The sequence below is a fragment of the Pseudonaja textilis genome, chromosome 1, assembly GCF_049901715.1.
Source record: "Pseudonaja textilis isolate UNSWEBS1 chromosome 1, rPseTex1.2, whole genome shotgun sequence".
Classification (NCBI taxonomy): Eukaryota; Metazoa; Chordata; class Lepidosauria; order Squamata; family Elapidae; genus Pseudonaja; species Pseudonaja textilis.
This window is the reverse complement of record NC_141990.1, coordinates 185,224,320-185,285,267: the sequence shown is the minus strand read 5'-3', so window position 1 is coordinate 185,285,267 and position 60,948 is coordinate 185,224,320. Positions and strand designations below refer to the sequence as shown.

At 43.4% G+C, this 60,948-nt stretch overlaps 4 protein-coding genes and 1 long non-coding RNA gene across 5 annotated transcripts in view; 4 read left to right on the top strand and 1 right to left on the bottom strand.

The window, feature by feature from the left end:
* Positions 1 to 874: 874 nt before the first annotated feature.
* On the top strand, positions 875 to 2,468 carry HOXD9 (homeobox D9). Its single transcript, XM_026697252.2, is given in 3 exon segments — positions 875 to 1,763; positions 2,168 to 2,382; positions 2,384 to 2,468. Coding segments are annotated over 3 exon segments (1,062 nt in total). The 5' UTR covers positions 875 to 943; the 3' UTR covers positions 2,411 to 2,468.
* Positions 2,469 to 8,570: 6,102 nt separating this feature from the next.
* On the top strand, positions 8,571 to 11,045 carry HOXD8 (homeobox D8). Its single transcript, XM_026696727.2, has 2 exons — positions 8,571 to 9,407; positions 10,129 to 11,045. The coding sequence occupies exons 1-2, from the start codon at positions 8,798 to 8,800 to the stop codon at positions 10,422 to 10,424; spliced, it is 906 nt and encodes a 301-aa protein (XP_026552512.1). The 5' UTR covers positions 8,571 to 8,797; the 3' UTR covers positions 10,425 to 11,045.
* A 4,163-nt stretch (positions 11,046 to 15,208) lies between these two features.
* Positions 15,209 to 17,199, bottom strand: LOC113433899 (uncharacterized). Its single transcript, XR_003373736.2, has 2 exons — positions 16,788 to 17,199; positions 15,209 to 15,844 (listed from the first exon to the last, which is right to left on the bottom strand). It is a non-coding gene; the product is annotated as an uncharacterized LOC113433899 (long non-coding RNA).
* A 24,102-nt stretch (positions 17,200 to 41,301) lies between these two features.
* HOXD4 (homeobox D4) lies at positions 41,302 to 46,482 on the top strand. Its single transcript, XM_026697021.2, has 2 exons — positions 41,302 to 41,969; positions 42,461 to 46,482. The coding sequence occupies exons 1-2, from the start codon at positions 41,534 to 41,536 to the stop codon at positions 42,769 to 42,771; spliced, it is 747 nt and encodes a 248-aa protein (XP_026552806.1). The 5' UTR covers positions 41,302 to 41,533; the 3' UTR covers positions 42,772 to 46,482.
* A 10,961-nt stretch (positions 46,483 to 57,443) lies between these two features.
* HOXD3 (homeobox D3) overlaps positions 57,444 to 60,948 on the top strand; it is a 13,185-nt gene continuing 9,680 nt past the window's right edge. The window contains exon 1 of the mRNA XM_026696724.2: positions 57,444 to 57,540. The gene's annotated coding sequence lies outside the window, so the exon portion shown is untranslated. The remainder of the gene's footprint in view (positions 57,541 to 60,948) is intronic.

Genomic DNA, 60,948 nt, shown 5'->3' with positions numbered 1-60,948 from the left:
TTCCACCTGTTTTCAGGCGAGGCCCGGGGCAACCCCCTCCCTTCTTCCATTTATAACCCCCTTCCACGGGGGTTCCCGTTTTAACGGGGGCTCTCCCGCGCAGCGGCGTCTGTCGCTCGGTTTCTCCAAGAGGTTCCCGAGCCTCGCTCTGGCCAAGCGAGCCCCCCGCACTGCGCAGTTGCACGAGGTGCCTCTCGCCCTCGCTTTCCTGGGGCCGGGTTGGCGACAGGCGCCCTTCCTCCTCCTCCCCCTGGCGATCTCTCAGGGGTTCCTGGACAGCGAGAGGGACGAGCTCAGCCGGGTCAGCGCTGCCCGCTCGTCGGACAGGCGGGGGAAACGGGTGGCAGAAAACGCAGCCCGAGAAGGCGAATAAATAAATCCGCCAACTTGCGCTGCTCCCTCTGCGGGGAGGGCCACGCCCGGAGCCTGGGCTGAGGCAGGGCTGCCGTGGAAGGATTCGGCTCTTCTCGCTCTCTCTCCCCCCCACTCCGTCCCACACCCCCACGGCGCATAATATCAGGACTTTCGTTTTTCCAGTGCAGTTGAGGGAGAGAGAGGGGGAGAGAGAGAATGTGCGTGTGTGAGAGAGAGAAATGTGTACGTCTGAGAGAATGTGTGCGTGTGTGAGAGAGAATGTGCGTATGTGTGAGTGTGTGCGTGAGAGAATGTGTGAGTGAGTGAGTGAGTGAGTGTGTGTGTTCATGGAATCATGCCAGCCACCCTTCCCGAACGCCAATGTAGCGGATTGATTTACTTCGAGTATTGGTAAATATGATCATCACGTGGGCGGAGGGACCAATAGTAGAAGCTGGGAAGGCTGCAAAATTCCAAGATTGTTTCCCCGGACCGGGCGAAAATCCCCAGTTAAAACAGTGGTAATCTTTTTTTTCCCCTTGGATCTCTCTCTCTCTCTCTCCATTCCCCCCCCCCACACACACACCCCATGCCGTGCCACGGAGGGAATCTCCCCAAAATGTCGTCGGGCGGCACCCTCAGTAACTACTACGTGGACTCGCTCATAGGCCCCGACACCGAGGAAGGCTTCGGAGGAAGAGCAGGCGGAGGCCTCGGGCGGTTCCTACCAGGGGGTCACCCGCTCGCCGCCCCCCGGTTGCCTTCAGGTGTGGCCACCGAGGGATCGGAGTTCGCCCCGTGCAGCTTCACACCCAAGCCGTCCGTCTTCTCCTCCTGGCCGGCCCGTCCTCCTCCCGCTCAGCCCTCCACGCCGCTGCCGGGCATCTATCCTCCGTACGTGCCCCCGCCACACCTTGGAGGGTCGGGCGAGGGGGGCAGGTACGTCCCTTCCTGGCTCGATCCCTACGCTTCCTTTCGCGGCAGCCACGCCGCCCTCTCGGCTGCGCCCACCGTCTCCGACCGAGACCCCGTCGCAGCCGCAGGGTGCCTCTACGGGATCAGCAAGCCGGAGCCCGCGGCCTCTGCATCGCTTGACCCCCGAGCCTTCGCTTCTGCCGCCGGCAGCGCCCTTGCCTCCGCGCCGCCCTGCGCGTCCGGGTCTTCAGCCCCACAGACTGAGAGCTTCTCTCCCACGGGCCGTTCAGACTACACGTGCAACTCCTTTCTGGCAGCGGCCGGGGAAAAGGCGGCGGCGGCGGCGGCGACTGCCGGCCTGGGTGCACCCGCCCTCGCTTCCACGGCCAGCAACGCCAGCCTCAGCCCAGCCAAGCCAGCCTCTGGAGGCAGCCGGAACCCCAGCCCGCTCAGCAACTTGAAGGAGGAAAAAGAGGAGCAGCAGCTTGGCTCAAGTAAGTTTTAAAAGGAAGAAAATGGAAGGAAACCACACACACAGGAGCTGATTTATTGCCCCAACCTATAAAGCTCCAGTGTGCAGGGATAGTTTTACAAACCTATAAAAACGTCTAGACTCCTTTCCCAGCAAAGCAGCCAAAGGCACCCATAAAAAGGGAACCCCATAACCACCTCCTCTCACCAAGAAGTCCTCACTCATCCAACCAACAGACTGGGCCTCTCAGGCTTTTATGATAAACTCTCCTCAGTTGTGAAAAGCGCGGGGATCCTTCTGAAATTAATTTAATTTAACCTTCCTTCCTCTCATTTCTCCCCCTTCCCCGTGGCTTTCCCTTCTCCCCTCACCAAATTCTCCCCTTCCTTATTTTTTTCCCCTCCCCCCCCCTCCACTCCTTTCCAGACAACCTGGCTGCAAACTGGATTCAGGCTCGTTCCACCAGGAAAAAACGTTGCCCTTACACAAAATTCCAGACTCTGGAACTGGAAAAGGAATTCCTCTTTAATATGTACCTCACCCGAGAAAGGCGCTATGAAGTGGCTAGGATTTTAAACCTCTCAGAGAGACAGGTTAAAATCTGGTTTCAGAACCGAAGAATGAAAATGAAAAAAATGAATAAAGGAAAAGGGGAATAAAGGAGACTAACGCTTTGGGGGCATGCATTTGTGGAAATATTGTAGCATGGGTTGGGTTTTTTTTTTGTTTGTTTGATGATGATGATGCACACAAACACACATGTATACATAGCACTGCAGCAATTAATTATCCTTAATGTTATTTTCTCAGGTGCATTGATTCAAAAAATTTTTAAATGAAAGATATCAGCGAATGTAGCCCTTGATATTTTAGAACGAAAAGGGATGAGTGGGTTCTCGCGAAAAGCTGGTTTGTTTTTTCCTTTCACCTTCCACTTGGTTTTGAGATACAGCGGCTGCATATTGTGTGGGGGGAAGTTCATTGTTTGATGTGCTTTGCACAAGTGACTTAGAATACCCCCCCTTTCCAATGTCTTGCCCAGAGTTACAGCAAAATTAAGGAGCTTCAAGGCAGAGCTGAATGATGGAGCAAGCGCATTTTTTAACCGCATTAGCACACAAAGCCTGCACTGCCTCAAAGACAGCGTGACTGTTTCCCCCATCTCTCTGGGTTCTGTATACTTTGTTTTCCAAGACTCGTGTCAGAAAGGATGGGGATTCTTACTTGTGGCTGACCTGTGGTTAGCTTCACCGTCTAGGACTTAATAATTCAAGTCTTAACCAAGAACCTAAGAATTATTCATGTAGTCTCTAAGAATATAGGCAATTCCAAGCAGGATAGGTTTTTCTAAAATTAAGGGTGATTGCTATTATGGTTGATTAAATAGCCAGATGGTTTTTTTAATGTGAAATCACAGCTGCCAGTTGTGAGACTGGCCTTCATTCTCACTGAATTCTTCCCAAGAACCTAAGATGTCATAATTCTAATCGTAATCAGCATAGTATACGTGTGGATCCAAGCAGTGGCCTTTTGTAATTGACAGATGAAAGTTTTGTCACTGAGAAGTTTTCTAAATGCCATCCAAGATGTTTTGGTATGGCACACAGGGTGCCAATATTATTATTAGTAGTAGTAGTAGTGTTGTTATTATTAATAATATATTATTATTTAAGCACAGCTTCCTTTCTTCAGTGCAGTATATTAAGAGTGGTACTTGAAATTTTATTAATATTCATAGGCCTAAAACACATGGCTCACAGCCTGTATTTTTGTTTTATTTGCGATCCTATTCAAGAATGAATCATTATCTGTTCACAACAATGTGAAGCACAGCTGTCAGTTTCTTTAGCCTTTATACATATCTTGAGATCTGTCCAAGAACCTAAGAGGTCGTAATATATTGGCATAGTATATATGTGGCTCATGTTGTCAGTGCTCAGATTTTCTAAGTGCATTCAAAATTTTTGGGTATGGCACCCAGCTTGCTGCAAACCGCTAGGACAGCCACAGCTGGTTCATGCGATAATCTTTCCATTTTGAATTTCAGATCTTGGTAAAGAATTCTACAATCCTTTCTCTTCTATTATTATTTGCTTATTGTTCCTTGTTTTTTGTTTTCTTGCTTACTTGCTTGTATATGTCCTAGATTCTGGAATAAAATTTAGCCTCATGAAAATAAAACCTTTAGCTTTTGCAGAGGAAAGCAAATGGGAGGACAGATTATCTAAATGTGACATAGGTGCCATAAGGCCCAAGCCTACAACTTGCCTCTCTATACCCCCAAAATTGTCTGCACAACCCCTACACACACCTCTGCCGTTTCTACCAGATCATCTTTAACCTAAATACAGTGACTGGCAACATAGAAAGACCAACTCCATTCTTCAGAAGTCTTCTCAGTGACTGAAGGATCTTCTTCCACTCTCAACAGACTACCAATCTAGGATACAACAGTATTTTTCTTGCTGGCATCCTACAAACACATTGCTTGTTCAGAAAATTAAAAAAAAAAAAACAGTACAAAGGTTTCTGGACCTATTTCTTTTTATGGGGTGGGAGAATGGTGAGAGCAACAAATTTTTACTTGAGATTAAACAATAAAAGCAGAAACCAGTTATAATTATGTTATTCTGTACCTCCAAATGGATCTCCTGGAATATTTTTCTTTTTTTAAAAAAATAAACATGTCAGAAAATGATAACTCTCCCTTTTACCTGGCCAGTTGTGCCAATAATACTTAATGCCTATTTAACCCTGGCCTTACATCAATCAAATATTTACCCAGGTGACTTTTTGTGACTGTTTACATGCCTGTGGCTTTTTTAAAAATCTAAAATCCTCTAACAAGACTGTGAAGTTCTATTGACTTCAGGAAATGAGATTTAATAACCAGGGATGGATGGATAAATGGATGGATGGATGGATGAACGGGACACAGAGAGAGAGAAAACAGAGGGGCATAAATATTTTTTGGAAAGAGGGAAGTATTGCTCCATGCCGAATTTAAGACTCTAGAAATAAATGCAGCCTTGTAAGGTATCTGAACAATTATTTAAACACAGAGAAACTGCCTCAAGAACTTTGAGCCTTCTTAGATCTGGAGATGGTATCACACTTCCCTTTTCTCTGCTCCCCACCCTGCAGCCCGAAGGATAAAGGCCCAAGAAAAAGGTGCTGGATTGGTGCTCTATTCATCACCAGCTCTCTGCCTATCATTCTTTTTGAAAACAGGAAGAGCCAAGGTATAATAAAACCATTGAAAAGAGCAGACGTCTGGACCTAATGAGTTTACGATAAGGGATGGTATTTTGAGACAACCATTATTTTGATGTTTGTGGGGTATTTTGGAAAGGGTGAAACACAAATGCTAACAAAATGAGGTCTTAAAAAGTTGGACCATAAATATCAACTGTTAGACGCCAACATCGGAAAAGTTGGGACAATTCTTGGGTTGGGATTGCCGGTTGGAGAACCAGTTTAGAAAAACAGAAATTGTTTTTGAATTGATTGGGAGGGGGCTAAGAGCAGGCTAGCAGACGTGACAAAATTAGAACCCTCTCAAACTTACCAGACATAGCAATTTAGAGCAAGAAAAAGCTCATTTCAGCCTTTGGAATTGAGCTGAACTGAATCTAAACTTCCCAGGGTTAATCCAAGTCCATGTGTGTTGATTTCAAACTGTCACTAGCTAGTCTGGTGGATTTTGGCTGGAAATATCGGCATCTTAAATCCCTTCCAAGCTGCCTGTTCATACTTGTGCTTGAGAGTCCATTTTTAGCACGATGTGGAAGGGAAGAATTATTACTGTAACATCATGCATAGGCAGGAAAATGAAGGTTGCAGTCAGGGTTTTAAAACTGAAAATAAGTGAAAAAGCACATTCAAAAGGGAAAGTGTATAATATGAAAATAAAAACAAATGTGAAAAGTTTACACTGCATCAAATTAGTTCAGACTTTATAGTTCTTTAAATTATTTTTATATTTTCCTCTTAAATAAGGCATTTGGTTAAGAAAAAGACTTAGTAGTGAAATATCTTATGTGCATGCTAATAGAGGACAACACTGAAATTCACTGTAACTATTTTGCAATCTTTAAAGATATCAAATAAGGCATATAAAGTAAAACTCTTATAGTTCTAATTATAAAGTTCACTAGTAATTTTGTAACAAACACATACTTTGCTTTAAATTTTGGATTAGGTCAATATTCATACAAGGAAAACTAGCATACCAGATTTTTTTTCTTCTTAATGGAGATTAAAAGACAATAGAATTAACTTCCAGATCTTTGTTGAAAGAAACTGATAAAGATGGAATTTTTGGAGAGCCAGTTTAGATTTTTTTTTGCCACTAGAGGGTGATATCGCTCTATTCTCATATAATTTCCCAGCTTTGTCCAAGAGAATAATTGTTTAAAAATATGTATAGTTAATTTGGAAAAGAAAAAAGAAAAAAATACATGGATGTTGTTTTTTTCATAAGCATAAGTGAACATGACTGTTCTTTAGTACGCTTTAATTAATTATGAAGTAAAAGAAGCAATTCAGCACTTCCAAAGTACTTATAATTTATCAGTGAAACTTAATTGTTAAAGATTGTATAAGTGCAAATGAAAAATATGATTTTTCAGGCCATTCTTTTGTATTTAAAGCATAAGTTAGGAAATTAAGTGAGACCTATAGAAATGTGTATTTTATTTTATTTTATCAAGAGGTTAATATTGATTTCATGGAAACAAAACAAAGCTTGCAGATTTGCCACCCAAGGGGCTTCAAGCTGCACTTAGGGACCTTTTATTAATTAAACTTGCACACTGCCTCAGTCCCAGAGGCAACTTACAGTGTCTTACATATTAATATTAAAGCAGCAAATTTATATTGGTAAGAAAAAAGCATGATAGGCAATAAGTCATTAGAGAGGGGGTGGTCTGGAAGCAAAATCTGGTGTCAAGTTTTATAATCTTTTGTTCTTCCACTCTGCTTTCAAATGCAGCAACTATAGCATTCAGTGAAAGGTCTCAGCAGATGGCAGCACTTGGATGAGCCCACATTAAGCAGGGGCACAACCTGGAAGGAACACCATCAGGAAATCTCAAGCAGAGGCCCAGCAGGGGTGGGCCCAGAGTCACAGAAGAAGTCAAATGGCAAACCACTCCTGTCTCCTGCTAAAAAAACCTGCTCAAATGTGTCCATGAAGTGACCAGAACCTCGCTTGATTTTTTTTTTTTCATTCCTGGAAATATATAGGGCGAGTGGAAGACAAATAAGGCCTTCTCTGTGTGTGAGGATGGGGAAAAAGGCTGCAAGACAATCCAAAATCTGCTCTGGTATGTTGCCAATTGTCTGGCATTCAATATCCTTGCTCTATGAGAGTTCAGAATCAAAACACAGACAGCATTATATAGCTTAAAAAGAGACATTTATTTGAAAGCAAGGCCTATGACAACGGCTAATCAAGAGAAACGGGTATTTATGTGTTCACAGGACTCAGATCCTCCCTCACTTCACCCCCACCCCAAAGAAGACATACATGACAGGGCCTTACAAGATGGTGGAGCTCTTTTAAGTCCTCAGCTCTGCTTTCGAAAGGAAGCTCTTGAGAGAGAGGTACAGGCCGTGCAGATTGTTCCTCGACTTTGTGCCGCCTCTCCTGGGGCAACCTCTGCCCCATCCCCCTGCCCCGCGCTTGCTTGGCAGGGCTAATGATGGGGAAATTGTGGAAAGCGTATTCATGGGCATGATTGCCATTAAGGGCCAATGACCCCGGGAGCTGCAGCACTGCGTCAAGGGGAAATGGGCATCTCATTTGCCCGCGGCCTTCCCCGCTGCACCCGCCGTCCTCACTCTCCTCTTCTCCTCCCCCGCTCGGCCGGCTTCGATTTTCTTGCGCTTTCCTCCCTCCGACCCACGCGATCTTAGCAGCCCATCGCAAACCTCCCACCCGGCCGTGAGAGCCGGGCCCAACCGAGCAATACATTCAAAGGGCGACTAACGTGACTACAAAGACACCGGTGGCGGGATATGGCGAGTCCCACCGTCGGGCCCTCTCCGTCGGCCCCCAGTCGTCCCTTTTGGTGTTCTCGTGCCTTCAGGGACCGCGCTTCGACAAGAGCGACGGGCCAGGGAATTGCATCCGCCTCTCCTAACCGGTGACGCTTTGTTTTTGTTTTATTTTGGAAGCTGGGCAAGGCTGTTCGATCCGGAAGCAGAAGCCCCTCTTCCCTTATCCAGGCTGTTCACCACTTTGCACATGTTCAGAGGCACGGCTTCCTGAACAAATGACTTCGTTCTAGATCACGACGGCAGCACCCCACGAGCGACCCTGCCGTAGCCAGTCGCAAAGGTTGTCTCCCCAGAAGTCCTAAGGGCCTTCTCCACGCGACCGCTTCTTTTCCTCCTCCTCCTCCTCCCCCGCCGGAGATCCTCGGCGTGGCCCTCGCTCTGCCTTCCCCTCCAGCCCCTCGAGCGCTCTCTGCTTTATCTGCCCTTGATCGCTCTCCGCTCGCGCTTTTTTTGCGCCCAGGCCTCGGCAGCGGAGAACCCGGCGCTTACCAAGGGGCGGAGTGGGGTGGGCAGAGAGTAGAGGCTGCTTGCCAGGGGCATCGAGGGGGGCTGCTTTAGGAAGGCTCGGATTCCGGTTCCCCCCTCTCTCCCCCTCCAAACTTAGTTTGGGACTTGGTTTTGGCCTCCGGAGGTTGAGCGCGCCAAGCCAACCCGCTCTCCTGCCTTGCCCTGAACTCTGGCCCCTGTGAGTGAGTGAGTGTGTGGCGGCGGGACGGCTGGTTGGTGTGTGCCTAATAGGAAATAGTAAAAAGCAGTGAGGCAGGTCAGTCGGCCAGCGATTACGGCCCGGCTCTGCTCCACGCCGCCAGCTCGTCCGCAAAAGCAGCCGCCGGAGCAGCCTGGCCGAGCAGCTGGGTTATCCGGGTGGCGGCTGCGCAGGCCTCGGGTGGCGGCGGCGGCGGCGGGCGCTGCTGCTGCTGCTGCTGCTCTCCTTGACTTGCTGCTGCTGCTGCTGCTGCTGTTGCGGCGCCTCCGCTCGCCCCCCGCCCTCCGATGAGCTCCTACTTTGTCAATCCGCTGTACTCCAAGTACAAGGCGGCGGCGGCGGCGGCGGCGGCAGGAGGGGGCGAGCCGCCCATCAATCCCTCTTACTACGACTGTCACTTTGCGCCCGCCGCCGCCGCCGCCGCCCTGCTCTACGGGAACAGCGCTGCAGCTGCCGCGGCCGCCGCCGCCGCCGCTGCAGCCGCGGCCGCCGCCTCAGGCTACCCCCCTGCGCCATCGGCTCCTGGGCCCGGCCCGGCCGTTAGCGGCGCAGACTACTTCCACCCTTCTCCTCATGCTCCTCTTCCTCCTCCCCACTCGCAGCAGCAGCAGCACCAGCACCTGGCCGGGGGGAGCCCCTCGCCTTACCAGCCTCCCCCGCCTCCCCCGCCTCCTCCTTTGCAAGCCCCCTGCTCCGGCCTGCCTTGTTCAGCGGAGCCGACCAAGTTTTACGGATACGATAACTTACAGCGACCGACGATTTTTACGACACACCAAGAGGCCGAGCTGCTTCAGTATCCCGATTGTAAATCGTCCTGTGCTAATATTGGCGAGGAACCAAGGCCCTTAAATCAGAGCGCGTCTCCTTCTCCTGTGTTTCCCTGGATGAGACCACAAGGTTGGACCCAATTCTTCCCTTTCCCTTTCTCGGCTGCGGTAAACTAACTTCTTTCTACCTTTCCTTTTCCTTTTCCTTTTCCTTTTCCTTTCCTTTCCTTTCCTTTCCTTTCCTTTCCTTTCTCTCTCTCTTCTTTCTTTCTATTACTTTTTTTCTCATTTTTTCTTTTCTTCCCCTCTTAAGACTAAGCTGCCACTTTTTCCATCGATCCCTCCCCTCCTTCTTTATTTCTTCTCCTTTTACAGTTACAATATACTGTTGTTATAGTGATAATTCCTTGTTAACAACACACACAGTACAATTGTTTGACAATTTAAGAATTTCTTAAAATGCCCAAAACACAAATGATTTGAATTGTGGTATTAAACAATATTTTGAAAGAAACCAGATAATATTTCAGATTTTATGCTTGAGTGTTACTGCGTTTGGATCATTTTTGGTACGCTCAGGTACTTGGATTTATAGCAAGTTTATAGCACTTTGTTAGTTCTAATTGAGGAAGAAATTTGAACAAATAGCCAGAACTCATGCTTTGTGCACTGGAAAATAATTTGTTCAACATACTTTTCTTTCTGGGGCAGGAAAACTAAAAGCGCTGCTGCTACTGCTGCTGCTGCTGCTGCTGCTGAGAGCCAAGCCACTGTTTTTGGTTGTTTTGTTTCCTGGTTTGTTTTTTCTTCCTTTCCTTTTGTAAAGAAACTGTGGTTTTTGTTTCCAACAGCAGCTCCTGGGAGGCGGAGAGGGAGGCAAACATACAGCCGTTTCCAGACTCTGGAGCTGGAAAAGGAGTTCCTGTTTAACCCCTACTTGACCAGGAAGAGGAGGATCGAGGTCTCCCATGCGCTAGGACTGACTGAACGGCAGGTCAAGATCTGGTTCCAGAACCGGAGGATGAAATGGAAAAAAGAGAACAACAAGGACAAGTTCCCTGCCACTCAGCAAGAGGGGAAGGAAGGAGAGGTCAAAAAGGAAGCCGACAGAGACCTGGAAGGACAAGCCTCGGCCCTGGCAAATTAAACTCTTCCTCCTCCTCCTCCTCCTGCTGGGAACCTTGGCCAAAGACTTTGGGGGCATCAACGGGATAGAGGGGCCAGGTGCTTGCCTTGGTCTCTGCCATGTCCACCATGATTGGGACTTCTCTCAAGGCACCTTTTGTTGTCTTTGAAACTACCTTCTGTGGGCTAGATGAGAGTTAGACTTTTGTTACTGCGCCTTCTTAGCTGGATTCCCATATGATTAGTGCTGCACTTTCTACATTTTTTATTGTCCTTCCTTCCTTCCTTCCTTCCTTCCTTCCTTCCTTCCTTCCTTCCTTCCTTCCTTCCTTCCCTATTTCTCCTTGGCCTTTGATACTAAAAAGGGTAGCAGTTTTTTTACCTGCGGATTTTTACTGGGGATTTCATTTTTTTCTCCAAGGACGGAAAGTCCAGCCTCTCTTATTATACTTTCAGAATCAAACCAGCTAAGTGCACTTCTTTCAAATTCTTCAGTTCCCCTTTCTTTCTCCTCAACTAAGTTAATTAAGAAAGGAAATAATTTGTGGGCCGATGAGGGACGCAAGGAAATATTTTAATTAAACACTGATTATTTTTTCTTAGTATCGATAATCAAAATAATAATAAAAAAAAATCCGACGTGTTATTTATGACCCGGCTTCTTCCTTCATATCTTCCGTCTATCGTAGAAAATAGCTCAAGGCAAGCGGGTAAGCTACGGAGGCATTTGGGCCCCGTTTCTCCGAAGGGACCTCGAAAGCGCTTTGTTCCGGGATCCCCTTCCAGCCTTCGTTGCCCTCCTCTCTGGGAAAGCGGTGCCTGCCTCGAGAACCTGAGCCGTGAGCCCGGCGCCTGGGACGGGATATCGAAGTCCATGTTTCGGGCGGAAGGCGAAGCCCGTTTTGTTTCATACGGTCCAGGTTCAGGTAAACGCGTTTCGCTGTGCACGCTGGAAAGAACAGCTAGATTAGGGTTGAGTGGAAGGCAGCGAGTATTTAAGGCCGCCGGGCTTCTGTCCCGCAGGCCGCCGAGTCCCACTGTGACCGCAAAACCCCCTAGATTCCTGCTGGGGACGCGAGTGCGAAGATCTCGACTTCCGATTGATTTTCATGGGGTTTCAAAGCAAGCGCCGGTTTCCTCTGATTTGGGAGAGAGCGAAGGCCAACAAACCAAGGCTGACTTCTCTCTCAAAAAAAAAAAAACGTGGGCTGCAGAGTCCGTTCTCCGCACCTAATGTTGCTCCTGTACGAGTCCGCTGTTGAGAATGATTATTGTATATTATATTCTCATATACATGGTTGAGAATGAATGTTGTGTATTCTCACATATTGTTGAGAAGGGTATGTACATTTAAATGCATGCTTCTTTCTCTTTCTCGCCGTGTAACATTAAGCGCAGGCTTATTCAAGGTTAGTTGATGTAGTCATGGCTTACTAATTGCACACAATGTTCTTCTGCATATGCATGACTCGCTGAGCCATACATGGGCTGTTTTTACTGATAATACGCTTGACCAGAATGAGGTTGGGTAGTTTGTGTTTGTGCTCACATATTCACCACCCCCAAAGTTCTTAGGGATTTTCTTGAAGACAATGCTGGATTTTGGTATCTGGAGAAGGCCTTCTAGTTACATATCCAGTGTGCTATCCACATACAATCTATCAAACTTGCATGTAAATATGGTGGGTCTTTTTACCATGTAGGGTGAAATAGAAGTTTGGTTGGAAACGTGATTCTTATTCAATTTTCATAAATAACTCAATTCAAAAAATCAGTTATTCCCTATTTATAAACACTTGCCTTTCCGTAGTCATTCTGACTAACTAGGAGATCTGGTGGGATTATCTTTAATCTGGGTATTTCCAAAATCAGTTATCCCCTATTTAAAAAATGAACAAAATTGCTCCTCTCAGTCATTCCGGCTACTAGGCGCGATCTGCTGGGATTATCTTCCTTTTGGGAGCGGTGCTTTCATTTGGATCGATTGGTGCAGTGTCTTCTTTCTTTTCTTCCTGTAAATAGCAGTCCAAGCATGCTGGTCTATATCTAGGAAGATATGAAGATGGTCAGAAGCCTGGTTGCGGAATCAGACACAAAGGAACCTCGAGGAGGCGGTCCTAAGAAACAGCAAGGACATTCCTACATAACTTCTCTCTGAAAGCCTTGCAGCAGAGAGACCAATATAGTGGGATCCTTGTATTGCAGGGTGAAAAGAAGAGACTAGCTTACCTAAAAACCATCTTTAAAATTCTGGAATAACTGGGCCAAGATTTGAATGTGATTTGCGTTGAAGATGGCAACAAGATTCTGCAGCTCAGGTTCTTAACTACCATGCTGTTGCCATAAATTAGGTGCAAACTGCAGTTAGTAACAATTAAGCTCACAGGTCTATAGCAGCCCCAGATCTCATGGAAAAAGAAAAGCCTGTTTAAGCACCTTCACCTTTATGCTGGAGCATGTGGCCAGTGTGTGTGTCATGTTTGTAGATATTAGGTAGAAGGTTCATAGATTCCTCCAGAGTTTGGCTGAACTTCTCCCTGGTAAATTCATTTCCGCTTCCTTCTCTATTTAGAAAACGGAATGAGTTTGCTTGTGTGCATTTATTGCATATTTACTTTTATTTATTTGTATCCTGCCTTTATTATTTTTACAAATAACCCCCACCCCAAAAATGTATAATTTACAATGGAATTACTGAGAGGGATTGGCCTGTTACCCTGTTTTTTTCTGGTTTGTAAGCTTGTACACAACTGTTTTATTTTACATTATTTTCTCTAGTATAATTCTCCTCACTCACCCATGGGGAGATCCACCTATCCCACAATGCAAGAAAAAAAAAAAAAAGATAAAATGGCACTTTTCTGTATCTATGGCAATTATTATCCTATAAGCTCCATTTATTTCAATGAAATTGTATGATGTAGTCCAAACTCGCATTTATAGCCTTTAATGAGGAATTGTTTTTTTTTCCACATTGCCCAACAAAGAAACCATTAATATTCTCTTGACAATTTTAAACAGGATGCTCTTCTGCCTTGAAGATGCAGCTAAGCTAAACAAAGAGCTTTCTCCATCAAGAAGCCCCTGGTTGATTGTGGTTCAGAAAGCTGCCATCTGAACGGCTTTCATTTCACAGCTCCAAGATAATTGTTTAGAATAGTGCTTCCTCCAGCAATTTACAGCCCCGTCTTCAGAATTCCTGCACCTATCAACCTCAGCTGGCAGTGGGGAATATGGGTGCCATCCATGGTATGTAGAAATCAGTAGCTGAAAGGGATACGTTTACAACTGACCAGTACATAGAAAGCAGCATTCCATACAGTGAATCAGGTTTACATCTTTTTGAAACCAACAACACACTAGCTATAGGAACCTTGTTCTTATTGCACTGCTAACCAAGATATTTTTTAAAATGTCAGCCTTCTTTCTCTTCTTCTCTTTCCTTCCTTCCTCCCTCCCCCATAGATCAAAAGTACCCCAAAGTGCTAAAAGGCAAGCGGAGAATAGTCTCTAGCAACACTGCCCTTTGCGATAAACTACACTTCTTGATAAACTACACTTCTTCAGAGCTTTTTGAAAACTTAGAAACTGAGGGTCATTGCCCTGTATATTTCTGCCACCTCAGAGCTGTTTTTTCATAACTTGTGTATAGAAGCTTCCCCTCCTCCCACCGTATAAATCTTTTCTTATAAGAAAACTAGTTTGGGCTTGGATGAATGTTGCACACATAGAGTTCTTTGCTCTATGGACTATCTGCTGAACCATTAGCGTAGCTAGTTTCTTTCTTGGATCCAAAGGGGTCCCTCCCTCTCTGAAACATACACCCCCCACCCTGTATTTTCAGCATTACAGTAGCAGGCTGGGAGCTCATCCACGTGAAGGGTCTGCGGCAAAAACTGCAAAGCAGACGATTTGGTGCAGGAATTTGCATAAATGCGGCAAAACGCCTTGCTGGTCATTCTGCCCTTAACTTATACAGATTAAGTCTAGGGAAGCAGCTCAAAAACCTGGCAAAGGAGAAAGTGTATTTGTTCTAAGTATACATATTAAACAATGGACAGTGTGTAGTAAATATTTTCAATTGTTCTAATTTAGTATTACATTTTGTAAGCCATCCAGAGTCCACTGGAGCGGTGTCTATACTAAATCTAATAATAATAATAATAATAAAGTAGAACTGAAATATTTGTTGCTGAAGAACAGCAAGACTTGGCTGAATGTTGCAATACAGGCTTTGTACAAGTACAGCTTCCTCAGAAGTTAAGTCCTGAAAGGTTGGGTGGAACTTACTTCCAGGTGAATATATCCATGCAAGGAGGATCGTTTCAAAGTTGATAGAATCAATGGGGGGCAAGCGTGCCTGTGTTGGATTTTGGAGATTTCATAAAATGGGCAGCACCTTAACTGAAGGTTTTTCCAAGTTGAACAAAGTGGGTGCCTCACTTTTAGGCAAAGTTCAAAATTAAACTACGATGCTTTGATTGAGGAAAGTCCTATTCATTGCTGTTCTTTTGGTAAGTATAAAGTGTTATTTTTCTATAGCATTCTATAGTTAAATCACCTCTTCTGGGCAAGTCTAAAAATTGGCATCAAAAGCAACACCGCCCTTTGTGTCCTTTCTTTGAAGGCAGCAGCCATTTTGGAAGCAGAGACTATATAGTCCTTCAAGGTGACACATCTGCATTTTAAACATTGAAACTGAATCTATTTGTGTTACTGATTTGGGAGCAAAACCCAAGTGGGCAGGAACCTGCCAGGATGGCCACTTGCCTTCTACAGCCCACTTCATAAACCAATTCCACAATATGACCCATAAATGTTTATTTCATACAACTTCACACAGAGAGGGGAAGCATTAATGGGTTTACAACAAGAGGCAAAAACATTTACTACAGCAGATTTCACTTGTTTGCTTTTCTGGAATGTAGGGCCCTGAAAATATTGATTTATTTTGCTTCCATTTCAAGCTTTAACATCTTCCTTAGAAGAAAGTATTTTCCATACTGTATGTCCACATAAAAATAGTCATTTTCAACAACTAGTTAAGATTTCATTTTTAGGGGTGTTTTGTTTTGTTTTTCTTTTTGAAAAGAATCATGTACCAACTTGTCAAGAATTGCAGTCAACAATGGCTAAAAGATTTATTTTCCTCCACTCTACATAAACAGCACCCAATACAACAAGATTTAGGCAATGGTGATTTTAAAACAAGAGGAGGGGCTTTGAATCGCTAAATACCCTAAGAAAAAAGAATAGAGGAACAAGTCACTGTGGCAGAGTGGTATATCCAGATTCAGCTGAGATTTGGAAAGCCAATGGTTTCCCTTTCTTTCTTTTTTCTTTGGCAATTCTTGGTGCATTCTTCCTTCTTTGGAGTTCCGCACTTCTCCATGCTGCAAGGCTACTGGATCCCCACAAGACCTATCTGGAGAAAGCCATTTTCTGCAACCAGAAAGAGAGTCTGATTTTTATTTGTTCCTCCAAGAAAGTTGCTTTAGGCACCGCCCGCTAGAAGTAACCCTTTCTCAAGGAGGGCCCTGCTCCTGCCTGAACAGCAATTTCCAACACTGTACTCCAAACTGAGATAGATAGATAGATAGATAGATAGATAGATAGATAGATAGATAGATAGATAGATAGATAGATAGATAGTAGTTTTGATGTGAAGGATCTCCCACATTTGGAAAACGGGACAAGAAAAGATTAGAACGAAGTGGGCCGGGTTTCTACCTTGACAGGCCTGCTAGAGCCTCTTAGCCAGGAAGGGAGGGCGGCTGGTTTTTTTGTCCCGCGCTTAGGAGACAGAAAGACTGCCTCGCCTAGCACTCAAGCCCGGGATCGTGCCGCTTCCAACTGGGCCTGAATGAGAAAATCCACCACAGAAGGAGACTCCTCTGCAAGCTTGGCTCTACAGACCACCCTCTGGTTTCCCTCCCTCTTTCTAACTGCGTAATTCAGGCCCACTCAGCAGCCTCTCTCTCTCTCAGGCCTCGGACGCGGTTCTGGTGGAGCTGGGAGCAGGAAGGCGCAATGGCGGGAGCAGGCGAGAGGGAGGGAGGGAGGGAGAGAGAGAGAGAGAGAGAAAGAGGAAAACGTATTCTACTGGGGGGCGGGGGGTCAGCTGCAGCGGCCTGAGCTTTAAAAAAAAATCCGCAAGGAATTGCAGTAAATTCCTTTTTGTTTGAAGAAAATTTACAGCTCGGTAATAGACCTTTTACGACCGACTTGGGCGCGTCATTGGCTGCGCCTGGTCATGTGCGAGCGCTGCTGGCTCTCCGGGCCCTCTTCCCCCCACCCTTCCCCTCTCCCCCCCGCCTGATTTCCCTGGCGAATTTCACCCCTGCATTCTCCTTTCCCAGCGCCTCAACCCCCGTCTTTTCCCAACCTTTGTCTCCGATGTGTGGCGCATTCCGGCTGGCTAGGCTCGGCTCTCCGACCGAACCGGGGGAAGGCTTATTGCAAACCCGCCGTCCCTAGCGCTACCCCCAGCCGGTCCGCTCTCCTCGCCTTCGCCGTCCCTTGACGAGGCGCGGAGTGCGGGCAAGACGGGTGGGCGGGGAACGACGGCGGCGGCTGGGGTGTGTGTGTGTGTGTGGGCGCGGGGCGGCGAGCCTAGCCAGCGGGGCAGCTTGTTGAGCCTTGGCCACAAAAGCTCCCCTTTCCTTCACGCCCTACCTGCCCTGCCCTGCCCTGCCTGCCTGGCGCCTGCCGCACTTCAAGGCTACAACTGGACGTGGCTCCCGACCAAAGGCAATGGATTACGGGGATGCGTCCGGATTCCACGCCGCTCCGCCGTGGCAGCGATCGGGTAAGCAAAAGTCCTTTCGTTTTCATTTCTGACTCTCGCCGCGGGGACTTTCCCTTTCCCTTCGGCGCTGGAGACGCCACTCCAGAAGTCATAAAAGAAAGTGGAAGTTGGGGGGAGAAAGGTCGGGAACCCGAAAAGAATAAGCAGCCAGCGTTAGTTAGCAGTCGCAGCAGCAGCAGCAGCCAGGGCGACTCCCAGAGAGGAAGAAAGGGAGAGGTTGACCTAACTGCTCCGTCGCCTTTTGTGCCACCTGCCTGCCTTTCAGACCCACCTGAGCCTCCCCCGCGACGGGGGCTTCAGCGGCTTTGTGAAGTGCGCTGAGCCTCGCAGAAACACGGAAGGAAGGAAGGAAGGAAGGAAGGAAGGAAGGAAGGAAAGAAAGAAAGAAAGAAAGAAAGAAAGAAAGAAAGAAAGAAAGAAAGAAAGAAAGAAAGAAAGATTATCAGAAGGCAAACCCACAAAGAACCAGCACTATTTAAGCAAAAGAAAAACAAACCCTCACCGAATTCCCTCCTCTGCGGCTTCCTCTCTTCCCTATTTTAGAACAGCCCCCCCCTTAATGTTTGGTCTACTAACCGTAGAATTCCAGCGTCTAATGAGCAACAGGTGGCTCTCCTTTCCTCCCTCCTTTTCCCCCTCCCTTCCTCCCTCCCTCCCTCCCTCACTGTCTCATCCGGGTCCCTAAGAAGGCGCAAACCTGAGGTGCGGCTTGCACCCAGGTTTGCTGCAGGGTAATTGCGCCTTCCCGCGCCAGCCAGAGAGCTCCTCTGGCAGATTAGGTGCGGGAATCCCACCGACTGAGTGAAACGTCCCTTTTCGATCGGAGTAGCCGCGCCGAGATGTCTCGACAGCTCGAGCCTTCCTTCTTCCCTCGCAAGGCAGAAAACGACAGCCCAGGTTCGCGTTACATTTCTGGTTGCTTTTGGAAGGCGAGGGTGGGTTGGGCGGGCGAGTCTCTCCAGACAGTGTTTTTATGTTGGGATTCCTGGCCGCTTTTTAAAAATGGGATCTTCCCCCCACACTTTTTTTCTTTCTTTCTTTTGTTTGCTCGCTTGAGTGCCTGTATTTCAAGCGGAGCAATTAAACTGTTCCATAGCATACACTGCTACAAATCTGATCTGCATTGAAAAATAGATTTCAATGGTACAGTGCAATGGGGGGAAATGCACAGATATGAATGATATCCATTATGGTCAAATAAAAATGGAGTACACACATTTAGGATTCAGACATTACTAATATGTAATTCAGCCTATGCCTAACTGAGTGAACTGTGGGTGGGTGTGTATATGCATGTACTGGGATGATCTGAGGATCTGTTGTGTTCATGATAACAGCAGATGGATATTTTTTTTCCAGCTATATCCCTGATATGTGTAAGTAAGTTATTTCAGTAAGGCTTGTTGCTAAATAAATATAGGTAAGATTGCAGACAATATATTGTATTTGCCCAATAATGTTATTGTCTTTTACTTTTTAAATATTCATTCTTTGCAATGTACGATAGTTTCTGCATTGTTGCCTGGGTAAGGAAAAATGTTTTGCTTTTCTATATATGCCTAAATAAAATTAATACAGTTCCCCAAAGTCTGTTATTTATTATCTCATTGAAAAACAAATGCATAATGTAATACCTAGAATATTATTTCTGAATTTATATACAAATACTGTATTATAAAATGTTAATGGTTCAATAACCAACTAGAATGATAGAAATAATCCTCTTTTTTTGCAGCTTATGCTGAAAAATATGAAGTGTTTAATTTTGTCCTTCTCTTGAATTATTAAAAGGAAATGTATATTTGAATGTATATTTTTAATTACTTTTGTAGAACACCACTTTCTAAATATTAGCAACCATTCCAGATGGAAGAATAAAACATCATTACAAACTCTAGTCCAAACTGCAAGGTGATTGTAGGATTACTGTACATTGTAATGGCTCCCATTTATACATGAGATTGGCAGAGCATTACAAACAATAATATTCATCTGTGATTAGAGAAGTCCACCCACTTTTTCTTCTGCTATACAACATTTCTCCTCCCCCATAACGCTAGCTATTAGAATTGCATTTAGTGTAGCAGCATTGGTGACACAATATACACCTTAGCTAGAGGTATTTAGGATTATTAATTCCTGAAATCTTATTGTTCGCATCCCTTTCGCTGTGGGGTTGTTCAGCTGGAAATCTGTCTCAATCCATAACTCAATTAAGATTAGTACTTAGATAAAAGTAATTCTTCTTTCCTATCTAAATTCAAGGGATGGAAAGAGACTATTTTGGGATACATAATAGGAACTAATTAATAGGCTAAGTTGACAAGACTCTGGATCCAATTCCAACTTCTGGACATGTCCCTCCAGGGGAAGAAATTCCATTGGTTTCAGGCCAATCTTTTCTCTCCTTTTGAAAAAAAAAAAGTAGTTAGCAAATATCTTTGAGATGGCTTGCTTCTTCACAAAAAACATGCTATTTGTTAGTAGGGGAAAATGCTATCAGATTCCTTCTCATTTTAAGTTCCATTAAGATATGTCCAAAATTGTACAAATGTACCTCTTAGGGTCCAGTGCTATCAAGCTCTATTCATTTTTCAAAGAAAATTCATAACATTAGTGTATTAACAAAATGAAGCCTCGCGCGCGCGCGCGCACACACACACACACACACATTTTATATATATGTGTGTGTGTGTGTGTGTGTGTTTATGTGCATATATGTGTGTGTGTGTGTGTGTGTGTGTGTGTATGTATGTATGTATGTATGTATATTCATCAGCTGCCTAAAATTGAAATATGAAAAATGGGGAGAAGAGGAAGAAGTATTTGTGTAAAGGGTAATTTGTATGGCATAAAACCACTCATTCTTGATGATCATATGGTTGCAGATGTTTTGTATGGGAAGCAAGGAGGACAAAAATAACACTTAAACCACTAGTTGTGTATATATTGTAGTCCTGCAAGATGAGTATGTGTGGGTGGGTGTGTTCACACACACACATATTCATTCGTTTCATGGCTTCTTATTGATTTGCTTTGTGTTTGTGTGATTTCTGAGAGAAATGTATTTCTGGTGGGCTGTTTTATGAGATCCTGGAGCTGGGATAGGGGGGTGGGAGAGAGATTCCGAACAAAGACAGTATTTCACTCCTTGGTTGGCAGGCAGCTGTTAAAGGTATTTACAGCTCTACTGCATTGCGGCACTGAATGCAGCTACAGCGAGTGTTAAGAGCTAAAAAACAGGAAGTGAAGGGGGGGAGGAGTCGCCATAAACGCTTCATTTGGTCGATGGGGTACAAGATAGAAAAATACACCCACCCAGAGATAATAAGAGAACATTAAAACACTTTGCATTGTGAAAACTACTTCTTTCCTAACGAGGAGTTATATTCAAATTGGTACTTATACAGTAATTGGTATAGGAGAGAGGGTATTTCCCCCCCCTTTCCATTATCTTCTAAAGAGGAAGCAGCACGAGGGGGCAAACTACCCACAATAAAACAAATGTGAATGGGGAAGATTTGTGTTCCTAACTTGAGGTGGGGGGAACAGAATTAAAGGAAAACCAGGATGGTTTTGAGGAGAAGAAATTGGGCACAGGGCTCAGTTCTTTGTAATTAATGCTGGTTCTTTCCTTCCTTGGAAGCACTTTGTTGCTTCTCAGTTGTCTGTTGTGTCACACATATTTGGATAGTTTCACACCTTGCTCTTGGATGAAGTTTGCTTCAAATGCTGTTTGAGGGAACATTGCTGTCTGGTTCCCAAATCACAATAAGCCATAAACCCTGGTTTAGATGTCTTGTTCATTATGGCTTTGTTTGCACACAACTTGCACAAAGCCGAACACCTGGCTTAGCACAATGTACGAAGCCAATTGTTCAAGGCGAGGTTAGTTCCTTGAATGGTCAAGACATCTAGGAAGCAAATTAACAAAAACCCTCCCAAAATGATTGCTGAGTTAGTAAGGGGCAAAATAACAACATGTAATGTTATGGCCACCACATTTCAAAGATTTCAAGTGGAGTCCAGGAAATTGTGAGGATGGCATTCAAGACACAGACCCTCTGCAGTCCTCTGCAGGGATTGATCAGCCGGGGTGGGGAATCTGTGGCCCTCTAGCTGCTGTTGAACCACAATTCTCAGCAACCCCTGCCAAGCTGCTCGTTATGGGGGATGCTGGGAATTGCAGTTCAACAAATGTGGCAGACATTGGTTGCCTTTTCTTATATAGTATTATGGGGGCAATAAGCGAGTGTATCATTACAGCTCCACCTTGTAACTAGACAGGACTAGATTTACACTGGGTTTAGGAACATTTATGAGAATGAAATGGGAACAACTACCAAACTGGTTCCAATAATAGATACACTGGAACCAGAAAAGCTTATTGTAGGTAATTTGTCATTAGCTAGTAGTTCCTTTAATAGTAGTAATGATAATAATAGTAATGATAGTAGTTTCTTTAAAAAAAAAAAGGAGTCCATCCTAATCTGCCCCTGAAATTGACTAAGCAACAAGATTTCCTTCACTTGAACAAAGGTAAAGAACATCCAGTGCCTGGCACTGACCAGTGGTTCGAAATCAGGAGACCCAGATTCAAATTCTGACCAGTCCTGGAGAAGGCCAGTTCCTTTGTTTCCAGAGTCCCACAATCCCTTTACAGGGTTGTTGTGAGAACAAAAGGAAAGGCATAATAGAGAGCTGCATGTCACCTTGAGCTCCTTAAATGAAAGGCATTTTTGGATTGGGAAACACTGCACAAAGGAGGACATCAAGCGAAGCCCAGAATTTGACGTCTCGGCTCTCTCCACAAAAAGCGAGCAGCAGCCCATTGGGAAAGGGACCAACCTCGATTGGCCCCTTTCTCCTGCCTTTTGATTTGCTTTCTCTTCCAACCCGGTCCTGCTGGGGCGTGCCTCAGCTTCCCCTTTGCCGTCCCTTAAGCAAACCGCAAAGGCTTTTTTTTCCCCTCCTCCTTGGCCATCCCACCCAGGGCAGCTCAAGCAGCCCCCGCGTTTCCTTCTCGACCTCTCTGCTGGGCGAAGCCATGCCGAAGGGAAGGGGAAGAGCCCTGCGGATAACCGAGTCAAGAGCTCGCGAAGCCTCGTCCAACCTTGCACACACGGGCACTTTTTGAACGAAAACGGGGGGATTGCCCTTGAGGTTGGAGGCCGCTGCCCTGCGGAGACACTTTCGCGGCGAAGCTCAAGGGGGCACTCCTCTGGCTTCGGAAGGGACCATATAATGCCTGGAGGGCAGGCGAAAATCGGGAATGCTGGTGGCATAAGCGTCCCGCTACCTCTCCGCTGCAAGGGTGGGGGGGTCATGGCACCAACGCTGCCACACTAGCGATTGCTCGTGTCCAAGATGCCATTTAATCTCTTGTTTTCTCAACCACGCGGTGCTCTGTAATTCTCTCCCAGCCGGGGAACCCCTCTAAGAAACAAACCTCCCCCTGATATGAGTGAGGAAAGCCCAAGCGAGGGAACGCAGTTTCCTTCCCAAACCCCTAATTATTTCCCCGAAGAGATTCTTCGCCGCCGCCAAGAGTTGCCAATCTCCTCTCCGCCCCTCCTCCTCAAGAACAGGCGCCCCGGCGCCAGGAGGAGGCCTCCGCCCCCTCCCCACCGCAGGCCTTTTGCTCCAGGAGTCCCCTCTCTTGTCCAGGAGAAGGCGCTGTAGGACAAGCCTGCAGCGCCTGGCTCTGAAGCCTTGCCCTCCGGCCCCCCGAGAGAGCGGGAGCCGCCGTGGCCTACCTCGACCACGGCCCCAGGATCCCGTTGACAGTAACGGCAGAAGCAGCACCTCCTCAAGGGAGCGCTGCGCAGCCGGCCATACAATCGGCTCTCTTCGGGCCTTGGCTTCTTAAAAGAAGCGCGATGCCTGCATCTCCCCGCGATGGAGATGCAAAGGAATGGGGCGACTTGGCCAAGATGGCCTTTCTATTGAGCCCCCGCGGCTTCGTGCTTAAACCACCTTTGGAACACGGTCTACGGACCTGGGAATCCTGGGAATCGTAGTTTTATCAGAGTCTCTGTGTTCTCGGCCTTCTCCAAAACAAACAAAAAACCTAAAGCTGCGGGTGTATTTTTTTTAAAAAATGGAGAAACTGAGGCAGACGAGCTGGTTTCAGTCCAGTTGTTATTTCTTGCCCCTCGTCTAGAGATATAAGGTTTTACTCTATGTACGCTTCCTTGAAAGTAAGGCCTGTGGAACTCTGAGACCTACTGACAAATATAGTCTCTGAGTGTATGCCTAAAGATGGAGTCGCTGATGGTGATAAATGATAACATGCTTGATTTGTTCCTGGTTTAACATGTGACGTGAACCCAGGAATTGTGGTTTCTATATCACTGTGTGTGATATACAGTGATATATTTACATGATTATGAATTCAGTCAGTTATGGTTTATTCAATAAACTATAGTTAAACAAGCCATGGTTTAATGCCAGTAATTGGATTCAGTGCTACTGAACGTAGCCCTGCAAATTGTTATTCACAAGGAAATGTATAGGGTTGGGATCCAAACCTTGAGAATTACGGGAATGAATCCCAATAGCACTTGCTTCTGAGTGAACTCAAATGCATCTTTGAGCCAAAGAAGGATGTTGGACTCATTTTGCAGTCACCCAATTGTTTGTCAATCAAAACATTATGAAGGTTCCTTTGTAAGGGTTAGGGTTATCTCATAGAATGGGACTAAATGGGACTCTTGTATAATTAATAGCCAAGCCACCATATTAATAGCCTTCTCAATCTGGCATCTGAAAAGTGCATTGGAATTTAATTCCCGCTTTCACCAACCAATGTACCCTACAATAAACACACACACACACAGACTGTATGTAAGATAGATAGATAGATAGATAGATAGATAGATAGATAGATAGATAGATAGATAGATAGATAGATAGATAGATACACACACACACACACACACACAAATATATCTATAAATGTATTTGTTCTCTTAAGTTTTCGCGGGTACTTACATGTATGGTATTCAGCTTTGTGGGAAAATACCCAAACAAAGCTGAATACCATACATATAATGTAATATGTGTATTTTCCCACATATATATGTATAATATCAAGGTACCAAACATGCTTCATACTTCAGCCTCCTGATTTCAGATAAATTAGGCTGAAAGAGCAACTGGCCCAAACTCACCCAGCAGCTTGCATGCCTAAAGGAGGCCTAGAAATCAGTTTCCTGGTTTTTAGACCTGCATCTTCAGTACTACACCCAACTGACTTTTGATACTAAGAGATAAGAATGGTGTAGCTAGATTTATATTATCCAAGTTCTTTTCTGACCACATACAAATGTTTGTGGTTACAGCAGATTCTTTCAGAAAAAAAGGAGTGTCACCCTCGGCCTCACTACAACCACCATGACAAAGAATCTTAATAATACTATATTTCCAGATCTTAACTAAATCAGTACCATTTAAACTACCTTTAGCCAGTCTTCTTCATTCTCAAGTACAGCCCGTTTATGTGGCCATATCCCTTTGTATAATGGCAAACAAGTGGTCACAGCTAGTTACTTTGGGGATCATAATCTGCCTAGACTTTGATGTTGTCCCTTTGATTGGAAATAGCAGTCATTCTTCTTAGAAAGCTTGTCTTTTACCACAATCATCACTGGAGCAGTGGTGCAGAGCCTGCACAAAAGAAGGCGATAAAAGCAAATTGCTAGACTAACTTTCCCTCCTTCCTGTCTGTCTTCCTGTCCCAGTTCCATTCATCTGACGCTTTCAAGGTTCATCTTCCACTGTCATGACACAAGTACTTGCCCTAGCTTGAACTTCCCCACTACTTAGTCAACCTCTCATTTCACCACTTCCCTTTTGCTAGTAAGGACCTGTCACAGGTGAGATGGATAGTTCACTGCCCTCCTATCAAATGTCTAGTTTAAAGTCCCTTCGTGTTTCCATATGTCTTTATAACACTGTACCTTAGAATTACCCAGCCCATACTGGTTCATTGAGATCAGAGAAAGACAAGAGTTTGGATTTGCATGACTTACATTTTTATTTTTCTAGGATATTGTGATGCCTAACAGGTGTAAGAAAACAAAGGTAAACATTTTCTTATCTCCATGAAAATCTATGCATCTGCATTTGAGTTTATCTAGGATTTTAACATTAACCAGAAAATTGTTAAACTGTTGACCTTTTGGCACTTTTCTGGTACTTTTGCTGATTTTTTTTACAAAACACACTTTTTGGGTGACTTTAAGTCAATATTGACTCCTAACAACTGCAGGCACTGCAATTTTCTTGACAAGATTTCAGAAATGGTTTTTCCTTCCCTGTTTCCTAGGGCTGAGAGACAGTGACAGGCCCAAGGTCATCCAGCTGGCTTTGTGCCAAAAATAGGACTAGAACTCATGGTTTCTAGCTTGGTACCTTAACTACTACAGGTAGCCCCTGACTTACAAGCACAATTGAGCCCAATGTTTCTGTTGCTAAGGGAGACATTTGTGAAGTGTGTTTTCCCCTATTTTATGACTTTTCTTAACGCTGTTGTTAAGTAAACCGATGCAATCATTAAGTTAGTGATACGGTTGTTTAGTGAATCTGGCTTCCCCATTGACTTAGTTTGTCAGAAGGTCACCAAAAGGGGAATCACATGACCCTGAGACACTGCAACTGTCGTAAATATGAGCCAGTTGCCAAGGGTCTGAATTTTGACCACATGACCCTGGGGATGTTGCAATTGTGTGAAAAACAGTCATAAGTCACTTTTTTCAGTACTGTTATGACTTCAAATGGCCACTAAACTAATCCTTGTAAGTTGAGGACTCCCTGTACACCAAACTGATTCTTACAGATCACCTAAGAAATGTACTAAGAGATCCTCTTTTATCTACTGACTGAAGAAAACTGTGCCTATCTTATTAACAGCCAAGTGAAAATACAATGATCACAGGTCTATTATCTCTGATTTCTTGTGATGGAAGAATTCTATTTGAATGCTTTTCTCAAAATTGGCTATCTTCCACATGAGTTGGGCTGAACATCCATCACCCACCGCTAGTAAATTAATTAAAATTTGCTATGAAACATCTGGAGCATCAGGCTGGAAGAAAATTGCTGGGCAGCTTAAGAGAAAAAGTCCTGCTATAAATAGAAACCAATAAACAAACCTCCTTCAGTTTGGTGTCTTCAGGAAGTTCCAGGTTTCAATTTCACTGCCCAAAAGGAACAAATATTTATATTAAGTATGAGTAATCTGGCAAGTTTCTGCCTGAGGTAATTTCTAGTTCCTGGAGTGACAAAGAGCTTTGTAAATGTTAGCTGTTTCTAACAGAGTACTATTGGCTACAAAAGCCCATTACATATTTATTGCTTTTGATCAAAGATGCACATTTGGTCAAGGCAACTTCGTGGGTACAAACAAAATTTTGTTCCAGTTCATCACAGTTGTCAGGAAGGTCCTAAGGAAGGTGGGAAAGAAAATCTTATTTTTAAAGAAAGCCCAACTAACCCACTGATACTTATTTCAGTGGGTTAGTTGGGGTTGCCTTAAACATGGGGTAGATTGGAAGAAAGTCAACTTCAGCAGGATTGGACATTTGTTAGTTAGGAGACCACCAGTAAATTTAGGCTAAACTGGCAAGCTGAAAAAAAATCCTGGAAGATGCAGTGACAACCATTCCTTTGACATTGTCTAGAAAACCTACATGGACCCATGGAACCACCCGAAATTGAACCTTACTCTGGCAAGTCTTTATATTTAATAGGCAGCCTCAGTTTATATGATAAATGGTTATCTATATAAGATAGCATGAACATTTTAAAAGCAGGTTGGTGGGTGAACATCTAAAAAAGAATGCAGTAGTACAAATTTAAGTATGAAGACATTTGATGTCTTTACTTGAGCTCAGGATGATCAACAGATTTCCCAGTAGGGGGAGATCCAAAAGCATGGAATACAGGAAGCAATTGGACTTTTTTCCCAAGACAATGTTACAGAGCCTCTTATCACAGTGTTCTCCAGAAACTGTATATTGGAGCCAGCCTTCCTCAGGTGAACATCAATCACATTTTCTGGGATGGGTGAGTTGCAGTTCAATCTTGAGGTCCCCCATGGTGGGAAAAACGTTTTCTTTAACAAGGGAAAAAGAGGCCCTATATTTTCTCTTTCTAGAGTTTGCCTTCCCAAATATTTAATATATCAGTTTATCAACTTGATTTTGACTTAAGGCTCTTGATCAAAGGACTATGTATGAGTTTGGCTTCCCTGCTGGAACAGCTCTCTCCCATGCCTTCACATTCTTGGGAAGACTTTCCAACTGCTTTGCACAGAGCCCTTTACAAAAAAAAAACCTCCCATTTTCCACCTGAGAACATTCTGCTTCCCCTTACTAATGATGCATTCCTGACCACATTAATGAAAAGCCACATCATCCTCTAGCCCATTTGCTTTATTTCCTCCCTGTATGATTTTGGAATATTAAACTGTCTGTAATTTCCATGGGAGGCATTTATCCTGAAATGTGTGGATTACTACAAAGAACCTGATTTCTTTTTTTTTTAAGCCTTGATGTTTTGAGAAATAAACAGGTCATTGACTATGCCATTTCCAGCATGATCCAATGCAAGTGTAATTTTGTTTAGTATAACCCTCGTAATTTGTTTCCAAATACCATTCATCATGTCTTCCATGGGAAGTTTCTGAATTGGATTGCCATTCTGTGCAACTGAAAAAAAAACCCTCCTTCCCTTCCTCCCTCCCATCCATCCATCCATCCATCCATCCATCACAGAACAACCCAGATTAGTTTAGGCTTTGTTAGATTTGTTCATTTTCCCTGACAACTGGAACATCTGATGCAGGTTCATTTTACCCCAGTCCATAATTGAAACAGTTTTACATTTTTATTTTGAGCACTAGAATAAACATACTTTACCTACAATAGTTGGTCATTTTCCTATTTCAGATTTCAGGCACCACCTACCCATTTGTGTGGATGTCCAAACTAATAGTAGCATAAAAGGGCACTTCCAAATAGAACATCCCTATCTGTCCTTGATTGAATCTGTGATTTCTGCCTGCCCCGTTACTATCCAGATGTGTAACAGGGCTGGTTCTTATAGTCCACAGGTGTCAAACTGAACAGTGTCATGTTGACATCATGTGACGTATCATGACTTTTTTTTCTTCACAGAATTGGGGTGGGTGTGGCCTGCGCATGATGCATTCAGTCTGCACGCCACCAGTTTGACACTTCTGTTATAGTCTGTCTGAATGGTTTTCTCATCTGGCTTTTCTACTATGTTTTCTTCCATATAGCCAGTGAGAAAACAACCTGGTGTGACACATTACAAAATAAATGAAGCCAATTTGAATTTGTTGTAGAGCTACACAATTTTGGGTGAGAATTAATGGTATGGTGCAACTCTTCAAATTGGAATTCTGGTTTATGTATGTATTTGTTTGTTTGTTTATGTGTGTTTGTTTGTTTATTTGCCCTCCTGCCTCATCTTTCCGTAACCCAGTTGGTTATCTTGCAAATTTAAAAGTAACCCATGTCGAGAGAAGTAGCCTATGAAAACTTGATTCCCAAACATAAATTAGTTTTTACAGATTTTTAAAATGTAATTGTCTCCAAGTAGAATTCTGTTCACTCTTCCTGTACATTTTTGGAAGCTGGTTTGAAACATAGCAAGGAAGCTGATGAATATAAAAAGAACTCAGGAAAACCAGCAATGAGACAATAAATGCTGGGAGAGGAATGGCAGCAGTCTGATTATGCTGTGACCCAAGGAACAATCATGTGCATAGGTATCAACAGGCCCAAATATACTTTTGTCCTGCATGAAGCAGATCACCTAATCTACCCAAGGTAACAGTAGGCAAAGCATGTTACACACCTTTGGACTCTGGTAGACTGCGTGGATCAAGATGGAATTTAAAAAACAAACAAAACTGTGAAGCCATTTAGTTCATATACTAGAGACAGCAAGGGACTCAATCAAGATGACAACACTGGTTCTCAAGGTAACATGATAGCAATAGCACCTAGACTTATATACCGCTTCATAGTGCTTTACAACCCTCTCCAACCAATTTACACAGTCTGTATATTATCCCCAACAATCTGGGTCCTCATTTTATAGACCTCAGAAGGATGGAAGGCTGAGTCAACTTTGATCCTGTGAGACGCAAACTACCGAACTGCTGGCAGTCGGCAGAATTAGCCTGCAATACTGCCTTCTAACCACTGCACCACCACGGCTCTGATGCTTATATAAATAGAGAAAAGAGTGATAATAGTGCCATAGCATCAATATGGACAAAATCTAAGACACACCTGTCACTCTGGACACTCTACTAGTGCTGTGCTTCCTATTAGGCCTACCTATTTTTGAAATCAGTTTCTCTCTGGGCTTCCAGCAAGGTAGAAGAGAAGTGGCAGAACTCTTTTCCTGTTCAATTTAGGAAGCGGGTGTACAGTGATTTGTGGAACTTTTTGCATTCTAAAATGGAATCAGGATAATTGTATCAGGAAAATTTTGTCCTCTAACCGTACATCCTGAAAATAACGATGACCATATTTTATAGATAATTTGCCAGTTTCATTCACTTCCTCCTGAAAAACAAATAAAGTACAGTGTCACCCTGCAGTTTGGCAGTCTCTCCCCTGGAGTTGTTTTTCTCTCCAAGTGTATCTAATTATACCTCTGTTAAACAGAATTGTTTGGTGATGCTCACTATTAACATTTTTATAAACACCTGTTTAATATTGGGGGGGGGGTCATATTCCCATGTTTCTTAATTTTGCATGCCTTTTAATGGGCAAGATGCCCAAATGGGACATGGGAAGAGAGGGACACCAACAATCAGTCTAAAAAAAGGTCTAGACCAAGCCTAACATTGCAGAATAATGTTAGATCCAGCCCACATCTGCCACCATAACCAAGCTCATGGATAGATTCCCTCTACTTGGGATGTGCTCCAGGCAGAGAGCAGAAAAGCTAGAAAACACACCCACATCCACCCCTACAAAACTGGAGAATGCCATTGGGCACTAAGTCACAACCAACACAAAACAGGCTACCTAGGGATTGGTGATATAGACCAGAGGGTCCCAATCTTGGCAACTTTAAGATGTGTGGACTTCAACATGTTTAGCTGGGAAATTCTGGGAGTTAGAAGCCCACATGGCTTAAAGTTGGCATTTGGGAACCCCTGATGTAGACATCAGTGTTATATTAGGGCTGTTTTGCTGCTACACCAAAAGTGTGGCTAGTGCTTTAATTGGTTATGGAGATATGGCTTAATATGGCCTCAGTAAACGATTATGAAAATGAATCTAAACCTGGTTCTTCCAATCCTAGTCATTGCTCCAGGTTGGCCTTCCCTGACTTGGCATCATCCTCAGGTGTTGAATAACAATCCCCATCTTTTCAGTTTAAGTTATGGAGACTGGGATGATGGAGCTTGTAGTTCAATAGATTTTAAGAGCACTAGATTTGAAAAGCTGCTTAATTGTAAGCGCACTTTGGCTGTTCTGTAAAAATTCTGATTCCTGAAATTCTGGTGACAATAAGTGGTTTTGGTTTTAATGGAAGATAGCATTAAAAAAGAAAAAGCAGATGAAAATACTGTACTTTTTTTTACAGATTTGATAACTTTTTAAAGAAAACACAGACCCAACTTATAATGATTTCATGTGTTCTAGGAAACCTTGGAATATATATTACATAGATCAGGGGTGTCAAACCTTGGCAACTTCTAAGTCTTTCAGAATTCAACTCGCATACTTTTCCAGCCAGCCATGCTTAGTTTTAAAGTTGTTCAGGTTGGACACCCCTGATCTATATAATACAGACTCCAAGGTTTGGACATTGCTGTGCCAAAGCTCAGAGGCAGATTAAATAGGTTTTCCAAATATATAGGGTGCATTTTCCTTATTAGGAAAATAGCTCAGGGCATATCTGAGATTAGAGGGAAGAGTCCATTTCAAAAACTGTTTAACTTTAGTTAATCTTATTACAGTTTTAATAAGGTGGTGAGCCCTGGTGGCACAGTGTTTAGAATGCAGTATTGCAGGTAAACTCTGCCCACAGTCTGGAATTTGATCCTGATGGGGCTTAAGTTTGATTCAGGCTTCCCTCCTTCTGAGTTCAGTAAAATGAAGACCCAGGTTGTTGGGGGCAATATGCTGACATTGTAAACCATTCAAAGAGTGCTATCAAGCACTATGAAGCGATATATAAGTCTAAGTGCTATTTATGTTTTCTTGTGGGATTTCCGCCACAGGGCAACAAAAGACTTTCCTTGCCCTGGGTGCTATCTTTACAGGAGGTGGCTTGGCGGTGATGACATCTCACTCCAAAGAATAAACTTCTTTGGTGTAGCATTACATGGAGCCTTCCTCCTACCTCTAAGAAAAATTGTAAATATCTATTTTGTGCTTTATAGCCACTTTCTGTCACTGATTTTGTATCCTTATAAAGCATTGGGATTCTTGTTGACCTATTTATTACAGTTGGAAAAACACACATAGGCAATTTGATTACAGAGAGAATAGAAATTCACAAGTACAATACTCTTTAGAATAGAGTGGAGTGGAGTGGAGTGGAGTGGAGTGGAGTGGAATGGAATGGAATGGAATGGAATGGAATGGAATGGAATGGAATGGAATAGAATAGAATAGAATAGAATAGAATAGAATAGAATAGAATAGAATTCTTTATTGGTCAAATGTGATTGGACACACAAGGAATTTGTCTTGGTGCAAATGCTCTCAGTGTACATAAAAGAAAAAATACATTTGTCAAGAGTCAAGAATCATCAACTACAACATTTAATAATAGTCACAGAGTACAATAAGCAATAAAATCATACTAGGAAACAGTTAATATACATATACATATACATAAATGTCCTTGCAGTAAAGATACTGGATGTCAGACAGAAGAACTATACATTTCAATCTTGATGTATATCTGCAGGAGGTTTTATATTATATTAATATTATATTATGTATGGTACAGTATTAGTATTAGTATTAGTATAGTATATGTCAAGGATGCTCCTACATAGATAAAGACATTTTTTAATAAAGGGCAGATATCTTTTTAGCCTTAGCTTAACATTCTAATGGCACAAACCATGAAAGGCATGCCATATGAACCATACCAGAAGCAACTTAGGCAAATTTTCCATGGGGCCGAAATCACCTTTACCAAATGCTTGCCACACATTTGATAAATGTCCAAATGAAGATCCATCATGGTTCATCTCTGTAGTTCAGACTTTCCAGAACTACACAGATATCCTTCACACCTCCTAGATTATAATAGTATAATTCCAAATCAATAGGGATGTTTGCAGTAGCAATCCAACTCCTAAGTGCATAAAGCAAGCAGAAGCTGTGTTACTTAGGAGAGTCCAATTGTGGAAGTTTACAATCCATTTAAAGATGGCAATATACCCCCAGAATTAAACTTTGGTCTTCAGAACTATTTTCTGATTCAATAACACGGTTAAAACACTTGGGGTGATAAATAGCTAGATTTGCCATTTTATTAAGGCACATGGTTAATTTTTGGTGCCCAAAGGCACTAAGAGACTAGGGGGAGCAATGATTGAAAGGCCACAGATCCACTTTTCATCTTCTGTTTTCTCCTGAAAATAAGGTTTGGAGGTTTGCTTTGTATTCTGAATTGAACAAAGCCTGTTTGGGATTTATATTGAAGCTTTGATGTGTTTCCTCCCTAAGAATGTCAAGAAATCCTGCCTCAAAGTCCCTATGAAAGGGATTTTGAAACCTGCAGTACAAAGTTTCCTGTATCTCAGTTTACTGATTATATGGGAACCAGTTTTTTGACTGTTATATGACCACAATAGTCTGGGTTATGGAATCAAGCAACATAAAGGCCAGGTGATCTCCCAGTCTGAGGTTTTGCCCACAGTGAGAGGGTGTGCAAACTCCATTTGTAGGATTCAAGCTGGGAATGTGTTTCAAAAATTAGGACAAAACTTATTGAAGTCAGTAGTATTGAAGTAGGGATCAACTGAAGAGACATTGACTTCAGTGGTTTGACTTTATGTAAGGTCAAATTTAATTCTATTATTTTCATTTCATTTGACTCTTTGCTTTTTTAATTTTTGTGTTATGGAGTGTCCTCCAAATATCTTGGGTTACAGTAGAGCTGAATGCAGTACTAAAATATTGACAAAATACAGGTAGGAAGACAATCTTTTCTTCCAGATGGTAGGCATACATTGGATACAGAAGTCATCCTTTTCTTGAGCCTTCTTTCCATCTAACAATAGAGAAAAAGACAGAAACAGAGAATGAATGACAGGCTGAGATCGGAGAAAGGGTGTTCTCCATCATCAGTTTGTTTTAGTTTTAGTTATTTGAACATTTGAAAAAGTTACCGGGTTAGGGTTAGGGTTAGGGTTGAAGTTGTTTCTGGGAAGATTTGGATGAGGATGGGACACAGACCACAATAAACCTTTCTGTAAAACTTCATCTGAAGTCCTTGGGTATAAACAGGCTTAGCTTCAATTCCATTTATTTTCTTTAAAAAGTTTGTTTGACTTAGCCATTTGAATTATTAAGCAAGCACAACTAAGTACAGATTTCAACCAACAAGAGCCCACTTGATTTACCTAAATCTGATCATGCTTAAGTAATGGTACAGATTACTATTACTAGTTTTTTATCCCACCTTTTTATATATAATAACTCAATAAGTGGCAAACCTACCTAATGTTCCTGCCTCCTATTTTCCCCACAACAGCTACTGTGGTGGGTTGGGCTGGGAGGATTAGAGAAAGGCAGTTGGTCTGAGGTCACCTAACCAACTTTCTACAGTTTATTGACTGAATGGATTTATTGCTATCAGCCTATTTTACTACATGATTTTGGGATAAGAGTTCTGATCTGAATACAAGCCATGTACTCTGAAAGATTTGTTTCATATTTTCAGGTAGGCATTGTTGGAGTCTTATTTCCTTAAAAATCAAAATGGATTTTTCTTTTTGACTGGTATTATCTTATTAATGAAAATTACATTACCAGAGCAATACTTTATAATACCATGGGAATCTACCCTTTCCAACTTCTGACCATTTGTTTCATGGTGTTCCTTAAGATATCTCATAAAATAAAACTGGACTTAACAGATGGGGCTGTGAACTTGTTTTGTTCCCAAAAGACTGGCACACTGGAATGGAATATAATAAATTGGAATACCTTGGAACCAGAATATTCAAGCTAAGTCACTCTTAAACCTATCAAAATCCATGATTAATTTTGGATCCATTCATGTTGGAAGTCCTGCAAAAAACAGTCTTTTCCCCAAGGAAATCTACTTCTTTCAAGAGAGCTAACTCTAAACAGGGTCTTTTTGAATATATTGGACTACTACTCAATAATCTAACCAGGAGTCAGGGATGGTAAGAATATATGGTCCCATTTATATGAGGAATGGTAGGTGGGGAAGCTTTAAAAAATGACCACACATTTTTGAAGGGTTCCCCATGCTGATGCTGGCCAGACCAATCTTTAAAAAAAAAAGTCTGTTAAAAAATAATAATAATCCTTGGGCCTTGAAGGGGTCCTCAACCTTTTGCTTCCCTTAATGATGCAGAATATCTCCTGCAGAACTAAAAGCCTGTTGAGGGAGGGCACTCTGTCCACATTAGGAGGTGGGGGTTGTATCTAAGGTTGGGGTCTTGGGGAGAGTTCACAAAGCAACAGTGGGAAGAGGAGGCTCCTGGAAGCCATCTCCAATCAAATCTCTTTGGCCTACTCCTTTTCTAATGGCAAAGCGTAATTCTCCTGTTTCATTTTGGGACACGATTATATATCTTATTCCGCCCACAAATATTGCCTTGTCCAGCTGGAGAATTTGTTTCTTTTTTTTTTTTAATGATACACTTATAAAGGAAGATGTGAAGCTTTTCCTACTAAAGCAAGTCTTTCTGAAGGACCTGTAACTTCCTTTCCTTTTAAATTCACTTTGGTTTTTACTGCCAACCTCCATTTCTCCCAACACCTTCCCACTTTCCCTCTCCACTGGACTTTTTATTGTTTTACAGCCTTCTCCCAAAGCACCAGCTCTCCAAGTTTTCTGGCAGAGGAAGGAGACAATAGTCCTGACCCTTTTGCTTTTTTAAAAAACCAATCTTGCATGGTCTTCCCTCCTGTTCAGCTCCCCAAAATGCCCCAGGGAGAACCTCAGAACAGTTCACCCAGTTTTCTGCCTCTGAGAACCACTTCCCCCTTGGAAGCATCTGAGTGATGGTCTTTTCAACTGGTCTAACCCACCCCAATCCCCCCAATTCAGAAATATACTGCCCTGGGTTTTTGCAGATTTCAAACCCACCTCTTCTCTTTCCAAGAGACCCACTCCTGGTAGTTGCTTAGCCGGCAGAAAACCTCATGCCACAGGATGAAGGAATATGAACCATTTCTGGGCCCAGCGTTAACTTCTTAAATAAACTCGTGAGCCTTAATGAAATTATCTCTCCCCCCCCCCCCCATAATATGTAAGTGGAAGCCTTGAGGTGAAGGGTCTATATGGGGTGGTTGTAGGTAGAGGATGGGATGGGAGGGTTTCACAAATGGGGTGGACTTATAGAAATCCCCCACACACACACACACACCATTCCCTCCCATCCTCTCCCATTTCACCTCCAAGCATATTCCTCCAAATAATCTTTGAATCGGTCCTCATTTGCAACGGAATTCACATGTTCTTTCTCCTCAACCCACCAGTTTGGCTGCCAAACAATTATTTTAAAATCCTGGCCTACCGCACGCATACACGTACACGAACACACCCGGCGATCCTTGCTATTTTGAACCATTTAAATTTCGAACGACCCACTCCGTCCGTCCGTCCGTCCCTCCCTCTTTCTTCTCTTGATCTTTTTCTCCTTCTTCTTCTTGCGGGCTCTCTTTATTTAAGCGAATAAAAGTTTAAAGCTGGAGGTTATTTATTGTTCCGTCGAGATAAGTCCTAAGTGGCTCTTTCGAAGCACGTGATTCCAATAAACTTTGTTTTATGGCCTGAAGTTGACAAGCCAAAATATAATTCCCACCATAAATTAGTTTAAGAGCATACAAGTGCAGATGCTTTCGTTCCTGGAAGCAGTGACAGAAAGAGTGTTTAAGCAGGAGTCCTCTGGCTGAAAACTGAACTCCAAGGAGAGCCCTGTTCTTCATTCTTCTTCCCTCAGGGAAAAGCTTATACAGTAAGTCTCTTCTTATTCCCCCTAGACAGAAGAATGATTTTTTTGCCTGGGAGCGCGCGTTTGGATGCGGGCAGGTCTATTCGTTGAAATTGCAGAATACAAGAATCACAAAAGAATGACGGGATCAGATTTGTTCCCGTTAAGAACTAGATACAGCTCAATCGATGGCTCACTTTTTATTTTTTATTTTTTTTATTTTATTGCTTCTTTTACTCTTCTTGTTGTTGCTTTCGTTGGACAAAGCTAATGGATAATTGCCAACTCTTTTATTTTCATCAATTCAAGAAGCTGGCCTGTAGTTTTCTAGAATTAAACTGGAGTGGGAAAAGAGAGACTCCCTTGAGATTAAAAAGTTCCTGCTAAGCAATTATTGCTGCCCACTTAAATTTGTCTCCGCGTTTTTATAATCCTCTTCAGGAATAATGCAAACAAAAGGATGAAAACTTACAAAGGGGTTTAAAAGAAAAGAAAAGATTTGTTTGTTTTTGATGCATTGTTTCTTAAATGATGAGTGGGATTGATAAACAGAATTGATGAAAGACAAGAATGATAATGCGGTTAAAGTAAGCAACTTGCTCTAACTTATGTGAATAACATTCTTTCCAGTGAGGATTTAAAGATTGCCATAATATGAGAATAGGTGACTGTGGAGTCTTTCAGGAAGTTTCTACCACTGTAATGGTTTTAAGGAAAGTTGCTCTGTGCTCCTTGGAAAGAAAGCAGGACTGCTGTGGCTCTCACTGAATTTTAGAGATGTGTTTATTTTTATTTTAAAAAATCATTTGGCTATCCTATTTATGCCTTTTGAAAAAGCAACATCAGGATAAGGCACAAGGTGTGCTGATTTCTTGCCCCTGTGATCTCAACATTGTTCAAGAATTCTTCTGGAGAGCTGTAAGCTATGACATTTTCTAAATCGTCAATAACAGAAGCAGTGATGAAATACAGCAACAATTCAACTGCATTCAAGAGGATTTCTTCACCTTTTTTTCTTTCTCTCTTTTTAATCACAACAGGTTCGGGACAATGGAAAGACAGCTCCAGTAAGTGTGAACTCTTCCTTTTTGCTAAACCTGTTGGGTTTCCAAATATTGCTTTGTACATTTTGCTGATACAAAGAGAGGGCATTTACCTTTGCTGTGCAGTGAAATGTCTCTCTAGTTACTTGTACTTGAGAGTTTAGGGGTGGAGTGGGGGGGGCGATCAGTTTGCTCTTCCATCCTTTTCCAGCTCTGTGATGATAGGTCACTGAAAATGCTGATTGCAGTTTCCAGGGAGGTAATTTTCAGGGCTTCACAGGTGTAAGATGTCGTAATCTGCCTCTCATCAATATTTTCCAGTTAATGATCAGGATTAGCATTTTAACCGGCTCAAACTATATAGTGTCTCCCTTTGCAAATCTGGGCTGTTCCTTGGCTTCAAAATACATTGTACTCAGCCTTTGGGGTTGTCTAAGGAAATAACCGGCTCTAAAGATACCTGGGAATATTTCTTTAGCTTGAAGAAGTATATCTGGAAATAAGGCTCGTTCAATGGAAACATCTATGCCTAGCCGCTATGCTTAGAATCAGAAGCATGATGATGTAAGGCAGTCCAAAATATTGAAACTAAATGCTAACCTGATTAAATAAAGTGTTTTTTTGGCAATAGGATGATGGATTGTAAGAGGAAAGGTGATATTATTGGTGGATGGATTTAGAAAAAAAATGGTTAATTGTCATTCAGTGTGGAGGAACAAAGAATAGGAGAAAAAGATGGATCTGTTTCAAGAAATAAAGGAGGGAGAGAGAGAGAGAGAGAGAGAGAGAGAGAGAGAGACAGGGGAAGAGAAAAAAGTAAGGTCAAAATAAAGAGAAAGGTTTGAGGGGGGAAGGTGAAACCAAGGCTGAGATTGCTTAAATATTGCAGGGCTTTGAGGCACAATGAATTAATCTGTTAATTGAACTACTGAGAATTACAATGCATTATAGGTTTTTGTCTTGTTTTGTTTGAAAAAATAAACACATTAGCTCATTATAATGATCAGCTTCTAAACATAATTCTTTGAAGTGACTGTTTCTTTCACATACGTTCTTGATTTTTAAAAGCTTACCTTACTGCTCTTAAAAATACAAACTGATGTATTGTGTATCTCTCCATTTGTGAATTGTTTTGAGAGCTGTAAATCACTAATAAAACCATTTACTGAATTTTCTTCCCTAGATAAAACTTCTGTCTGCTTTGCCCTTGTTGGTGGGCAGGGGAATCAGTTTTGTAGCCCTATAACTCTTTGATTTTCTTTTTTAAAACCTCCCTTTCATTCTGTCTTTCTTTCCACTTCTTTAAAAAAAAAAAGTCTTTCTTAAACTTAGTCTTAGCATACTGATTATGAACCAGCATACAAAAAGGCCTGATGGATCAAAAGAGTTTCTATGGGCAGTTGAGCAGGAGGTGAATATTTAACGCTTTTGTCCATCAATAACTCTTTGGCTTTGACCTGTCTGAGCAAGTCGTGCAATAAGGTGAAACGCAGGTCACAGCGTCTAACAAATATGAAAATCTGTGCCATTGCACAAAATTTTGGGGCAATTTCTTTTTTTGTTTGTTTCTTTCTTTCAGTAATTTCTACCTGATCCTTCCAAGGTGTTGCTTCTCTTGTGCCCCAAAACCACACACACACATAAAACATGCAAAGAATTGGCTACTTGAGTATATTTCATTATTTTTTAACTAAATAGGCAAAAAAGGGTTAGCGGTAGGAGAAGCCACTGATTTTCCCTGCTAAAATGCATTTTTAGCCAATGCTGGAAATAGATATGGACTCAGAAATTTGTTAAGAGATCCAGTTCAATTCTGTTTCTAACAGAGAGAGTCACTTTTGGATATAAAAAGCTCTCTGCCTCACAATTCAACAAAAGAAAACAAAAAAGCTTGCTGTTGAAAGATACACCTACATGTCCTGATATTTGTTTTATTTTATATTATTTTTGAATAGCCAAACCAGAGAAGTAAAGGGAGGTGACCACAAGGCAGCACTTAGAAATGGGTCAGCCACAATGCGTGAACTTTTGGACGAGTGTGTGCTGCTATCGACAAAATAGAAATCATGAAATGCTGGGATATGTTTGTAAATGATTTAGGGTGACCTCCAGCCCTGCCCTTTGCATAAATGCAACTGTCTGAAAACCAGAAGACAGGGCTTTTGTTGCCTATATAAGTACGTAACTATTTTAAACAGATCCTTTCTGCTTTTAAAAGACCAATGGAATCTCTCTTTTTTAAAGAGTCTTCCCCCCCATTATTAAAATCAAAGCTAAATACCTGTTTGTCTTGTAAGAGATTCTCCATTTATATAACATCTTTTCTTTGGCGATGAAAGACAATTTGTTTATTAGTTTGGATACCTTCCTCTTTTTTACAAAGAGGAATTTAACTTGTCAAATCATTTCCTGATTCAAATCTGAAGGTATCTACAATCCCGGTTCTGTTAGACTGGCTCAGCTCTGTAAATTTAGAAATCAGGATGTCCTGGTCTCTGTTCCTTCTCACGCCATTTGTGCTTTTTTTTTTAAAAAAAGAAATCGTTTTTCTGTGAAATTATACATATCCTTCCCTTCATACCCATGACGCCAGGTCTTTCCTCCAACAGAACCCAGTGTGTGTATTCCTTGGATGAAAGAAAGTCAGAGGGCTGGAAACAGGACAGTGTGGCTGCCTTTCAGAAAAGGAGACCAGAATGTTGTTACGTTGTCTATATATACCCTGTAGAACCGAATTTGTGTGGTGTTTACGTAGTCACAGATTCGATTCTAGGGGAATATATGGTCGATGCAAAAACTTCACTTTTTCTGCTCATGGTTAGGAGATGGAAAGGGAGAAAGAAGATCTGCAAAGATGCCCTGCCTCACGCTAGAACAGGAGCCACGGTCTTCGTCAGATTTTAATTGTCCTTTGGTACCACATCCCATCTTAAACATGCTCACACCGACAGTACAAAGAACCTGGAAAAAGACTAGCCGGGTGGTTGAAAACCTTCTCTTTCGATATCAACGGCCGTGTGTGAAAGGTGAATAAAATATTGATATTGGCAGAGAATTTTCTCTCTCTCTCTCTCTTCATTTACGTGCCTTCTTTTCAAACTAATATCGGGAAAGCATTCATATCTCTGTAGCAGAAATGTCCTTTGCAAACGAGCTGATTATTAGATAGAGGGGTTTTTTTCCCCTTAACGTGTGGGTTTGCTTTTGTTTCTCTTTCGTGTCTGATTGTTTTTAGAGAGAGAGAGAGAGAGAGAGAGAGAAAGAATTGAACTTCCAAACTTTCCGAATAGTTTCCTGGGCCATCCGATTTGCGTTGCATTTTGACCCAAACTGATTTTTACGCTGGGGGGGACCAGGACTCCGAAGCGAGTTACTCATTGCCTAATTGCACGCCGCCCCATCTAGACGAGGGTAACTTTTGATTGACCCCGACCACAAAGGCGAGCCAGGTCCATTGGAGGCGGGGTTGCTGGGGCGTTTGATGCTGGCTTCCTGCCCTTTCCCGGCTGTTCCGGCGCTCGCTCGCTCGCTCGCCTTCCTTCTTTCCATTTGACTGCCCCCTTGCAAAAGCTATACGAGCCTTTTCTCGAGGCGCCTTACCTTGTCAAGGCAGGGAAGGGCATCCCAAGGTTAGAAAAGGCAGGGGAGACAAAAGGCGCCCCCTTCACCTGCGGCGGGGGGAGGGGGGGAGCCGGCGGGCGGAGAGGGGAGAAAAAGGTGGCTTTGGGGGCTGGCCATCGACGGAGGAACCGGGGGGTGGGGGTTGGTTTACGGACCCGCATCTCCTTGGTAAACGTGTGGGGGGGGGGGCGGGCGGGCAGCCTCGGATCACCTGCGGGTCCCCTTGATTTGCCCGTTAGGTTCATGTGGTGAAATTTGAGGAAATTGTGGCGGAACACATCAACCCCGGTGACAAAGCCCCGCGTCTCCCGATTGGCTCAGCCGGTCACGTGGGCGCCTAACTTTATTCAGTTGACAGCAAGTAGGAGGGCTCTCTGGGAAGGGGGGTGGGGGGGGAAAAAAAGACAGCGCGAGAAAAAAAAATTAGTATTTTCCATCTTCCGAAATTAATGGCCATGAGTTCGTATATGGTGAACTCGAAGTACGTGGACCCCAAATTCCCCCCGTGCGAGGAGTATTTGCAGAACAACTACCTAGCCGAGCAAAGCTCGGATTACTACGGCGCCTCGCCAGACTCGGATTTCCAGCACCAGGGACTCTATGCGCGGCCAAACTACAGCGGGCAGCAGCCCTACAGCTGCAGCAATGCCCAAGGCTCGGCGGTGCAAGCGCGGGGTCACGGGCAGGAGCCGTCCGGCCTGACGGGGCCCTTCCCTGGGCAAGGGGAGCACTGCCCCCCGGCCCCCGTGCCTGCCCCCAGGACTTGCAGCCAGCAGCACCCAAATCTCAAAAGCCCCAACGGGTCACCCGCAGCAGCAGCAGCAGCAACAGCCAAGCAGCCAGCCGTGGTGTATCCCTGGATGAAGAAAGTCCACGTTAACTCTGGTAAGCTTCCCTTTCTTTTCTCCATCTCTCATTCTCCACGTGTCTCGCTCTGTACCCCCCTCCCCACACCACTCCAAAGGCCTTTCCAGGTTCCATCAGGAGAAAGTTAGGTGGAAATCAAGGTTGCCCACTAACACTTGCCTTAAATGTTTGGGGCTTGGATGACATAGGCCTCTTGGCCATGTGCCTGAGACAGAAGGAGATTCTCTTTCACAAAGGGGGCTAGGATTTCTGAAGTCCACTCTGGGACCTAAAGAGAGAGAGAGGAAAGCAATGAATGAATGAGAAAGCCCATCTGCTAGTAATAGCCAATGTGGAAGAGTTTTCAGTGGCTCCTCCAAGAACCAGGAGAGTTTATTTAGCCTGGCAAATCTAATGAGAGCAAGAAAGAGAAAATCATAAATTGGTTTACAAATATTATTTGGGGCAGGAAGGATGTTAATAACTTCCTTTGATTTTTATTTTTTTTTGGTGTTTCCTCCTCTTCTCAGTAAATCCAAACTACACAGGAGGAGAACCAAAGCGCTCCCGCACGGCTTACACCAGGCAGCAAGTCCTTGAACTGGAAAAGGAATTTCACTTTAACCGGTACTTGACCAGGCGCCGCAGGATTGAAATCGCCCACACCTTGTGTCTCTCCGAGCGGCAGATTAAGATCTGGTTTCAGAACCGAAGGATGAAGTGGAAAAAAGACCACAAACTCCCCAACACCAAAGGCCGCACATCCAGTTCGTCCTCCGCCTCCAGCCAACACCTACAAACTGTTTCCAAGGAACACCAAACGGATTTGACCACTTTATAGGAAACTTGGAAACAAGCCTTTTTTTTTTTCCTCCACTCCCAGGGGTTTTTCTTTGGAAGGGAGGCTGCCCAGAGTGCAGGCCGCCAAATACAAGCACATAGATACTCATCCTGGTAAAAGGGAAAGCAAGGTGTAGCCCTTGACAACTTTCCAATGGGTCACCTCCTGTTTTCTAAGACAGTGGAGACAAATGTTGCGGGGACCACAGGAGTCACGGAAGGCAACTTAAACATTCAAACAAACAAATTCTGCTTCCAGGTGGTGAGAAAATGATATACTGTATATCTGTCTGTCTCTATCTATGTATGTGGAAAACATAAATGAATCAAATTAATATTTTTAAATGAAATTCCCCTGGCAGCATACAGTCAGGTGCTATTGCAGACAAACCATTTGGGATTGCCTTTATAATCTACCAGGAAGGGTTTTGGGTGTTTGAGATTAGATGTTTTTTTGCCTGTTTTCCCGTCATTCCAGGTTGTAGAACAGGGCAGATCCAAAACTGACCTTTTGTCTTGAAAACAGGCAAACATCCCCTTTCCATTTCTTTTGAGTACTTTCAATAAACAACCTTAAATTAAAAGCTTACCTAATTCCTCTACCTTTTCAGGAAGATCTTTAAACAAGGAAGTGAAACGGGTTGTTTTCATGTATTGGTGATATTTGTTATTAGCCTATGTATTTATTTGTTAGTTAGAAAAAGAAAAAAAAAAGAATCAAACCAAAAATATCAACAGAGATAAAAACAAATCTTGCTCTCCCTCCTGCCCAGCTGCTTGGATTTTGTTTTTGAAAACTGATTTCCTTTGCTGCTTTCCTTTCAGGTGTTTCTGTACATAGGAAATCTTTTTCCAGTTTTTTTTTTTTTTTTCAGATGAAATGAGAAAGAACTGGGACCTTTTAAAATTTGAAATGGACTATGTTTTCCCTTTTGTTCATGGCTTGTACTTTAATCCAAGAGAGGAGGAGGAGAGGAGAAGAGGCGGGAGAAAGTGGATTAAATCAACCACAAAAGCCAAGCCTCTCCCCCACCAGTGTAGTAAATATTCCATGTGATTCATGACCCTCAAATTTATTTTATGTTCATCGTAGATATACTATTTTTTTACTAGCCTCTTTTGATTTAATTTATTGTGTGGGCTTTAAAAACAAAAGAACAAAATAGAGAAGGGGTAGATTCTATGGTTTGGATGGAAAGACCAGTGCTTTCTTTTGGTTCAGATGTAAATACAAGAACTAGGATATATTTTAAACAGATTTTTCAATATAAAGGCAGCTCTTACTGAGAGAAGAACAAGTGACGATAAACTTTGGCAGAAATTCGTGTCTTTTGCACAGATGAGCAAGATTTTTGTATTCTTTGTTTCTTCTTTTCTTTGAAAAAAAAATTGGTTTTGCCAAAAGAATTTAAGCTCACACCATGATGACACAAAGGAGGATTTCTCTCCCCTCTTAAAATTGTTTATTTTTTCTAAGCTTATCTTATGACAGGAACAAAGCAAATGTGTCCATTCTGCCCATTTTCAGTTGGAAAAGCAGGGAGAAATGTTCCGGGCTCTAGTATTAAACTCACAGTCCCTTTACATTTACAATTTGTGCTTAAGCATGTTTATTCCCAAGTAAATTCACTATGTTTAGAGGAATCTGCAATCTGAAATTCTATCGATGGAAAAGTTTTGAACTCAGGAACCTCACACTAACATACAGGCATCTCATTTCTTTTTTTCTTTTTTTCAGGCAGTTTGATTTCTAAGCACATTCCTTGATTTAAAGGAAAACAATAAAAGTAATAATAGGGAAAGGGAAAGAAAAGGACATTTCCCCTCTATATAATAGACATCTCAGAGACCCACACTTAATATTAGTGGATCTTAAGGGAATAAACCTGGTAGTTAAATTATAAAGCTTGCGGATAGGAAACATTTAGGATGTTAAAACATTTAGGATGGATCCTAGCTGGCTCTTCCTTTCTTTCTCTTTCCGTGCCAGAGCCCTTCCTTTGTCCCCTTTGAGATGAACCTCTTCTTGGTCTCAGCCTCAGCCTCCAGCGCTGGCTCGTTCCGGTTTTTCCGTTGAATATGTGCCCGTCATGATATTAAAGATGGATATTTGGGCATTATTTGTGTCATTGTCTCTATGACAAAAAGCACCCCGTCCATTCAGGGGGGAAAGGACGCCTCCACGTTGAGAGGCTCAAAAGGTATTTCTTTGCTCTGGCTCCTCTTTTCTTTCTTCCTTTTTGTTTTTACTGAAGTTCAGCTCAACTGTAGAAACAGGTTCATCCAGAGGACAAATTTTCTATCCGATTAGCCGTATTGCAGCCTGGAGGAATGACCTCTAAACCCTTAACCTCTTGGACCTGGGGGAGTCCCCCTTCCTTTTCGGCCGCCCAGCAAAGCGCAAGACTGCTTCGAACCCCCTTGAAGTCTAAATTCTTAAGTTTTGTTTTTTTTTGAAAGTGCCCACCTAACTGCTAACTGGGGTGGATTGTCTCTGTGTCTTTTTCAAAATTCTCCTCCCGCAATTGTTTGAATCCGGAGGAAGGGAGAGTTCAGATTGGGCCTGGTTTGAACCACTACTGCAGCCCTGTTCTGGCCTGAGCAGGAAACCGGCAGCCTCAGTTCCTGGGAAGTTTAAACCTTTGCCTACTTACTAGCAGGCAAGTCCTCACTGCCTTTAGCAGCCTACAGTCTTTTAATCTTTTAATCTTTATTCTAATAGGTCCTTCCCTTAGTAAGAGATCTCAATATGATTGCTCGGGAGAAAATCTGGGAAAGGCAAGAACAAGGGAAATTTCTTTGGTGTTTTCAGGCACAAACTGTTTCTCCTCCAAACAACTTAACTGTGGAGTTGTAGTCCAGCCACTTTGGTAAAGCTATATTTTTTAAAACTTAATCCTGTTTAGCACCACAGATCCAATGCCTAATGCTATCATATTTGTTCCAGGAATTGGGGCACAGCAAAGGCCAGTTAGCCGCAAGCTCTTAAGTCTGGTTTGAGTAACAGGATGAGGGTGAGGAAGGCTGTTAAATTAACACCCTAGAAAAGCTATAATCCCTCTTCTCCACTGTCTACACCCCTTCCCCATACACAATGACACCTATTTCCCAGTAAACATGTTCTGAAGGGAACTGCTGTTGGGACAAATTTTGCTCCACTCGATAGCTCATCCCTCCTCAGACCCATGAATTGAAGAGGATGCAGAAGGTGTGAAGAAAACAGAACTGGCCTAAATCCTTTGTAATGTTAATGTCTTCTTGACAAATGTTTAGTTCAAACTAAAGTTGACTTGAGAGAGTGTGTTTGAGTGCAGGGGAATCCTCTTTGAGCTTTAAGTCTTAAATCTTGGTGGTATGTATGTTAGCTCACCCTTGAAAGGAAATGATAAAGTGGCCAACTATCAAAGGTTTTCTATGTGATGGCTCCACATTGTAAACATTTGGTCAAAAATGTGAATGAAAATGCACGTGGGTGCCCACTGTTTACTTCCTACTATCCTTTTTCACTGTTTCTGGGAGGGAGGCAACAAAGGAGACTGTTCTGGCTGGGAGTTGAGCTAGGCGGTACCTCCAGCAAATGGAAGTTGAAGTCATTTTCTTTCCTCTGCGTAGGACTATCGCCTTTGGGTCCAACTGCATTGTCCCACAAACAATCTCTGTTTACTAGACTTTGCCAATGTTTTGCTGCCTCTGAATAAATGACTATTTATACGAATGGCTTTGATATCATCATTTGCATATCCAGATTTGATGCACACATACCAAATGTAGTCCACATAGTCCACATATAGATTTTTGCCCTGGTATAGGGAGGGTGGATGCTTGTCAAGGTCTGGTGTTTAAAAAAAGCTTGTCAAAGTATTGGTGTTTTTTTTTTTAAAAAAAAAGACAAGATGGTGTCTTTAGTATAAAATGTTTGAAAGAACAAGCAGAAAAAGAGGGAGTGGGATTATTAGTTAGGAATCCAGTCTCTGATTTTACGAGGTCTTAGTCTCAAGACAATATGTAAAGGTCTCCATCTTTACGCACTCTCCCCTACAGGGTTCAGGTTCAGCCTGCGGAATTCCAAGTTGTTCTGCATGGAACCTCACTCCACATTTCAGTTCTATGCATATTTGCTTAAAAATAAGTCTGATTCCAGGACCAGCTGCTTCTAAGTAAACATACTTGAGATTACAGCTGAATTGGAGGCTGCAGTCTTCTTCCTGCTTCTTCTCTGGGAATAAATTGTATTGAACCTAAAGACACTTCTTTCTGAGTAAACGTGCATATTGTGAATCACTCTGTTCAGTGGAGCAGCAGATATGGCCAGGATCAAGAAATCCCTATGTCAGGATGAAAAAAGAGAAGGTACTTTAAAATATTTCTTGGTTTAGTTGAAATTACGCATTTAGCCAAAGTTATTTTCATTGTACAACTGGGAAGTTTTCAGAGTGCTTTAAGATATTCTGCAATGTTATTTACTTTCAGTAGCATTATTTACTTTTAGATTTTTTTTCCCAGTGACCTTTTAATGGCATTTTGTGTATGTATACTTGTCCTAAACCCTGATCCTGAATTGTTATTTCACAGGCTCCACTTAATCCAATGGATTTTCCTTCCCAGGGAAAGTTGTGATTTGGTCCCAACTCTTTTTAGAAGTGTTTAGAACATCTGCATTAGAAGTTTGATATACAGTTTATATTATGGCTTCCATCTGCTGGTGCAGTTCTGTGTCTTCATGTGTGCATATACACCCATGTTAAAACAAGAACATTGAATTCGGGAGATGTACGGGCATGATTAAAATAACTATTTGAATCAAGGCTAGAGATATGGAGAGTAGGACGCTATGAATCATATACTTACCCATAATCTTTTTTCTTTCTTTCTAAAGGATTTTAGATGCTTTGGCTGGGATAGTAGTATCAATAAAATAAACCACTGCAGTAGAATTTAAAATTATTAATATTGCAGCTGGAGGCTGAAAGTGAACATTAGCCTATTCATTTCCCAATATATTCTAACATCTGAATTGTCTAATCCGGCACCACACAATAAGTTCTCTTGGCTGAGATTAAAAGTTGACTTGCTGCATCTAGTCAAGTCCTGTGTAAGACCCTCCTTCCATTTCTTCAGGGCAAAATCAGGCTAGAAAAAATAGTGGGGGCTTCATTTCAGTAAATAATTTCAACTACAAATCACTCTCCTGACCACCACCACCTCAATTAACCCTCTAGAGGGAATGCATGTTCCTAAATTTTTTCAGAGGGTATGCATGTTCTTAATTTTTTATTCAAGAGAAGGCCAAATTTAGAATGAAATTTATTTCTGGATCAAAAACATGCCAAGATCAGAATCTTTTAGCTGCACATTTGAGCTATTTAAATCCGGAAGAACTCTGTTGAGGAAAAAGAAGGAAGCATAGAATTTAAATTTGAGTGAAATTGCTCCTCCCTTGCTGTTTTTATTTTTTTTATTTTCCATTTTTTTAACCTTCACCTTCCTAAGAAAGGTTACCTTGGACAAGAATCCACATTTCTATAGAAGGAGTTCAAATCCGATTGCCATGGTGGGCCGCAATGAAGTAGTCGTATCCTTTGACTGGAATTGTCCACTCAGGCTATAACGGAGACCATTCTTGCTTGTTTGTGGCCTAAGACTGTGTTGAGATCAGAGTAGGAAAGTTGAACCCCAGAATGGCCAGTGGCCTTTTGTACTCAGGCCTTCTGGGGGGGGGGGGCAAGGCCCCCCAATTTAAGGCTTCTGGCCCATATCATTTTCTAAATGTAGATGAAGGCCCATAGAGTCTGCTAAAAAATTTCTCCCAGGTTGTAACTGTTAATGAGACCCAAAGGGAAACTTAGTATATGCATGGGAAGTAACCCTGGGACATAAATGTACTTAATGTAATGTTAATGACACTTCAACTGCATTTGAGTTTCTGTAGTGGGTCTCAAGAAGCCCCTTACCCCCAAGCAGTTGAGGCCAGACTGCTGTTACTGCTTTCCTTCTTGCAAAGGAAGGAAGGAAGGAAGGTCAGTCAACGGGAAAGCAGAGTGCTAGCCTGCTTGGCTGTTTGAAATCGCCCTCATCTCTGCCCTTTGGACATGTGGCTGATGGGCCTTGCAACCAACCCATCTGGAGGGCGCCCGGGGGGAGGGGGGAGGAAGGGAAGGGGAGAAGACAGAAGGGCAAGCCAGACCTTCCGGCGGCGGCGGCGGCGGCGGCCAACGCCAGGAACCGGGTGACCGAGGTAGTCATAAGGGCTACAAAGTTCCTGGAGCAGTTTCTGTCGGAGAGCTCCTCCTTCCGCCATAAAACACCCCCCTGACAGCCCCGAGTCAAACATTTCTCTTTCCACGAGGTCGATGGCGCTACAGTATTTATATGGGAGATATTTTGATTCCACCAGCCAAGCCCGCCCTCAACTGCCCGCCTCGCACATGTTGGCTTGTTTTCTCCCGAAGAGTGCCAAGGCTGGAGGCCAAACCCCAAAGATCCAGCCAGCGGCGGGGTGGGGGGGTGGGATCGTGGTCTGACCTCCCTTTTATTCGGGAGTGGCTAAGGGCGCAGTCTGGAGCGGGGGGGGCGGAGGGGGGGGAGGCCTCCCTAGTCCTCAACAACCATCACTATCTAGGGCACGTTTTATCCAAAGGGGTTCTCCCAGTCCCTGCCGCTCCCGAGCCTCTTGTCCTTTTTCCAAGAGGCGGAGGTGGCTCGAAGGCAGCGCCGAGAACGAGGGTCCCTCCACCCGAACAATAAATGGGAAGCCTGGCGCTGCTCGCCACGGCTATGTTCTCCAAGCCTTCTTCCTGATGTGTGTGTGTGTGTGTGTGTGTGTGTGTGTGTGTGTGTGTGGTAGTGCGCGCGTGTGTGTGTAATGAAGGGGGGAGGGTTGGCGGGGAAGGAGGAGGAGGAGGAGGAGGAGGAGAGGGTTAAATATAACGATGTAGACCCAAATCATCTTGCTCTGGAAGAGTCGCGGCAGACAGCCTCTTGAAGTGCGAAGGAAGATGATAAGAATAGATTTTGCTCCAAGTCCTGACCACGTGATGGGCGAAATAATTAATTCAGCGCGTCCCTTAAGAAACGCGGAGTCGTCATTAATCTGCCAAGCAAAGGACTCTATCAGACTTGAAAACTGAAGAGATCCCAAGAATATAATATACAAAGGGGCGCGGGCTCTTTCTATGCACACCTAGGCTCTTGGGCGAAAGCCGAAGGGGGGAAAACAAAACAACACAAAACTAAATATATATATTTGCCACTAATAAAAGAAAGAAAGAAAGCGGAGCTTGGTATGTACACATTTTCTTTCTTTTCTTTTATATTTCGAAATCCTTAATGAACTTAGCTGTCAAATGCTTGACAAATAGGGGCCCTGGATCTTTTCCTGATTTGTAACCCTGCCCTAGTCCGACGCTGTTCTCGGCGGCCGTGCGTGTGAGTGAGTGCGTGCGTGTTGGGGGGCGAGACGCCCCAATGGGTTGACTCTTGATGATGTGAGATTAAGAAACGGAGCGGTGGGGGAGAGAGAGGGAGAGAGAGGGGAAGGGACGGTTTTGATCAAAGGCTGGCGAGGGGAGAAATAGGGGTAAAGAAATACTGGCCGTTTCTCTCTTACGGGGGGAACAATATTAGCTGTCAGGGCATCTGCTACCCATTCTGAAACGGTGAGAAAAGGGCCTGAACTTCTTTTCAAGCAAAGGTCGTAAATTTTGCTTTGCGTCATAATAGCAGGCTATAAAATCGAGCCGAAATTTTACCCAAGGCAGACTTTAACTAAGAGATAATGAATTCTAAAGGTACTTCTGCACCACCACCACCTCGCGAGTCTGCCGGCGTGGCTCCATCAGTCCACAAAAACCCGGGTGCTTTCGGATAACTTCGTTTTTAGGGCTTCTGTGCCGGGAGGATGGCAAACCCGGAAGGATCTGGAGGAACCAGCTGAAAAGGGGGAATATTCCCACTGGAGAGAGAACAGCATTTGGAGTCCTTTTGTGAAAGATGCTCTATTGTAAACAAGCAAGCAAACGAACAAACACGTGCTTTTGTATTGAAATAACCTTTTTTTAAAAATTGGACTTGTAAACGCTTGAACGATATAGCTATAAATTTGTTTCCAGCTCGGTGTGTGTGTGTGTGTGTGTGTGTGCCACTAGTCAGATCTATAACTAAAGAAGCTCCCACATTGATTGTGATAGGTATGGAACAAAGCAATGAAATTTCTGCCTGTTTGGAGATATCTTTTTTTTTTTTGTAAACAGCATAGTCTTTATTAAGGCTCCCTTCGAAACCTTTCTCTTGTCTTCTCTTCAGATTGTTGCTTTTTATGACTTCCGTTGTGTGTCAGGACATAGACGGAGTTTCCTGTGTTATGAATTATACATTCAAACAATAACACATTAATTCAATTATTCAGATATGACAAATGATTTTGCTTTGGGTTAGTGACTAAGAAACATATTTGCTCTTTCAGAATCTGAATGCACACACATGCAGTTGCATATTCTCTCCGTTGGTCCCAGTGAGAGCCCAAAATTACATGGGAGGGAGGGAGGGAAGGAAAGGGGAGAGAGAGAGACAGAGAGAGAGGGAGGGAGGGAGAGAGGGAGGGAGAGAGGGAGAGAGAGAGAGAGAGAGAGAGAGAGGAGAAAGAAACCTAAAGGAGAAGGCCCTTTAATGATAACGCTGATTCCTGCATATCGCCCAGAATATTTTATCAGTTTGACAATTGCCGTGTTTGTTGTTATAAATCATCTTAAGTAATTCCTGGAAGGATGCTCGTGTGTGTGTGTGTGTGTGTGTGTGTGTGTGTGTGTGTCTGCACACATACGATGGAGGGGTGGGGTGAAAGACAGAAGGAGAGGGAAAGACAGAGAAGGCCCTGCAAGGATTGTAAATCTTTCCATTTTATTGCTCCATGAACAGATGCTCAGAAGGGGGAAGAAAGCCTTAGATCCTTTTCCCCGAGACACATCTTGGCCAACTGGATTCCCCTCCCTCGACCAGTTTCACACTTGGCTTGTAGGATCTTTGGCTTTACTTTCGTTTGCTCCTCAGTTGTTTGCTTGAAACACAATTTGGGGGCGGCTGCATGGGAGATTTCTTTTATTACTACTTCCTCCCAAAATGATCTTTGCAAGTTGTTATTTTTTTTATTTCTTCTTTTATTCCCCTCCCCCCCCCTTTGATTGGTGATGAGTGTTTCAGATTCTGCTCTAACCTAATGGGGAAAATGCGAGAAGAAAATGCATCACTTCCCTCTTTCTTGCAAGTGTTACATTTTAGAGGAGTCCTTCCATTTCTGATACTGGAAAGTTCTTTGGCAGGTCAATAGATTATAAAGGGGATGCCCAGGCTCAGAGCTTTCCAGTCTGGTTCCTGCAGCTTAGCTCCCTACTAAGATCATTGGGGTAAAATTCTATTAAGCCACTTTCTGGGAAATAAGTTTCACATCAAAAGGGGTGACTCCCCTGGATATATACCCAAGGCCACTTTCCAAGAGCTACACTTTGGCTGGATTGTGCTCCCAGAGGTGGTCAATTCTTGAATAAAAGTTTCCTCTGGACCTTGGTGTCTGGACTCTAGTCTTCTTCTCAGTCGTTCAGCCCTTAGAAAGCAGAATACTGCAGATAACTGAAATGAAATATTTATGCATACATTTCTGCCCAGTTGTCAGATTTGGAATGGTAAAGAAATCTTAGCATATCCTGGATTAGACTGGGCACTTCCACAACTTCAGAGTTAAACTTAAGAGTAGTGAGATGCCTTCCTTTCACTGGGACGAATAGTAGATATTGATAATATCCTTTGTAGGAACAATAAAAAAAATCAACAACTATTGTTTTGTCTAAACCAGCTTTGTGAACAGGCAAATCATCAAGGTTTACCAGACAGGGGGAAGGAAGGAAGGAAGGAAGGAAGGAAGGAAGGAAGGAAGGAAGGAAGGAAGGAAGGAAGGAAGGAAGGAAGGGAGATAGATAGATAGATGCATAGTGAAAGCGCCAACACTGTAGTTTTTTATCTCAGTGCTGACTGGCCAAACCCAACTTTCTCTATATTTGTCTCTGAATCTCACTCCACCCTGGCATGCAAACAGTGGGATGATTCCATTCTGCCGGACTGAGGCAGACTTGCAACCCTATAGCAGATCAAACAGAATGGCTAGGAATCCAAGCCAAGCTTCCTGGGTCACCCCCCAATGCAAAAATCTCCCTTCTACTCCGAAACTTTGAGGCAGAAGTTAAGCGATGCCAAGGGGAAGAAGCCCCTCTTGTACCATTTATATGAGCCCCCACCCCTTGTCCTTATGCACGCAGATGATGGCGGTGGTACTGGTGGTGGTGATGATTAGGAAGAAGTCCTATATGGGTACTTTAACTAGGTTAACCTTGGTAGCTTAATTTATGGTGAAAAGACAACAAGGTCTGTCCACCCCGCATCACTTAGCCGGAGAAAGATTTGACTAAGAAGGATCGCACCACCCAGATGTTATCAGGATTTACAAAGAAACCTTGAAGTCCATGCTGCGATGCCCCTTGGCACTGGATAGTTAAAGGACACCGCTGGGGAAGTGCCAGATTTTCTGAAGAGACCTTTTCTCTGTCGGAAGGTCTGGGGGAGCCTTTGACCCAGTGGGCTTCACCCCTCTGTAAGGCACAGACCCCCCTCATCTGAAGGATCTCGGGGCTGGATCACTGAGGACAAGCCGAGTGGAAGTTTCAGCCTTAATCAACACCATCTCCACTCTCGGGATCACGTGAACAAATATGCTCGTATTTTAAGGCAGTGCCTGTATTTTTTATTATACAAGGCTTCCTCCAGTGATTGAATATATATATATATATATATATTGAATATATATATTGAATGAATCCCAATATATATATATATATATATATATATATATTCATTCATTCATATACATATAATAAGCCTCATCGCTTATTATTTACAAACAAAAGAAAACGTTAAACTGGCATGTTTTTATTTATTTATTTTGTGGGCTTGTTCCTGAATGACTTTTTTTAAAAAGTATATAATTGCTATTATGAAAGCCAGCAAAACCAGGGTCCATTCGCTCTCTTTTATTGGAGCTCCAGCAATGGTTTTTATTCTACCGGGAATACTGGTCTATGGAAATGCCTGGGCAAATCCGCAAGATCAGGTTTAGGAGCTTATTGTCTCCAGAACAAAGGAGGAAGGATATATTCTCAAAACGGCCAACCTCCAGATTTTGACCTAGAAGGACAGCTTTAGGATTAACAAGGTTCCAGGTAAGCAATTGCATGAGTTTTCATGAGCATTCATTCGGACTGCAAGGAACTGCGGAATGTCCAACGTCTGGCGTCTGTCTGGGCACCTCATTTTAGCTGGGACTGGAGCCTTTGTTGGAAACTCAACGCTTTTAACTCAACGCTTTTCTAAATGGCCATTTTCTTCCAAAATAACTTGGGAGGTTGGGTAAATTTTCTTTTTTGGGGGACGCAGCGGGGATTTCTCTTAACCGAAAAAGGGAAGAGGGAAAAGACAGACCTCTCTTTGCTTCGGATAATGGGGCTCACAGGATCCCAAGATCAAGTTATGTAGTTATATTTTAAAATCCCCGGATGAAAACGATGCCACTGCAAGACAGTCACTGAAAGACTGACTCTTTCTAAAAAGCGGTGACTTCCTATTACTTTTCTTTGCCTTTTTGGTTTATTCTGCCAGTTTCTGTCAGTTTCCCTCCCCCCCCACGCTCCACGCGCTAATAAAGCAGGTTCTTATTATTCCACTCTATTTTTATGGTAGATACCAGTGGTTGAAAAGTTTGTGAATCTTCCTGTTTTTGACCGTTTCACCAGAGGAGATGCAATCCAGCAAGGTGAGAGCAACCTGCTCTCATCGATTCTAATGAACTGGACGGCTCTTTTACATGTCTACTCGCGGGCAAGCCCCGCTTATCTCAATGGGACTCGCTAACAAGGTTTCCTTAGGATGACAGGCAGGGCTCGGTCCCTCTTTTTCTGCTGGAATAATTAAATCATTCGGCCCCCCAAAAAGTATACAAAATGTTAGCCGTTTTCGCTTTTACTCCCTGATCAAATCTTTTTTACAGTGAAGAGCATTAAAGCTGGCCAGATTTAAAGATGTTTTCTTGGACTGAATATAGAAGGTTACAATGGAACCGACTTCTTCTGTCCCTTATAGCGACGCTGTTTGAAGCCAGACTGGATTTTCTTTCGAACTGATTGTAAAGTTATGGCCAAGTCACTAGAAGTTTTGGTCCTAGACATATTTACCCGGAGGTCAAGCCCGACTAAATTCAATAGGGAAGAAAACAACATTTTTGCTTCCGAAGAATCTAAAGTTTGCCCGAACTTCAAGATACTGACAACCAGTTTTATATACATGCTAGGGAAATCATTAATAGTGCTGCCAAGCAATAGAAAAGCGTTTAAAAAGAGGGGGGGGGAACATTCGGGTTCCTGTTTCGGACCGGTCTGGTTCGAAGCAGTCTCGAAACTCCCAGCCGCCCCCCGCCCGCCCCTCGTCGCCCTCTTCCTTTCCCGTTAGCTCTCAGGCCTGCAAAGCCGCGGGCCTGACAAGTTAGTCATCTGAATCCAATTAAGGCAAGCGGCATTTCATTTTGTTACGCGACAGGGAACCCTCTGGCAGGAAATTTCACCTAAAATTTCAATCATCTATTTCCTTCCTTCCTTCCTTCCTTTCCTTCCTTCCTTCCTTCCTTCCCTCCCGTGGGCGTGCAACCACATCCGAGGCCGCCCTGCTGCGATCTGAGCGCAGATCCTGAACTGGGGGAAGAGCACAGGTTCAGGGCTTCCTATCGGGGATGCGCTGCAGCAGGGGGAACTCGGAGTGCAGGATCGGAGGACCCGGGACAGACGGACGGAGCTTCCTTTCCTGTTTCAAGACGGGTCGGCTCCCCAGCCACCTTGAAACGGCCGCAGTTAAAAACAAAAAAAGGCTGCTGATGATTCCGCTTCGTTCTCACTCTCCGGGAAAAGCCCCATTTCCAAGCAGCATTTTCCCCTGCCGGGTCGCGTTTCCTTCTGCAGAAGGATCCAAAAGTCGATAATTAATTAGGCACAAAATGAAAACTTACCACGTTAATCAACCGCGAGCTTTGGCAAATAATGACCCCCCACTTTACCGCCGCCCCTTGTTTTTCTCCCCCCCCCACGCCCCAAATTAAACCTTACCCTGGCACTGGACGCAACACCTATTCCTAATGAATTTGTGGGGTGGTTGCTGGGGGGGGGGGGGGAGAGAAAAGAGAAACATAAATAAAAGCCCTTAAATTGACGTCCTCCCTCTCCCCCACGTGAATATATGCTGTAAAATACCGGCTGGGCCAGGCCGGGCCGGGCCTTGGAGGACCTGGGATCCAGGTTGCAGCATCGTGGGGGGGGGGGGGGGGGGGGGCGGCCAGTCAGCTCCGCTTTTCCCGAAATCCCATAAATTGAAAGTGGCTCGGGGAGCGAGAAGGGAAGGCGGCTGCCTCGCAGCTGGCTTTGGCTCAGGCTAAGAGAAGAAGTTGGGAGCTGGCTTCGGGGCAGGTCTTGGAGGGGATTCCGAAGCTGGGTTCTTCATTGAGCGGTGAGTTATTGCTATCCCAGCCAAAGGTCATTTCAAAGGCTTAGGCTGGTGAGATGGTCTCTTCTTAATAATGACTGAGGCTTCATTGTGAGGGAGCCCCCACTCCCGCCCGCCCCGTAGTAGTTCTATTAAGGTCCTCCAAGTTGGGGGAGCAGAGTTAGGGGTACAGGCAGCTCTAGGCACAGCGTGGGAATGATTTTCTGTGCGGGGTTGGGGGGGGTTAAAGTTGATATTGTCTTCCATTAAAAACGAAGCAAACGCCTGCTTAAGGTCTGCCTAGCACGCCCTTGGTGTGAAATGTGTACAAGGGTGTGCTAGAAGACTGGAGTCCGATGGTTGGACTTTTCTTGGGGTGGTGGTGGGGGTGGTGGGGAGGGCAATAATCTCTAGTCAGCCTTGAGACACTTAAAATAGAAGCCGCCGAACTAAGTGTGTGGGTGTTGGAACGGATTAGGTCTTTTGGATGCAATGCTGTCCTTAAAACACCAGAGAACATGGGCCTATCGCTGGGCACAAGGTTATGTACAATCAACCCCGCTTCTTTCTCTATGCAAAAAAAAAAAAAAAAAGTTACTACTCAACCCGAGTCTAACTTTAGTATTTCTTTAAACACTCCTACACGAAGGCAAACAAAAGCAAGAAAGGCCCTTTCTCATTGCAAACCTTCAGCATCAAAAGGTTATGCCTCTGTATGTGTGCGTGTGTGTGTGAGAGAGATATTAAAACCACAGCTGATATCCTAAGCATGCTTTTGCAAAGTGTAACCTTAAATGGTTAAATATTAGGAGATGGTGTTATATCGGATACAATGCAATTATTCTAGTGTTTGGAAAACAATAGTTGGCAAATATTAATTGCCTTTAAAAGTAACCAGATTCAGATATATATATATATACTCCGGATAGAGAGTAAATCAAAGGAGGCTGCTATTCCAGGCCTGTGAATCTAAGAATAAGACCCATTGTATTAGAGCTCTGTGGAGAGAAATTGCTTTGCCTCACGGATACATTATTTATGAAGTCAGTGGTTCAGAACTGCGGGTGGGGTGAGGTGGGGGTGAGATAAAAATGCATCCACTGAATGTGCCCCTTTGTTCCAGGTGCATCTCATTGTTTTATCCGAGGGAACCACAAGGCAGTCCCCACAGCTTTGCAGATAAAATTCAAGAAAAAACGTGAAAGGGGTGAGTTTGGCTGCAATTTTTTTTTTAAAAAAACCCATCTCCAATGGTTCTGTGCACATTGCCTCTTTCCTCCACGTGGGTTATTACCTATAAATATTGTTTCCAATGGAAGAAGTCGGAAAAGACTTTGATCGTTGCAAAAACGATCAAAAAAGAAATAAAAAATACTCTCCCTCTCCGTTGCTCCCTCAGGAGCTTTAATACACGTAATGTAATGTAAAGTACCTGACTATTCATAAAAAGGTTGATATACAACTGCCTTAAAAACGCACTTGGAGCGCACAGATAAAAGGTTATTACTACCATAAACGTTATCCTCCGCCCTCAATAACATTTATATCCGTCCCAGGCTTTAGCAGATCATTATTCTGGTTTGGTTTTTTTAAAGGAATGGGAAAAGTCTTTAATGGGCCCATATCACAGCGATCCCTGTCGATCCCACAAAATGTACTTTCTGTCTCCATTCCAAACCTTCTTCCTGATCAGACCGGATGCTAAAAAGAATTGGGTCGCCTCGGTACCAGTCCAGCTATTTCAAGCCCCGTCTCTCTCTCTCTCTCTCTCTCTCTCTCTCTCCCCCCCACCCCCCTGCCCGCCGTTTTGCGGGACCGGAGAGAAAACTCCCAAGGTCCGATGCCAGACCAAGGGAGCTTAACGAATAAAGGCTGGATTCGGATCAGGTCTGACTGCGTCGCAAACTGCGAGTTCTAGCGGTAAGAGGCAAAGAGGGCCGGGACAGAACAGGCGAAGCGGACGTGGGATGATGCCTAACCAGGGCTTCTCCGACCGCAGAGCGTTAGGAAACCCGGTGATACCGGGTGGCGGGCCGTCACGGATCCATTTCCATCCATCATCCCGTACCTCGCCCGGAAGAAACGTGCTTGTTGTTTTTCCACCACTTCCCGGCGGGCTATGAAGTAGCTCCGCAGGCCTGTCTTCCACCGAAGACCTGGAAAATCACCTTTGGCTGAGAAAATGGGGGGAAATTTCGAGCTAAATTACGCGGCGGGGCTTCCTGTGGGCGAAAAAGGTCTCTTCACCTCCGAAGCAAGGGGACTGGCCAAAAAAAATAACAACAACAACAAAAAAAAGACCGACGCGGCGGCCTTTTATATACAAATTCTCCGCCTCGCCGGCACTTTTGGCGGCGTCGGGCAGCGTCGAGAGAAGGGCGAGGGGGGGGGGGTAAGCTTTCTTTCTATGGCCGGCCTTCCCCCCTCTCCCACGCAGCTGTTGTGGCTGCTTCTTCGGCTTCTCCTTTCTCCGCTTTCCATTTCTTACTGAAGCGTTTACTGCCCAGCGCCAACACTCATAAATTTTGCTACACGCCGCCGTGACAGGTGCATTGATATGCGCTGCGAGAACTCGGCTGCTTAATAACCACTCCTCCCGGCCTCTCTTAGTGCCTTTTATTTATTCGGTATCATATTAGATATTGATCCCCAGCAGAATTAAGTGCAGTGGGACGCGTTGGTCGAGAACTGGGTTGGTAGGAATGCCTTGGCTAGGCACCGGATCGAAAGCCGTTGGTGAGCGCTGGGAAATGGTCCAGAGCCCGGCATAGCTCGGGGTTTCCCCCCGTGGCACGTGGTATCTTTGGGGTCCGCCAGGGAGGAGGAGGAGGAGGAGGAAGAGGAGGAGATGCTACACTCCTTCTGGTGCCCTTTGGTTTCTAGGCTGAGATGGAGAAGGGTGAGGAGATGAAGAGATTGCCTAAGGGCACTGCGGTTCAGACGAGGTTAACCTCTTGGAGAGGCTTGGCCACTGAAGCAGGGTCCTGGATAGACAGGGACTTCTCCACAGCCTCCCACCCCTGAAAAGTTGTATCCTCAAATTTTCCCCCTTTTGCCTTCAAAAAATTGAATTATAAAAAGGAGCTTTCAGCTTAGGGCAGCCTTGTATAGCCAAGTCGTGTGAGGAAGAAGAAGGGAACGAAAAGGGGGGAAGGGAGGTCTGTTTGTGTGTGTTCACAACTCTGAGTGTGTGTCTGTGTGAGATCTAAAAGATGAGCCCCCAAACAGTAGAGCATTGTCCATGTGATTTATGGCCCTCTGCCTCCTTTTTAGGTTCAAGCAGAGTTCACAAGCAGTTGGTATGTAGAGTAAGAGAAAGAAAGAAAGAAAGAAAGAAAGTTAGTTCTCACTTTGCTATAATATTCTCTCTGAAGATCTTGTGTGTTGAGAAAACCTGGTTTTAGTGAATGAACCAGGAGGCACCAAGTCATGTGTTGATTCAGAATAAACAAACCCCCCTGGATGAACTAGTGAAGTTGTAATAGGCTAAGAGGTGGACTTTATGATTATGAATGATTATTTGTGAACAAATGCAGCCTTGAAGGCTAATAATACACACATCAAATAGAAAGAAATCTTGGACATCCTCTAGGTAAATTTTTGTTTTACTTCAATTTGCTTTTTAACTTGGGCCTCATTTTATATATTTTTCCTCTTTTTTTCTCTAGATTCTTGGGAATGTGCATCTAAATAAGTATATCTTCCAATAAAGATAAAACATCATAAAATGAACACTACTTCACCATCTTTCATGCCATTGTAGGTTTATAAAACTTGAAGCCAAAAGTTTTTCTTTGTTTTGCTTTAAATTATAAATAACATTCTGGAAGTTTATTTTTTCATTTACTTAGTGCATTTATGTTTCATTTTCCCTCTCAAAATTCTCACAGTATTTTAGTTGTTTAAGGGTGTATGCATGTGTATATTTTCAGTGCTTTGAAGTAAGCACTAATAATATACTTTCCTATGTTCTCTCTATAGCTTATTTAAATTTATTTTAAATAGTTTTTAAAATTAAAATACACTGAAGGGACTTGTGAAACCTATCACAAATTGAATAATGTTCTGGCCTCTGTATAAAAGTTACTGTGATCATTTGCCAGGCAGCTAAAACATCTTGTATTACAAAGATGGGAAAATATAGCAAATTTAAAATATTTTAAATCACAGCCATGATGTCCCAAAGTAATACCTGAACAGTATTTTGTAATGTGAAATAAAAGATATTAGTATCTTTACCAGGAACTAGGACAGAAATGCAAAAGTTTCAGAAGAATTTAATAACTCCTGTTTTGTGGTCTCTATGTACCACATTTGTTAACCAATTTAAGTGCCTAGAGTCTGTGATTCTAACTTTGTTATCTGAAAATAAAAATGTAAATGATCACAAAAAAGCTAATCATCCTCCCTGCTTCAATTTGAACAGCAACAATTCTTGAGTTTATTTGGGGACCCAAAAGTCCAGTGATTTCAAAAGGTGATTTAAAATGAAAACAATGGAAAAATGTGTTTTGGTTCAATGGCTTATGTGTTCAGCACTTAATGAGCTTATGTGTAAACTATATTAGGGCCATGTCTGGAGAAACAGAACTTTATAGCATTAGGAACGGGAAAC

Bases quoted from the DNA above. Each gene is read 5' to 3' on its own strand.
- HOXD8 (XM_026696727.2), top strand. From the start codon at position 8,798: ATGAGCTCCTACTTTGTCAATCCGCTGTACTCCAAGTACAAGGCGGCG. The intron at 9,408-10,128 runs GTTGGACCCAAT...TGTTTCCAACAG, and splicing joins TCCCTGGATGAGACCACAAG to CAGCTCCTGGGAGGCGGAGA.
- HOXD4 (XM_026697021.2), top strand. From the start codon at position 41,534: ATGGCCATGAGTTCGTATATGGTGAACTCGAAGTACGTGGACCCCAAA. The intron at 41,970-42,460 runs GTAAGCTTCCCT...TCCTCTTCTCAG, and splicing joins GAAAGTCCACGTTAACTCTG to TAAATCCAAACTACACAGGA.